Below are 72,089 nucleotides of genomic sequence, written 5' to 3' on the forward strand. Positions count from 1 at the left end.
GTACCACCATATGTGAATAGGTATCCTGTTTGAGATCTCCCTTTATGTGGATCAGACAAGTATCCAGCATCTGCATAGCCAACTAATTGTGACTTGGATCCATAGGGATAAAATAATCCCATATCAACCGTTCCATGAAGATATTGAAAGATTTGTTTGACTCCACTCCAATGTGTTCTGGTTGGAGAGGAACTATATCTTGCTAGTAAATTCACATCAAATGATATATCGGGTCGTGTATTATTAGCAAGATACTGATGTGCGAAAAACGATCCGACACAAAACTCACCGGCAAGTGCACCGGGTCGCATCAAGTAATAAAACTCACGGGAGTGAGGTCGATCCCACAAGGATTGAAGGATTGAGCAACTTTAGTTTAGTGGTTGAATTAGTCAAGCAAACAAGTGTTGATTGTGTGAAATTGTGTTGACAGGAATTAAATTGCATGGAATGTAAAGGGGAGTGGGTGATTTGCAGGAAATTAAAGGGAACAAAAAGAAAAAGAGCTAAATCTTAAAGTGCAAGTAATGTAAATTGCAGAAACTTAAAGTGCAAGAAATATAAATGACTTGAAAAATAAAAGGGGAATGGGAATTGGATCTGCAGGAATTAAACAGGGAAAAGTAAAACTTAACAGAATGAAGAGTAGTTGATGTAATTAATTGAACCGGATCTCAAAACTAAAAGGAAAATAAACTTGGTGTAGTAATTAAACAAGGAAATTAAAATGGAAATCAATAAATCTCAAGACCCAAGAGACTAGATAACTAAGTCTAGATCTCAATGCCTTCTTAGATCCAAATTTAGAGAGCAAATGCCAAATTAAAGAAGAGAGCAATGTAAGAATGTAAATTCAAGTTCAATTTCCAGAAGTTGCAGTAAGAAAAACAAAGAGATCTCAAGGTGAGATTGAGACAGAATTTCCTCAATTCTTCAACACCCAAGACTCAAGACGAGTGTAGATGAAATTTAAAACAAGAAAACTAAGAGGAAGAGAATTCAATTCTCCTTCCCCAAGACTCAGAATCTCCAAAACTCAAAACCCAAAAGCTCTCTACTGTGAATACTATGAAAATTCTTAAAGAAAACTCTAAAAAGAAAAGCTCTCCTAAAACTTCAAATCCTAAGCTATTTATACACTTTCTTCAAATGATCATTAAGCCTTGAATTGGGCCTTTAGTCTTGATAGAATTGGGTTGATAATAGCCTCCGTTGATTGCTCTTGGTGTTGGGAAGAAATCCATTTGTGAACCAGGCCATGAACCATTCACGTTTGAGTCAACGTTTGAGGCAAACGTTGACTCAAACGTCCCTTGTGTCAGGTATTATGCAGATACCCTTCTTGCTGTCATCCACGTTTGAGCCAACGTTTGAGGTCAAACGTGAGCTCAAACGTGGTTCTTCCCAGGCTCTCTTTTTGGCCAACGTTTGGCCCAACGTTTGAGGCAAACGTTGGCGCAAACGTGGCTCATCTAAACCATCAATCAGGGGGTGCTTTGCCATGCTCTTCCTTGCCAAAATGTAGCCAATGTTTGACCTCACGTTTGAGGCAAACGTTGGCTCAAACGTTGCCGTGCCCAGGAGTGCTCTTTTTCATTCTTTTTGGCGCCAACGTTTGACCTCACGTTTGAGGCAAACGTTGGCACAAATGTTGCCTTCCCCTGCTTCTTCTTCAGCCAACGTTTGCCTCAACGTTTGAGGCAAACATTGGTGCAAACGTTGGCTCTTCTCCAGGGTGTTCTTCATCTGCTTCTCACGTTTGAGTTAACGTTTGAGGCAAACGTTAGCTCAAACGTTGATCCCTCTTTTCAAGCCCATTCTTGCAACCTTCTTCCAAGCTTTATTCCACCTATCATCAATCAACAATTGTATCAAAGCTATGCCACAATCATGAGAGTTATTCTTCTTCTTGTTATATGAGCAATTATGGCACAAAAACTCATGAAAATGCATCAATTTATCCATGGTTGATTGAATCAAAGGAAACATGAAATTCTACCCAATTGGCTTACTTATGGCTCAAGAAAGTGCATAAAATCTATTGAAAACAAAAGAAAAAGACTAGTGAAACTAGGCTAAGATGACTTGTCATCACAACACCAAACTTAAAGCTTGCTTGTCCCCAAGCAAGAAAAGAATTATGCTCAAAGGTTCTTTCAATTAGAATGGATTTGAAGAATTACATGTTCTGTCCGGTGAGTGAAGTGATTAAGTGACAGTGGGGTGAACTCTAAATTATATGCTCATGCAAGGGCTTCAATGCTTACTAGTCCCTACATCTTGGGAGTCTTAGGTCTTAGAACTTTCATCCAAATAATAACATAGAGATCTCTCTATAGGTAATCACCTTGAAGCAGCTTATAGTTTCTGTGCTTTGGCTTTGACTCTAAGTGTCATGTCTCAAAGTGGCTCTTTAGATAAGCTTTAAATCAATACTCCTAAACCAGTTGGTTTTAAGGTATTAGGTGTTAAAGCACCCCTAAGGATTTACTTGCTCAAGCCTCTCTCTTTGACACAATTAGACCACAAGCATTTACTAGGATAACAACTCTTTGAGTTTTTGTTTCTTCTTCCTTTTCTGCCTAGTAATTGATGCTCAGAGCCTTGGGCCATGTTCTTTTTGTTTTTGTATTTTCTTTATTTTCTTTTGTTTTGTTTGCTGCTTCTTGGATCAATAAATGTTTGAGAACCTCCACAATACTTCTTTGAACTCTATGTCCTGCCTATGAGCTCCCATGCAAGTTTTCATAAGCATGCAACCTCAATGCATAATCATACAACTAGAACCACCACTTCTCCTAATCTTTTGCTTGCATCAAAATTGTTTAATTCCTCAATCCTTATTTTCAAAGAACTTTCATGTAATGCATTTTTGAAATATTGAGTGCAAACAAGTTTTGGAGAGTATAGTGTTGTAAATGATCAAGCATCTTGATTATTGAATTGCAGAAAAACTATACTAGACAAAAGGACAGATATGGGTATAATATCACTTTCAATCACAGCAATATCTGATAATGAACAATACAACCTTTTGGAGTTTACTTGCTGTCCTCTTCCTCATCATCATTGCTGGTCTTCACATTCCTCTTTCACCTCTTTGATTGATGATGCTAAATCTTCCCAAAAGTTTGTATGGTACTCTGTAGTGATATTGAAAGTTGCTTGTTCCCCAAGCACTTGAAAAATGGTTAGCATGCATGATTTATTTTGTGGCCCTTTGAACTTACTTTGGTGTGGGAACACCAAACTTAGTACCTTGCCAATGGTTCTCATGCATCAGATTAACCATGTGTGAAACTCTTTTTTTTTCAAAAGCAATAAAACTGAAAACTAGGAAACAGAAGAATAGTTAACTAGTCCATCTTAAGTGCTTGAAGCTAGCATTATGCTGAAGGCGAGAATATATTTTATGATGGGATTTTGGTGGAACACCAAACTTAGAATCCTTCATTCTCCCTTAGATTGTTTTGGTGTGCAACACCAAACTTAGCTTCTTGCAATATAGATAAAACTAATTAATCTTTTTATTGAAATAGCTATGAAAAGAGAACTACCTCAGGTTGGGTTGCCTCCCAACAAGCGCTTCTTTATTGTCACTAGCTTGACATCCTTCATTCTTTGATCATGGAGGCTGAAAATCATAGTGCCTCAGCTTTTCTCTTCTTACTGTGAACTTCCTTCCAGTCTCCTCTTTGATGATCTCTAGGTGTTCATGTGGAAGGATCCGGTTCACAGTATAGTACTCAGATTATTGTGGAGGCACCTTCATTGGTTAGGTGTTTAATATCACTTTATCCCCTGGTGAGAAACTCTCAGTGGGGATTTTCTGAATCCCAGCATTTCTCCCTTCTATCTCTTGCCTCTTTCCTCAACCCCCAAAATGTTTCAGGATCAAAAGGTGTGGATTCATCGCTCTTTCCTCCTATCACAAAATCAGAAACACAAATAGAACCAGAAACTAAAACAGAGCACTCTGTAACTTGAGTGCAGTTAGAGTTAGTAGAGACAAAGTCTCGAACAGTTAGTGTGCTAGTCCAAAAATAAAAGAAAATGCTTAATCTAGATCACCACCTCACTTAATCATTGTCAATCTATTTCAATCCCCGGCAACGGCGCCAAAAACTTGATGTGCGAAAAACGATCCGACACAAAACTCACCGGCAAGTGCACCGGGTCGCATCAAGTAATAAAACTCACGGGAGTGAGGTCGATCCCACAAGGATTGAAGGATTGAGCAACTTTAGTTTAGTGGTTGAATTAGTCAAGCAAACAAGTGTTGATTGTGTGAAATTGTGTTGACAGGAATTAAATTGCATGGAATGTAAAGGGGAGTGGGTGATTTGCAGGAAATTAAAGGGAACAAAAAGAAAAAGAGCTGAATCTTAAAGTGCAAGTAATGTAAATTGCAGAAACTTAAAGTGCAAGAAATATAAATGACTTGAAAAATAAAAAGGGAATGGGAATTGGATCTACAGGAATTAAACAGGGAAAAGTAAAACTTAACAGAATGAAGAGTAGTTGATGTAATTAATTGAACCTGATCTCAAAACTAAAAGGAAAATAAACTTGGTGTAGTAATTAAACAAGGAAATTAAAATGGAAATCAATAGATCTCAGGACCCAAGAGACTAGATAACTAAGTCTAGATCTCAATGCCTTCTTAGATCCAAATTTAGAGAGCAAATGCCAAATTAAAGAAGAGAGCAATGTAGGAATGTAAATTCAAGTTCAATTTCCAGAAGTTGCAGTAAGAAAAACAAAGAGATCTCAAGGTGAGATTGAGACAGAATTTCCTCAATTCTTCAACACCCAAGACTCAAGACGAGTGTAGATGAAATTTAAAACAAGAAAACTAAGAGGAAGAGAATTCAATTCTCCTTCCCCAAGACTCAGAATCTCCAAAACTCAAAACCCAAAAGCTCTCTACTGTGAATACTATGAAAATTCTTAAAGAAAACTCTAAAAAGAAAAGCTCTCCTAAAACTTCAAATCCTAAGCTATTTATACACTTTCTTCAAATGATCATTAAGCCTTGAATTGGGCCTTTAGTCTTGATGGAATTGGGTTGATAATAGCCTCCGTTGATTGCTCTTGGTGTTGGGAAGAAATCCATTTGTGAACCGGGCCATGAACCATTCACGTTTGAGTCAATGTTGACTCAAACGTCCCTTGTGTGAGGCATTATGCAGATACCCTTCTTGCTGTCATCCACGTTTGAGCCAACGTTTGAGGTCAAACATGAGCTCAAACGTGGTTCTTCCCAGGCTCCCTTTTTGGCCAACGTTTGGCCCAACGTTTGAGGCAAACGTTGGCGCAAACGTGGCTCATCTAAACCATCAATCAGGGGTGCTTTGCCATGCTCTTCCTTGCCAAAATGTAGCCAACGTTTGACCTCACATTTGAGGCAAACGTTGGCTCAAACGTTGCCGTGCCCAGGAGTGCTCTCTTTCATTCTTTTTGGCACCAACGTTTGACCTCAAGTTTGAGGCAAACGTTGGCGCAAACGTTGCCTTCCCCTGCTTCTTCTTCAGCCAATGTTTGCCTCAAACGTTGAGGCAAACGTTGGCGCAAACGTTGGCTCTTCTCCAGGGTGTTCTTCATCTGCTTCTCACGTTTGAGTTAACGTTTGAGGCAAACGTTAGCTCAAACGTTGATCCCTCTTTTCAAGCCCATTCTTGCAACCTTCTTCCAAGCTTTATTCCACCTATCATCAATCAACAATTGTATCAAAGCTATGCCACAATCATGAGAGTTATTCTTCTTCTTGTCATATGAGCAATTATGGCACAAAAACTCATGAAAATGAATCAATTTATCCATGGTTGATTGAATCAAAGGAAACATGAAATTCTACCCAATTGGCTTACTTATGGCTCAAGAAAGTGCATAAAATCTATTGAAAACAAAAGAAAAAGACTAGTGAAACTAGGCTAAGATGACTTGTCATCACAACACCAAACTTAAAGCTTGCTTGTCCCCAAGCAAGAAAAGAATTATGCTCAAAGGTTCTTTCAATTAGAATGGATTTGAAGAATTACATGTTCTGTCCGGTGAGTGAAGTGATTAAGTGACAGTGGGGTGAACTCTAAATTATATGCTCATTGGTGCACGAAATTGTGATCTCCAGGCTCGAACAAATCCTGGTAATGGCTCTAAAGCTTGGTGCTCTGATCTTAATTCATAATTGTCACAACTTCGATACAACTAACCAGCAAGTGAACTGGGTCGTCAAAGTAATACCTTACGTGAGTAAGGGTCGAATCCCACGGAGATTGTTGGTATGAAGCAAGCTTTGGTCACCTTGCAAATCTCAGTCAGGCGGATTTAAACATGATACTTTATTAGATTAAAATAAACAATAAAAGGGATAGAGATACTTATGTAGATTCATTGGCAGGAATTTCAGATAAGCGAATGGAGATGCTTTTCGTTCCTCTGAACCTCTGCTTTCCTGCTATCTTCATCCAATCAGTCTTACTCCTTTCCATGGCTGGCTTTATGTGATACATCACCACTGTCAATGGCTACTTTCGGTCATCTCACGGGAAAATGATCCAATGCCCTGTCACGGCACGGCTAATCGTCTGGAGGCATCACCCTTGTCAATGGCTTCATCTTATCCTCTCAGTGAATAATATGCTCACGCACCCTGTCACGGCACGGCTATTCATCTGTCGGTCCTCGATCATGCTGGAATAGGATTTACTATCCTTTTGCGTCTGTCACTAACGCCCTGCAATCGCGAGTTCGGAGCTCGTCACAGTCATTCAATCATTGAATCCTACTCGGAATACCACAGACAAGGTTTAGACTTTCCGGATTCTCTTGAATGCCGCCATCATTCTAGCTTACGCCACGAAGATTCTGGTTAGGAGATCTAAGAGATACTCATTCTAGCTTAATTCATGTAGAACAGAAGTGTTTTGTCAGGCACGCGTTCATAGGGGAGATGGTGATGAGCGTCACACATAATCATCACCTTCATCACGTTCTTGGGTGCAAATGGATATCTTAGAAGAGAAATAAGAAGAATTGAATAGAAAACAGTAGTACTTTGCATTAATATTTGAGGAACAGCAGAGCTCCACACCTTAATCTATGGAGTGTAGAAACTCTACCGTTAAAAATACATAAGTGAAGGTCCAGGCATGGCCGAGATGGCCAGCCCCCTTGATCTAAGAACAATGCGTTCGAAGATGATCCTAAGATCCTAAGATGATCAAAGATGCCTAATACAACAGCAAAAGGTCCTATTTATAATAAACTAGTCACTAGGGTTTACATGAGTAAGTAATTGATGCATAAATCCACTTCCGGGGCCCACTTGGTGTGTGTTTGGGCTGAGCTTAAGTGTAGCACGTGCAGAGGCCATTTGTGGAGTTGAACGCCAGTTTCTGTGCCAGTTTGGGCGTTCAACTCTGGTTTTGGATCCTTTTCTGGCGCTGGACGCCAGATTTGAGCAGAAGGCTGGCGTTGAACGCCAGTTTACGTCGTCAATTCTTGGCCAGATTTGAGCAGTAGGCTGGCGTTGAACGCCAGTCTACTTTTCAACGCAATTGGAAGCGCGCCATTTCGAGTTCTGTAGCTCCAAAAAATCCATTTTGAGTGCAGGGAGGTCAGAATCCAACAGCATCAGCAGTCCTTTTTCAACCTCTGAATCTGATTTCTGCTCAAGTCCCTCAATTTCAGCCAGAAAATACCTGAAATCACAGAAAAACACACAAACTCATAGTAAAGTCTAGAAATGTGAATTTAACATAAAAACTAATGAAAACATCCCTAAAAGTAACTATATCCTACTAAAAACATACTAAAAACAATGCCAAAAAGCGTATAAATTATCCGCTCATCACAACACCAAACTTAAATTGTTGCTTGTCCCCAAGCAACTTAAAATCAAATAGGATAAAAAGAAGAGAATATACTATAAATTCCAAACTATCAATGAAACATAGCTGCAATCATATGAGCGGGACTTATAGCTTTTTGCCTCTTGAATAGTTTTGGCATCTCACTTTATCCATTGAAGTTTAGAATGATTGGTATCTATAGGAACTTAGAGTTCAGATAGTGTTATTAATTCTCCTAGTTCAGTATGATGATTCTTGAACACAGCTTCTTTATGAGTCTTGGCCGTGGCCCTAAGCACTTTGTTTTCCAGTATTACCACCGGATACATAAATGCCACAGACACATAATTGGGTGAACCTTTTCAGATTGTGACTCAGCTTTGCTAGAGTCCCCAATTAGAGGTGTCCAGGGTTCTTAAGCACACTCTTTGTTTTTGCTTTGGACCTTGACTTTAACCACTCAGTCTCAGGTTTTCACTTGACACCTACACGCCACAAGCACATGGTTAGGGACAGCTTGGTTTAGCCGCTTAGACCAGGATTTTATTCCTTTAGGCCCTCCTATCCACTGATACTCAAAGCCTTGGGATCCTTTTTATTTGCCCTTGCCTTTTGGTTTTAAGGGTTATTGGCTTTTTCTGCTTGCTTTTACTTTTTCTTTCTATTTTTTTTCGCCTATTTTTTTCTCTTTTTTTTTTTTCTGCAAGCTTTTGTTTTTTTGCTGCTTTTTCTTGCTTCAAGAATCATTTTTATGATTTTTTAGATTATCGAATAACATGTCTCCTAGTCATCATTCTTTCAAGAGTCAACATATTTAACATTCTTAAACAACAACTTCAAAAGACATATGCACTGTTCAAGCATACATTCAGAAAACAGGAAGCATTGTCACCACATCAATATAATTAAGCTAAGTTCAAGGATAAATTCGAAACTCATGTACTTCTTGTTCTTTTGAATTAAAACATTTTTCTTTTAAGAGAGGTGATGGATTCATAGGACATTCATATCTTTAAGACAAAGTTACTAACTACTAATGATCATGTAATGAAGGCACAAACATAGATAAGCACATAACATGGAAAACGAAAAACAGAGAAAGCAAGAACAAGGAATGAGTCCACCTTAGTGATGTCCTTGAGCTCTTCTATGTCTCTTCCTTGTCTTTGCTGCTCCTCCTTCATTGCTTTTAGATCTTCTCTGATTTCATGAAGGATGAAGGAGTGCTCTTGATGTTCCACCCTTAGTTGCTTCCAATAATTGTGTGGAAGAAAATGTATCCCCTGAGGTATCTCAGGGATCTCTTGATTTGCAGTCAAATGTTCTACCACTGAGCTATAGACCCTTGATGGAAGCTTTTGTCTTCCCTTTCCTCTTTCTAGAGGTTTCTCTGGCCTTAGGTGCCATCAATGGTTATGGAAAAAACAAAAAATCTATGCTTTTACCACACCAAACTTAGAATGTTGCTCGCCCTCGAGCAAAAGAAGAAAGAATAGAAGAATAAGAAGAAGATATGGAGGAGATGGATGAGAGTGTGTATTCGGCCATATGGGTGGGATTGGGTGGGAGAGAGATGTTGAATTTTGAAGGTAGTGGGTGTATGGATGTGAGTGGTAGATGGAAAACAGAAGGGATGATCATGAATGGAAAGAGAGATGATGAGGTAGGTGCGGATCCTGTGGGGTCCACAGATCCTGGGATGATCCTGTGGGGTCCACAGATCCTGAGGTGTCAAGGCATTTACATCCCTGCACCAAATTAGGCATGTAAAATGCCTTTGCACACAACTCTGGGCGTTCAGCGCCAGGTTGGTGCCCATTTTGGGCGTTCAACGCCCATTTGCTGCCATTTCTGGCGTTGAACGCCAGAACCATGCTTGTTCTTGGGCGTTCAGCGCCAGGATGCTCCCATTCTGGGTGTTCAGCGCCAGAACTATGCTCTGTTCTGGCGTTTGAACGCCAGGCAGATGCTCCTCCAAGGTGTGATTTTTCTTCTGCTGTTTTTGATTCCGTTTTCAATTTTTATATTTATTTTGTGACTCCACATGATCAAGAACCTAAGAAAACATGAAAAACAATAAAAATAAGAGTTAGATAAACATTGGGTTGCCTCCCAACAAGCGCTTCTTTAATGTCAATAGCTTGACAGTGGGCTCTCATGGAGCCTCACAGATGTGCAGAGTTTTGTTGAAACTCTCCAACACCAAACTTAGAGTTTGGATATGGGAGTTCAACACCAAACTTAGAGTTTGGTTGTGGCCTCCCAACACCAAACTTAGAGTTTGACTGTGGGGGCTCTGGTTGACTCTGCTTGGAGAGAAGCTTTTCCTGCTTCCTCTCCATGGTTGCAGAGGGAGATCCTTGAGTTTTGAATACAAGGGAGTTCTCATTCCATTGAAGGAATATTTCACCTCTGTCAACATCAATCACAGCTCTTGCTGTGGCCAGGAAAGGTCTTCCTAGGATGATAGATTCATCCTCTTCCTTTCCAGTATCCAGGACTATGAAATCAGTAGGTATGTAAAGGCCTTCAACCTTTACTAATACATCTTCTACTTGTCCATAAGCCTGTCTTCTTGAGCTGTCTGCCATCTCTAGTGAGATTTTAGCAGCTTGCACCCCATAGATTCCCAGTTTCTCTATTACAGAGAGGGGCATGAGGTTTATCCCTGAACCAAGGTCACACAGAGCCTTAAAGATCATGGTGCCTATGGTACAAGGGATTATGAACTTTCCAGGATCCTGTCTCTTCTGAGGCAATGTCAGTTGATCCAGATCACTTAGTTCATTGATGAACAAGGGAGGTTCAACTTCCCAAGCATCAATGCCAAACAATTTGGCATTCAGCTTCATGATTGCACCAAGAAACTTGGCAGTTTGCTCTTCAGTGACATCCTCATTCTCTTCAGAAGAGGGATACTCATCAGAGCTCATGAAGGGAATAAGGAGGTTCAATGGAATCTCTATGGTCTCTAGATGAGCCTCAGAGTCCTTTGATTCCCCAGAGGGAAGCTCCTTATTGATCACTGGACGTCCCAGGAGGTCTTCCTCCTTGGGATTCACGTCCTCTCCTCTCCTCACAGGTTCGGCCATGGCACTTATGTCAATGGCCTTGCACTCTCCTTTTGGGTTCTCTTCTGTATTGCTTGGGAGAGTACTAGGAGGGATTTCAGTGATCCTTTTACTCAGCTGGCCCACTTGTGCTTCCAGATTTCTAATGGAAGATCTTGTTTCATTCATGAAACTTACAGTGGCCTTGGATAGATCAGAGACTAGATTTGCTAAATTAGAAGCATTTTGTTCAGAGTTCTCTGTCTGTTGCTGAGTTGATGATGGAAAAGGTTTGCTATTGCTAAACCTGTTTCTTCCACCATTATTAAAGCCTTGTTGAGGCTTTTGATCCTTCCATGAGAAATTTGGATGATTTCTCCATGATGAGTTATAGGTGTTTCCATAAGGTTCACCTAAGTAATTTACCTCTGCTATTGCAGGGTTCTCAGGATCATAAGCTTCTTCTTCAGAAGATGCTTCTTGAGTACTGTTGGATGCAGCTTGCATTCCATGCAAACTCTGAGAAATCATATTGACTTGCTGAGTCAATATTTTATTCTGAGCCAATATGGCATTCAGAGTATCAACTTCAAGAACTCCCTTCTTCATAGGCGTCCCATTGATTACAGGATTCCTTTCAGAAGTGTACATGAACTGGTTATTAGCAACCATGTCAATGAGTTCTTGAGCTTCTGCAGGCGTTTTCTTTAGGTGAATGGATCCACCTACAGAAGTGTCCAGTGACAACTTTGATAGCTCAGATAAACCATCATAGAATATATCCAGGATGGTCCATTCTGAAAGCATGTCAGAAGGACACTTTTTGGTCAACTGTTTGTATCTTTCCCAAGCTTCATAGAGAGATTCACCTTCTTTCTGTCTGAAGGTTTGAACATCAGCTCTAAGCTTGCTCAGCTTTTGAGGAGGAAAGTACTTGGCTAAGAAAGCCGTGACCAGCTTATCCCAAGAGTTCAGACTGTCTTTAGGTTGAGAATCCAACCATAATCTAGCTCTGTCTCTTACAGCAAAAGGGAAAAGCATGAGCCTGTAGACTTCAGGATCTACTCCATTAGTCTTAACAGTATCACATATCTGCAAGAATTCAGTTAAGAACTGAAAAAGGATCTTCAGATGGAAGTCCATGAAACTTGCAGTTCTGCTGCATCAGAGAAACTAATTGAGGTTTCAGCTCAAAGTTGTTTGCTCCAATGGCAGGAATGGAGATGCTTCTTCCATGTAAATTGGAATTAGGTGCAGTAAAGTCACCAAGCATCCTCCTTGCATTATTATTATTTTCGGCTGCCATCTCCTCTGCCTGTTTGAAAATTTCAGAAAGGTTATCTCTGGATTGTTGTATTTTAGCTTCTCTTAATTTTCTCTTCAGAGTCCTTTCAGGTTCTGGATCTGCTTCCACAAGAATGTTCTTATCCTTGCTCCTGCTCATATGACAAAGAAGAAGGCACAGAAAAATAATAATAATAATAGAGATCCTTTATACCACAGTATAGGGATCCCTTTGTGAGTGGAGGAAAAGAGGGGGAGACAAAGGATGTAATGTACTGGAAGAAACACAACTGTGAGGAGGCTTTGAGATGTGAGGTGAGATGTTAGGATATGAATGAATAAATAGAATGAGATGGGGGAGGGATAATTTTCGAAAATTATTTTGAAAAAGAGTTAGTGATTTTTGAAAATGGTTTTTGAAAAATTGTTAGTAATTTTCGAAAATTAAGTTTTAAAAATTAAAATAATTAATAAATTAAAAAGAAATTTTTGAAAAAGGGGAGAGATATTTTCGAAAAATGAGAGAGAGAGAGAGTTAGTTAGGTGGTTTTGAAAAAGTTAAGAAACAAACAAAAAGTTAGTTAGTTAGTTGAAACAAATTTTGAAAAGATAAGAAGTTAGGAAGTTAGAAAAGATATTTTGAAAAGATATTTTTGAAAAAGATAAGATAAGAAGATATTTTTGAAAAGATATGATTGAAGTTAGTTTTGAAAAAGATTTGATTTTTTTTTTTTTTAAAATCTCAATTAATGACTTGATTCATAAGAAATCACAAGATATGATTCTAGAACTTAAAGTTTGAATCTTTCTTAACAAGCAAGTAACAAACTTCAAATTTTTGAATCAAAACATTAATTGATTAGTTATTTTCGAAAATTTTATATAAAAATAAGAAAAAGATTTTTGAAAAAGGATTTTTGGAATTTTCGAAAATAACTAATAATTTTGAAAAAGATTTGATTTTTGAAAAAGATAAGATTTTCAAATTGAAAATTTGATTTGACTCATGAGAAACAACTTGATTTTAAAAATTTTTGAAAAAGTCAATCCAAATTTTCGAATTTGATGAGAGAAAAAGGGAAAGATATTTTTTTGATTTTTGAAATTTTTATGAAAAACATGAAAAATATGCAATGCATGAAATTTTTAGATCAAAACAATGAATGCATGTATGAATGATATGAATGTCAAGATGAACACCAAGAACACTATGAAGAACATGATGAACATCAAGAACATATTTTGAAAAAATTTTTTAATGCAAAGAAAACATGCAAGACACCAAACTTAGAATTCTTTAATGCTCACGCACTAAGAATTCAAGAATGCATATGAAAAACATGAAAAGACACAAAACAAAAAATCATCAAGATCATACAAGAAGACTTACCAAGAACAACTTGAAGATCATGAAGAACACTATGAATGCATGATATTTTCGAAAAAATGCAAGATGCATATGCAAGTGACACCAAACTTATAACATGACTCAAGACTCAAACAAGAAACATAAAAATATTTTTGATTTTTTTTATTTTCTAATTTTTTTGGATTTTTATTTTATATTTTTCGAAAATTTAAAGAAAAATAAGGATTCCAAAATTTTTAATATGAATTCCAGGAATCTTGCCATGTTAGTATAAAGCTTCAGTCCAGGAATTAGACATGGCTCACTAGCCAGCCAAGCTTTCAATGAAAGCTTCAGTCCAAAACACTAGACATGGCCAATGGCCAGCCAAGCTTCAGCAGGTGATCGTGGATCAACAGCGGGTAGATCAGGAACAGTAGCAGGTGGATTAGCTCCAACTAGCTTGCTCTTGATAACCAATTGCAAGCCTCAGTCCAAATGAATTTGGACATGGCTTTACAGCCAGCCAGGCTGCAACATATAATTACATGGGCTGGAGTGATTAGTTGAATACCAATCCCAAAGTAGTTTGGGTATGGCTTTACAGCCAGATATGATTCAACATATTTCATGAAACACTAGAATTCATTCTTAAAAATTTTTGAGGCCATAGAATAATTTATTTTTGAAAACATTTTTATAATTTTTTTCGAAAACATATGAGAAAATTTTAGAAATATTTTTTGAAAAATTTTTGAAAATAAAATAAAAAAAAAATTACCTAATCTGAGCAACAAGATGAACCGTCAGTTGTCCAAACACGAACAATCCCCGGCAACGGCGCCAAAAACTTGGTGCACGAAATTGTGATCTCCAGGCTCGAACAAATCCTGGTAATGGCTCCAAAGCTTGGTGCTCTGATCTTAATTCATAATTGTCACAACTTCGATACAACTAACCAGCAAGTGCACTGGGTCGTCCAAGTAATACCTTACGTGAGTAAGGGTCGAATCCCACGGAGATTGTTGGTATGAAGCAAGCTATGGTCACCTTGCAAATCTCAGTCAGGCGGATTTAAACATGATACTTTATTAGATTAAAATAAACAATAAAAGGGATAGAGATACTTATGTAGATTCATTGGCAGGAATTTCAGATAAGCGAATGGAGATGCTTTTCGTTCCTCTGAACCTCTGCTTTCCTGCTATCTTCATCCAATCAGTCTTACTCCTTTCCATGGCTGGCTTTATGTGATACATCACCACTGTCAATGGCTACTTTCGGTCATCTCACGGGAAAATGATCCAATGCCCTGTCACGGCACGGCTAATCGTCTGGAGGCATCACCCTTGTCAATGGCTTCATCTTATCCTCTCAGTGAATAATATGCTCACGCACCCTGTCACGGCACGGCTATTCATCTGTCGGTCCTCGATCATGCTGGAATAGGATTTACTATCCTTTTGCGTCTGTCACTAACGCCCTGCAATCGCGAGTTCGGAGCTCGTCACAGTCATTCAATCATTGAATCCTACTCGGAATACCACAGACAAGGTTTAGACTTTCCGGATTCTCTTGAATGCCGCCATCATTCTAGCTTACGCCACGAAGATTCTGGTTAGGAGATCTAAGAGATACTCATTCTAGCTTAATTCATGTAGAACAGAAGTGTTTTGTCAGGCACGCGTTCATAGGGGAGATGGTGATGAGCGTCACACATAATCATCACCTTCATCACGTTCTTGGGTGCGAATGGATATCTTAGAAGAGAAATAAGAAGAATTGAATAGAAAACAGTAGTACTTTGCATTAATATTTGAGGAACAGCAGAGCTCCACACCTTAATCTATGGAGTGTAGAAACTCTACCGTTAAAAATACATAAGTGAAGGTCCAGGCATGGCCGAGATGGCCAGCCCCCTTGATCTAAGAACAATGCGTTCAAAGATGATCCTAAGATCCTAAGATGATCAAAGATGCCTAATACAACAGTAAAAGGTCCTATTTATAATAAACTAGTCACTAGGGTTTACATGAGTAAGTAATTGATGCATAAATCCACTTCCGGGGCCCACTTGGTGTGTGTTTGGGCTGAGCTTAAGTGTAGTACGTGCAGAGGCCATTTGTGGAGTTGAACGCCAGTTTCTGTGCCAGTTTGGGCGTTCAACTCTGGTTTTGGATCCTTTTCTGGCGCTGGACACCAGATTTGAGCAGAAGGCTGGCGTTGAACGCCAGTTTACGTCGTCAATTCTTGGCCAAAGTATGGACTATTATATATTGCTGAAAAGCCCTGGATGTCTACTTTCCAACGCAATTAGAAGCGCGCCATTTCGAGTTCTGTAGCTCCAAAAAATCCATTTTGCGTGCAGGGAGGTCAGAATCCAACAGCATCAGCAGTCCTTTTTCAACCTCTGAATCTGATTTCTGCTCAAGTCCCTCAATTTCAGCCAGAAAATACCTGAAATCACAGAAAAACACACAAACTCATAGTAAAGTCCAGAAATGTGAATTTAACGTAAAAACTAATGAAAACATCCCTAAAAGTAACTATATCCTACTAAAAACATATTAAAAACAATGCCAAAAAGCGTATAAATTATCCGCTCATCACTCATGCAAGGGCTTCAGTGCTTACTAGTCCCTACATCTTGGGAGTCTTAGGTCTTAGAACTTTCATCCAAATAATATCATAGAGATCTCTCTATAGGTAATCTCCTTGAAGCAGCTTATAGTTTCTGTGCTTTGGCTTTGACTCTAAGTGTCATGTCTCAAAGCGGCTCTTTAGATAAGCTTTCAATCAATACTCCTAAACCAGTTGGTTTTAAGGTATTAGGTGTTAAAGCACCCCTAAGGATTTACTTGCTCAAGCCTCTCTCTTTGACACAATTCGACCACAAGCATTTACTAGGATAACAACTCTTTGAGTTTTTGTTTCTTCTTCCTTTTCTTCCTAGTAATTGATGCTCAGAGCCTTGGGCCATGTTCTTTTTGTTTTTGTATTTTCTTTATTTTCTTTTGTTTTGTTTGCTGCTTCTTGGATCAATAAATGTTTGAGAACCTCCACAATACTTCTTTGAACTCTATGTTCTGCCTATGAGCTCCCATGCAAGTTTTCATAAGCATGCAACCTCAATGCATAATCATACAACTAGAACCACCACTTCTCCTAATCTTTTGCTTGCCTCAAAATTGTTTAATTCCTCAATCCTTCTTTTCAAAGAACTTTCATGTAATGCATTTTTGAAATATTGAGTGCAAACAAGTTTTGGAGAGTATAGTGTTGTAAATGATCAAGCATCTTGATTATTGAATTGCAAAAAAACTATACTAGACAGAAGGACAGATATGGGTATAATATCACTTTCAATCACAGCAATATCTGATAATGAACAATACAATCTTTTGGAGTTTACTTGCTGTCCTCTTCCTCATCATCATTGCTGGTCTTCACATTCCTCTTTCACCTCTTTGATTGATGATGCTAAATCTTCCCAAAAGTTTGTATGGTACTCTGCAGTGATATTGAAAGTTGCTTGTTCCCCAAGCACTTGAAAAATGGTTAGCATGCATGATTTATTTTGTGGGCCTTTGAACTTACTTTGGTGTGGGAACACCAAACTTAGTACCTTGCCAATGGTTCTCATGCATCAGATTAACCATGTGTGAAACTCTTTTTTTTTTCAAAAGCAATAAAACTGAAAACTAGGAAACAGAAGAATAGTTAACTAGTCCATCTTAAGTGCTTGAAGCTAGCATTATGCAGAAGGCGAGAATATATTTTATGATGGGATTTTGGTGGAACACCAAACTTAGAATCCTTCATTCTCCCTTAGATTGTTTTGGTGTGCAACACCAAACTTAGCTTCTTGCAATATAGATAAAACTAATTAATCTTTTTAATGAAATAGCTATGAAAAGAGAACTACCTCAGGTTGGGTTGCCTCCCAACAAGTGCTTCTTTATTGTCACTAGCTTGACATCCTTCATTCTTTGATCATGGAGGCTGAAAATCATAGTGCCTCAGCTTTTCTCTTCTTACTGTGAACTTCCTTCCAGTCTCCTCTTTGATGATCTCTAGGTGTTCATGTGGAAGGATCCAGTTCACAGTATAATACTCAGATAATTGTGGAGGCACCTTCATTGGTTGGGTGTTTAATATCACTTTATCCCCTGGTGAGAAACTCTCAGTGGGGATTTTCTGAATCCCAGCATTTCTCCCTTCTATCTCTTGCCTCTTTCCTCAACCCCCAAAATGTTTCAGGATCAAAAGGTGTGGATTCATCGCTCTTTCCTCCTATCACAAAATCAGAAACACAAATAGAACCAGAAACTAAAACAGAGCACTCTGTAACTTGAGTGCAGTTAGAGTTAGTAGAGACAAAGTCTCGAACAGTTAGTGTGCTAGTCCAAAAATAAAAGAAAATGCTTAATCTAGATCACCACCTCACTTAATCATTGTCAATCTATTTCAATCCCCGGCAACGGCGCCAAAAACTTGATGTGCGGAAAACGATCCGACACAAAACTCACCGGCAAGTGCACCGGGTCGCATCAAGTAATAAAACTCACGGGAGTGAGGTCGATCCCACAAGGATTGAAGGATTGAGCAACTTTAGTTTAGTGATTGAATTAGTCAAGCAAACAAGTGTTGATTGTGTGAAATTGTGTTGACAGGAATTAAATTGCATGGAATGTAAAGGGGAGTGGGTGATTTGCAGGAAATTAAAGGGAACAAAAAGAAAAAGAGCTGAATCTTAAAGTGCAAGTAATGTAAATTGCAGAAACTTAAAGTGCAAGAAATATAAATGACTTGAAAAATAAAAGGGGAATGGGAATTGGATCTGCAGGAATTAAACAGGGAAAAGTAAAACTTAACAGAATGAAGAGTAGTTGATGTAATTAATTGAACCTTATCTCAAAACTAAAAGGAAAATAAACTTGGTGTAGTAATTAAACAAGGAAATTAAAATGGAAATCAATAGATCTCAGGACCCAAGAGACTAGATAACTAAGTCTAGATCTCAATGCCTTCTTAGATCCAAATTTAGAGAGCAAATGCCAAATTAAAGAAGAGAGCAATGTAGGAATGTAAATTCAAGTTCAATTTCCAGAAGTTGCAGTAAGAAAAACAAAGAGATCTCAAGGTGAGATTGAGACAGAATTTCCTCAATTCTTCAACACCCAAGACTCAAGACGAGTGTAGATGAAATTTAAAACAAGAAAACTAAGAGGAAGAGAATTCAATTCTCCTTCCCCAAGACTCAGAATCTCCAAAACTCAAAACCCAAAAGCTCTCTACTGTGAATACTATGAAAATTCTTAAAGAAAACTCTAAAAAGAAAAGCTCTCCTAAAACTTCAAATCCTAAGCTATTTATACACTTTCTTCAAATGATCATTAAGCCTTGAATTGGGCCTTTAGTCTTGATGGAATTGGGTTGATAATAGCCTCCGTTGATTGCTCTTGGTGTTGGGAAGAAATCCATTTGTGAACCGGGCCATGAACCATTCACGTTTGAGTCAACGTTGACTCAAACGTCCCTTGTGTGAGGCATTATGCAGATACCCTTCTTGCTGTCATCCACGTTTGAGCCAACGTTTGAGGTCAAATGTGAGCTCAAACGTGGTTCTTCCCAGGCTCCCTTTTTGGCCAACGTTTGGCCCAACGTTTGAGGCAAACGTTGGCGCAAACATGGCTCATCTAAACCATCAATCAGGGGTGCTTTGCCATGCTCTTCCTTGCCAAAATGTAGCCAACGTTTGACCTCACGTTTGAGGCAAACGTTGGCTCAAACGTTGCCGTGCCCAGGAGTGCTCTCTTTCATTCTTTTTGGCGCCAACGTTTGACCTCACGTTTGAGGCAAACGTTGGCGCAAACGTTGCCTTCCCCTGCTTCTTCTTCAGCCAACGTTTGCCTCAAACGTTGAGGCAAATGTTGGCGCAAACGTTGGCTCTTCTCCAGGGTGTTCTTCATCTGCTTCTCACGTTTGAGTTAACGTTTGAGACAAACGTTAGCTCAAACGTTGATCCCTCTTTTCAAGCCTATTCTTGCAACCTTCTTCCAAGCTTTATTCCACCTATCATCAATCAACAATTGTATCAAAGCTATGCCACAATCATGAGAGTTATTCTTCTTCTTGTCATATGAGCAATTATGGCACAAAAACTCATGAAAATGCATCAATTTATCCATGGTTGATTGAATCAAAGGAAACATGAAATTCTACCCAATTGGCTTACTTATGGCTCAAGAAAGTGCATAAAATCTATTGAAAACAAAAGAAAAAGACTAGTGAAACTAGGCTAAGATGACTTGTCATCAGATACATTAGCGCTCCAATGGCACTAAGATATGGTACTTCGGACCAAGCATATCTTCAGTCTCTTCTTTAGGATGGAATTGATCCTTCTCCACATCCAAAGATCTTACGATCATTGGGGTACTCAAGGGATGTGACTTATCCATATAAAATCTTTTCATGATCTTCTCTGTGTATATTGTTCGATGAATAAAGATCCCATTTTTTATATGCTCGATCTGCAAGCCGAGACAAAATTTATTCCTTCCTTGATCTTTCATCTCAAACTTTTCTTTTAGAGTTTTTATAATTGTTGGAATCTCTTCAGGAGTTCCAATGATATTTAGATCATCAACGTACACAGCAATTATAATGAATCCAGATGCAGATTTCTTTATGAAAATACATTGATAGATATCATCATTCTTGAATCCATTTTTGTCCAGATACTCAATAAGACGATTATACCACATTCGTCCAGATTGCTTTAGACCATATAAAGATCTTTACAATTTGACTGAGTATAACTCTTATGAATATTCATTGGATGGTTTAGATATCTTTAGTCCTTCAGGGACTTTCATATAGATATCCCGATCTAATAAGCCGTATAAATAGGCTGTGATCACATCCATTAAGTGCATATGTAGTTTATGATATGCAGATAAACTAACCAAATAATGCAATGTTATCGCATTCACTACAGGGGAATACGTTTCTTCATAATCTATACCAGGCCTTTGTGAAAAACCTTGTGCTACAAGTCGGGCTTTGTAGCGCACAACTTCATTTTTCTCATTTCGTTTTCTCACAAATACCCATCGATATCCAACAGGTTTTACATCTTCTGGTGTACGGACTACAGGTCCAAAGATTTCACGTTTTGCAAGTGAGTCTAATTCAGCCTTCATGGCTTCTTTCCATTTTGGCCAATCATTTCTTTGTTGACATTCTTCGACTGATCTTGGCTCAAGATCCTTACTTTCATGCATGATATTTAATGCCACATTATATGTAAATATTTCATTGACAATTGTCTTATTTCGGTCCCATTTCTCTCCTGTAAAGACATAATTTATCGAGATCTCATCATTTTCACAATTTTCAGGTACCTGAACGTCTTCTGGCGTTAAAATTATATTAGAATTTTGGACAACTGCAGGTGTCTCTACTATATCTTTTCCAACAGGAATAGTATTTACCTCTTTTCGCTTTTGAGGATTTTTGTCTTTGGAACTGACAGGCCTGCCACGCTTCTGGCGTGTATTTGCTTCGGTGGCAATTTGTCCAACTGGGACATCAATTCGAATTGGGGCATTTTCCGCTGGTATATAAGATTTGGTTATCCTCTTTGTATCGAAAAATGCATCAGGCAATTCATTTGCTATTCTTTGTAAATGTATAATTTTTTGAACTTCTAGTTCACATTGCCCTGATCGAGGATCTAAATGCATCAAGGATGATGCATTCCAATTAAGTTCCTTTTTAGGAAGCTTATTCTCTCTCCCTAATGTTGGAAATTTTGATTCATCAAAAACGACAATCTGCAAACCGGGCTTTAAATACATCTCCGGTTTATGTCTCAAGATACCTCACTATAGAGGGAGAATCATATCCAACATATATCCGTAATTTTCTTTGGGGTCCCATTTTGGTGCGATTAGGTGGTGCAATGGGAACATATATCGCACACCCTAATATTCTTAAATGGGAAACATTTGGCTGCTGGCCAAAAGCTAATTGCATAGGAGAGAACTGATGGTAACTCGTTGGCCTCAATCGAATAAGTGCTGAGGCATGTAAAATAGCATGTCCCCAAACCGAAGTTGGGATATTTGTTCTCATAAGTAAGGGTCTAGCAATTAATTGGAGGCGCTTAATAAGTTATTCTGCTAACCCATTTTGTGTGTGAACATGAACTACTAGATATTCAACACTTATTCCATTAGCCATACAATAAGCATCAAATGCTTGGGAAGTAAATTCACTAGCATTATCAAGACGAATTGCTTTTATTGGATTTTCTAGAAATTGTGCTTTTAATCGAATAATTTGAGCCAGTAATCTCGCAAACGCTAGGTTGCGAGAAGACAATAAGCACACATGTGACCATCTTGAAGATGTATCTATTAGGACCATAAAATATCTAAAAGATCCACATAGTGGATGAATAGGTCCACATATATCACCTTGAATCCTTTTTAGGAATTCAGGGGACTCAAATCCAATCTTTACTAGTGATGGCCTTAAAATTAACTTCCCTTGAGAACATGCAGCACAACAAAATTCACTAGATTTAAGAATCTTCTGGTTCTTTAGGGAATGTCCATGTGAGTTTTCAATAATTCTCCGCATCATGGTTGTTCCCGGATGACCCAATCGATCGTGCCAAGTTATGAATTCATTTGGGCTAGTAAACTTCTGGTTTACAATGGCATGTGATTCAATTGCACTAATCTTGGTATAATACAACCCAGATGAAAGTGAGGCTAACTTTTCTAATATAACCTTTTTATTTAAATAATGGGTTGTGATACATAAGTACTCATGATTTCCCTCATTCATAGCTCAATATGATATCCATTTTGGCAAATATCTTTAAAGCTCAACACGTTTCTTAGAGACTTGGTAGACAATAGTGCATTATTTATTATGAATTTTGTTCCTCCGGGAAACAAAATTATAGCTCTTCCGGAGCCTTCAATCACATTGCCTGAGCCAATAATAGTATTAACATACTCTTCTTTTGGCACAAGATGGGTAAAATATATATTACTTTTAAGAATGGTGTGCGAACTCGCACTATCCGCAAGGCAAATATCTTCAGAATATGTGTCCTTGCCATTTTTCTTCAAAGACAAATGATAATAATAATAAAATGAGTAGAAGTACATGCACAGTAAAATTATTCACATGAATACTTAACAAACACACATATTAAACTATTCCATCATTGATCAAATGGCTAATATTTTCTTCAAAATCCTTAAAGAAATTAGATACATCATAATGAGTGGTGGAATTTTCATTATTTGAAACAAAATTTGTTTCCTTTCCTTTGTCATCCCTTTTCAAGGATGCTTGATAAAGAACAATTAGATGTCTTGGGGTACGACAGGTACGTGACCAATGTCCCTTTCCACCACAACGGAAGCTTTTATCCTCAATTGATTTACTTTTCCCATTGTTTCTTTCTTTATCCCACTTCTGGTGAGATCCTTTCTTGTGAACATAATTTCTTTTCCTTCTATAATTTTTCTTGTTATCAAAATCTTGCCATTTACCTCTTCTGGGGTTATAAGTTGCCGCATTTGCTTCAGAAAATGGGGCGGCGCCGACTGGGCGCGCTTCATGATTTCTTAAGAGCAACTCATTGTTGCGTTCAGCAACAAGAAAGCAAGAAATTAGCTCAGAATATTTTTAAATCTTTTTTTCTCGATTGCTACTGCAGGAGCACATTCGAGGTATGATAGGTCGAGAAAGTTTTCTCTAACATATCGGGTTTGAGGAGGTATCATTGTCTTTTGATGATTGTACCTTTCTTCAAGGTCTTTCCACAGATCTGCAGGATCTTTTAATGTGGAATATTCATTTTTCAATCATACGTCAAGATGACGATAAAGGAAAATCATAGCTTTGGCTTTATCCTTCTGGGATGTATTATTTTCAGCCTTAATGGTATCTCCAAGATCCATTAAGTCAAGATGAATTTCAGCATCTAGTATCCATGATAAATAGTTGTTTCCAGATATATCAAAAGCATTAAATTCAAGATGAGAGAGTTTCGACATAATAAAAATTTGTTACCTGAATCTTCCTAAAAATTTGATCAGAGTCTCGTGCTGATAACGTGTTATATTATAAGTAAATAAATAAATAAATAAGAAAGAGGTAACAAATAAAATGAAAAAATATAATAAAAGAGATATTAAGAGAATTGTTATTGATGTTGTTGTGTAATCTCTCAGACTATGTAACCTTATTTATACTTATACAAGATTATCTTTTTCAACCTTTTTTAAAAGTTAATCTTTATAAGAATCTTAAGTTTTTTCCTTGAAAACTTCAACCGCCCAAATTAATGGTCATCCACATCATATACTTATATTAACAGAAACTTTTTTTTTTTCGGTTGCATTTTCCGAATGGGGAAGAAGGTTCAGAAACGGCACTTGATTTTTTTAATGTTTTAAATGTTTTCAAGTTGGGATTGGATTTTCAGAACCTTATTCAGTTATTCATGGCCAACTACCTTGCGTAGGCCCTACCAAGGCTCAACATGGGGAATATGTAGCAGTATAGAGTATAGCCAACCGCAACCACATAATTATAGGCACATAATACAGCTTTAAAATATTGGAAAATCCTAAACAGCACTCCATGCGACTAGAAAACGACACCGTTCAACAACCCGCGCCGACTGCGATACTACATTAGTGTCAGTTTCCGCAAATTATTCTTCCCACCGGTTTCAACGGAAAATCTGAAAGTAAAGTACGTTCACGTCTCCTTTTCAAATTTAAATTTCATAATTCATTCATTATTCAACCATTCTTCTTTGAATTTTCTCATTTTGTTTTTTTTTAATTTACATATCTTCATATTTTTCATAATTTATTCTACAAACTGAGATATAGATAGAAAATCAGAGATTGCCATTATTGTCAGTACCAAAAATAACTTTCCTTTCTCCATTCCACGCTATTTTTGGTCTCCGATCTCCCTTCCACTTACAGCGGCGGAAGAATCACCAGCAAAATCAAAATTAGAAAGAAAAGCAAAACAATTTTACATTAATAAAGGATTTAAAGAAAAAGCATCGACATGAGTTCGATTCCTTCGATCAACACACTCCCTGTTGTTGCTCCGCTTCGCTCCCTTTTCCCTCCTCAATGCGGCGAGTTTCTTCCTTTATCCGCCATCCCAAAACGGCGACGTTCATTGTCCTCGGCTGCGTTTCGCCCAGTTTCTTCGGGCCCTGGCCCAAGCCCAGGTCCAACTATCAATTCAGCTCCGGTAAGTCTTCTTCTCAACGGATCAAGCTTCTCTGATACGATAACTGCTCTTTACCCTTCTCAGATGAGGTTATTTTTGTAATTTGATGTTGGTTTTCAGCGCGGGAATGGAAGTTACACAGTTAGTGATTTCATGACAACGAAAGATCATTTGCACGTTGTCAAGCCCTCCACTACCGTTGACGAAGGTAAGGATTTGTTTCTGTAATTTTTTGTTTTTTATTATTATGTTATTTAGTGTTCGTTTTATATTCTCCCAGTTTATTTACTTAAAATTTAAAATTTCAGCTTTGGAGGCACTCGTCAACAACAGGATCAGTGGTCTTCCAGTGATCGATGACGACTGGAATCTCGTAACTTTTTAATCCCCTTCAGCTATTTTTGCATTATTGTTTTTAACGTTCTTCACTTATGTTTTTTTCATGTATTTGTCCTTTCATCATCAAAATGCAACTACTTTGACTTTATTTTACTTCCTCTTTGAGATTTGCCTCTTTTTCTTTCTAATAAAAAATTGCTGCAGGTTGGAGTTGTTTCAGATTATGACTTGCTAGCAATTGATTCTATATCAGGTATATTATATTATTTTATTTTGTTCTACTTTTTGCTAATTCTGAGTTGGAAATCATTTGTGTTAGTTATCCTTTCTACTTTTCAAACTTCGTGTTGTTATTGTTGAGAATGGTGACACTGAAGATGTCAATATGCCATGTATGATAGTGTGGGCATTGAACTTCTTTACAAACCTTAAGCAATGCTATTATAAAATTCTATGGTTGTGCCGAAGTTTGCAAAACAAGAGTTCCGCATCCTGCTGCAAAGTGTCTACTAATCTTTTGTTTTGGCTTTTTAGGTGGTTCTCAAAGTGATGCAAACTTGTTTCCTGATGTTGGTAGCTCTTGGAAAGTATGTGCAACTTTTTCTTCTAACTATGCTAAATAGATTTGCTGTCAATCATTCATAACACCTCTTTTATTCATGTTCATGGAATGTGCTTTGTAAATTGAGATGGGGCCATTCTATTATGTTGTTCACAAACTTAATTCTGAACCTACATGCAATCCTATATGACAATTGAATTTCAATTTTTATTTTTTGCCATGCACACCATTGTTTTGCTGAAATCATAGTATTTCACTGAATACTAGGTCGTTGTAACTCGTTATAAATTCTGAAGCCTTGTGTAAATTTCATCAATTACTTATAAATTCTGAAGCTATTAGTGTTCAAGTTTTCAAAAAATGCAAGATTTTTAAAGGAAGGAAGTGGTATAAATTTTGAAAAATCGTGACAAAAATCATTTGCTTTAATCAGCAAACCTGCATCTTAGTTATCTCGTATTAGGAAATATTGCTGTCTGAAGTATAATTTGGACGAGTGCATCTTTGTTTCCATTTGTATGCTAGAGTCAAGCTTCAGGAAGTAATGATCTGATCATGTGAATGTAGCAAAGTTTTGCTTGAGTTCAGAAATTACTGTTCTGAATAAGTTTACTTAAAAGTCCCAGTCTTTTGCAATAGAAGAATTTTGGAAGTCAGCCAGGTCTTTTTGAGTTTATGAGTCAGTGCCTTCCAATATATATATATATATATATATGGGATCAGCTGTCTTTCTCCTTTGTTTTTTTTCGGGAAATGTAGGGTACCTTCCTTTTGCCTTTGTATTGACTGCTTTTGAAATTTGCATGGTGGTCTTGCCAATGTTATATGGATTCTGTGATCAAACATGATCCTCAAAAGTATGACTTTGTCAGGACATTAAGATCACTTTTGTGTGTCAGGTAGTAAAGGATATGCATAGGTTCCGTATCTTAGAAATAACAAAATTTTGGCCTGAATTTTTTTAATATTCCTTCCGCTGTCTTCTTTGTGTTACTTGTCATGAAGCAGAAGGGAGCTTGCAATCGTATGAAAACTATCAATATTTTATATGTTAGGAACAAATGTCTATTGAACTATCATTAGTTTATTATGTTAAGCAAAACTGTCTTGTTCTAATTGTTTGCTTCAATGACAGACATTTAATGAGATACAAAAACTGCTTAGTAAGACTAATGGAAAAGTTGTTGGTGACCTAATGACGCCAACTCCACTTGTTGTTCAAGAATCTACTAGTCTGGAGGATGCTGCTAGGTACTGATTTTATGTATAATCAACAACATTGAACTCTGTGTTTTCTTCCCCTTTATATTCCAGCCCATGTACACTCAATAATTCTTCGCCAATGTAAAGGGCAAAAGAAAAGAAAAAACCTACTATAGTTTAATTTTCATTTACATGTTCCCTTAGAATGGCGAAGCTGATCACCTGATGTCTGACACCAGTGCTTATTGTATTAGGCTGTTGCTTGAAACGAAATATCGTCGACTACCTGTGGTAGACAAGGATGGGAAGCTGGTAAGAAGAGTATCTTCCCCCTCTTAATAGTTTAATATATGTGCTTCTTTCAGTAGTGGTTTTTGCTGAATGTTTCTCCTCATTATTGGAAGGTTGGACTCATTACAAGGGGAAATATCGTTAAGGCGGCTCTGCTATCGAAACATGCCGGCGAGTGGTGAGAGATCCACATAGTTTGAGAAAACCTTATTCAAATAGTTTTGCTCACGGTTTGTGTAGTGAAAGTCAGCATAGCCTCTACATGGTTAGGTATTTAGTCATCATCCGATGGATGTTTAGATTATATTACAGATGCGATATGTATGGCCAAAATAGAGTAGCTGAAAACAACTTCTGAAGTGTTAATATGTATAGACGAGGGTGATCAATTGATCTCCTTGTTTGAGATATTTTATGAGCCCTGGATTGTTTCCACCATGGAAACACTATATATAGTCAATTTCTATTCAGGCTCTCGAATAGATCTTTTGGAGCACTGTATTATAAGCTAATTGTAAATTGCTTAGGGTTATAATTTATATATTTAATGTCTAGGTCATTTTTCATATTGGTTTATTCACGAGTTTGTTATTGAGTTGGATAACTCGACTATTTTTGTCACGCCAAAATGTCCTTTTTGCCAATTGCAACTTGCAAGACAAATTGCTGGCATATTTTTGGTCGTTATCTTGTGTGCAAATTGGAATGCAGGCGAAGAAATTTAAAGGTGAAGCACTTATTGCCATGTTTTTGTGTTCTATTTTCTTCATTTTCCCGAGATGAAAACCAAAGCTGGGCATGAGAAAGCAAGATAGAGGAGTCTCAAATGCCAAACAGAACACAATCTCCGCCTCGCACCTAAAGCTGATAGCAGCTACGACAAATAAGTACACTAAATGGCCATAGCACAAGAACCAAACCTAGCATTAGCAATATATAGAATATTTCCCTTGTACTCATTCCCACAACTAAAGCTAGAACAAACCCTTAAGCGGTACACACTTGTATACAGTATACAACCTCAAAAATCCAAGTGGCTGCAATTCATGTTGTAGAATGTAGACTGAAAACAGTTATACCAAAGAATAATGGTACTTTTGCTTTGCATTTTTATTTTTTGTTTTTATTTTTAGTATTTTTTATTTTTAGATTTTGTGAAGAAAAAATAATGAAAATAATAAAACTTTTTCTGTTTTTAATTTCTGTTTTTTTTTTTTTACAAAATTTAAAAAATAAAAAATACTGAAATAAAATTAAAAAATGAAAATACAAAACAAATGTGAGCTAATAGTCTGTTGTTCCCTGTTCCAAGTCCATGTTATCATCAAATAATAGCAAAAAAAAGTAAACATCTTGTGCCTCTTGCAGCGTACCACTTGATCATAATTAAGCTAACATTCTTAGGCTCAAGTACCAACACCACCAATCCTATCTATTTGCATGTTGGATAATTTCAGTACTTAATATCTGTTCCTGTTTCATAATCACTTTAGCTATTATCATTCGTGAAATTTAATCCACAATCACTGCTACTGATATGGGAACAGCTGCACAATGCTTATAGCATGCTTTTTTTTAGATAGATCATGCTTGCTTAGAAATCCTGTATGTAAAATACCGCTTAAATATTATTAAGCGTTCTAGGGTTAAAACATTTCTCCGGAATATACTTTTGATCAAAGTATAACTTAGCTGGAACTTCGAAGACTAATAGCCTAGTTAGAGCCTAAAATTCCACAAACAAATTACCATTGATGCCACTGGGTGTTCACTAGTGAGTTATAAGTGGAAATTTCTTGAGCAATAAGTTTGGATGCCATTAAAGCCTCCTTTATCCTTCACAAGAAGTCAATTTCGTTTGAAAGGTGTTTCCGACAACAACTTAAAAGCACTATGGCAAGTCAAAAGAATCTGGCAACGTGCTTTGGTACGCACGTCACTGGTGACGTTTTAGAGTTTAACCTCTTCTCATCATTGTGAAGCTAACAAAGGCCTTCTATATATCCCACCACCATCCTTCAAAACCAAAACAGCATCTCTAATTCTTTTCATCATCGTTAAGAAAAATGGCAACTGAAACTGGTTTAGTAAAAATGTTCTTCTTCCCCTTCATAGGAGGCGGCCACCAAATCCCAATGATAGACACAGCAAGAGTTTTTGCATCTCATGGAGCCGCCTCAACAATCATAGCCACACCCTCCCACGCTCTCAACTTCCAAAACCTCATAACTAGAGCCCAGAGCTCCGGCCACCCTATCACCATCCACACTCTCCCCGCAGAAATACGCGACGCTACCGACGTCACCGCCGGACCAATGACCGACACCACCGTACTCCTTCAACCCCTCAAAACCTTCCTCCTCCGTCACCCGCCGGACTGCATTGTCATCGACATGTTCCACCGCTGGGCCGGCGACCTAGTCGACGAGCTCCGAATCCCGAGGATTGTCTTCACTGGTAACGGTTGCTTCCCTCGCTGCGTCCAAGAAAATATAAGAAAATACTTGAATCTCGAGAATTTGAGTTCAGATTACGAGCCTTTCGTCGTTCCTAACCTTCCTGATAAAGTAGAACTCACAAAGTCTCAGCTTCCGATTTTCGCGAGAAATCCGTCGCTGTTTCCTGATAAAATGAAGGATTTCGAGGATAAGAGCTTTGGAACTATCATCAACAGCTTTTACGAATTGGAACCTGATTATGCTGATTACATGAGGAACGAGCTTGGGAAGAAAGCATGGATTGTGGGACCGGTTTCGCTTTGTAACCGAAGCGTAGAAGATAAAACCCAGAGAGGGAAGTTGCCCACCATTGACGACCAAGGTTGCTTGAAATGGCTGAACTCGAAGGAACCGCATTCAGTTATTTATGTCTGCTTTGGAAGCTTGATTCGGTTACCACCACAGCAGCTCAAGGAAATCGCTTACGGTCTTGAAGCTTCTGGTAAATCGTTCGTTTGGGTTGTTGGAAAAATTATGAAGTCATCGCCCAAGAACAAAGAAGAAGATGACGAAGATGATGTTCAAACATGGCTCCCTGAAGGGTTTGAAGAGAGGATGAAGGAATCAAACAGAGGATTGATCGTTAGAGGGTGGGCTCCTCAGCTTTTAATACTGGAGCATGGCGCCATTGGAGGGTTCGTGACTCATTGTGGTTGGAACTCAACTCTAGAAGGAATCTGTGCCGGTGTGCCTATGGTGACGTGGCCAGTGACGGCGGAGCAATTCTTGAACGAGAAGCTGGTGACGAGTGTGTTGAGAATTGGGGTGCCAGTTGGGAGCAGAGAGTGGGTGTGGTTTCGTGACGAGTGGAAAGAGGTGGTGGGGAGAGAGATGGTGGAGATTGCGGTGAAGAAGTTGATGGGGGAGAGTGAGGAGGCGGCGGAGATGAGAATGAGAGTGAAGAAGATTGCTGAGAGTGGCACAAGAGCTGTTGAAGAAGGTGGAACTTCTTATCAAGATGTTGATGCCTTGATTCAAGAGCTTCAAGAACGCAAAGTTAATAATTGCAATGGCGAAGTTTAGATTAGATTGCCCAACAATACAAAGAAGTTGTACACTTAAATCCGCTTGAATCCAAGAGAAATAAATTCTTTATACAAGAATTTCTCTGAAGCCGTTAAGCGTGACTATGAGTGAATTCTACGATGGACAGGCATATCACATAATCTCCACTCAATCGTTACTCTATCATCCTAACAACCAAAAATGTTATTCATATATTAAAATTAGTTACTAAAATTAGCTAATATATTTGTGTATAAATATATATATTATATAGTTTATTTTTAATATATATTTTATATTTTAATATATAATTTATACTAATAACTAATTTTAGTAACTGATTTTATTATACAGATAATATAGTCATGACCATAAATTATTTATCCTCACTTTTATGTAGAGTATCATAAGTTAATACTAAAATAATTAAAAAAATTTCATTTTTTTATTTTTAAAAAATTAGTAATTAGATATTGAATTTCTAATTATTTTTTTACATATTTTTTTTTCTTTTACTTTTAGATTAAAAATAGTGAGACATTTGATCTGCTAGAACTTTTCTCTTTTTCAATCACTGTTGCCATTCTCTCTTTCTCTTCCTCCGCAATCTCTTTCGTTCACTTATCTTCGCCGTTGCAATCCGCTTCTACTGCCACCGCAACAAGCTTTACCCGCAGCGCAACACGCTTCCCCGCCACTGCAACCTAATCTTTTATTAGATGTTGTTTTCACCCTATTTCTTGTACATGATATATTTTATTGTTAACTGTCCCTTTATGTGTTTTAATCTACGTTAATTGCTTTCATACTCTTTGTTTAATTCAAATGTGCAGTTGTCCTTTAAGCTTTTGATTTATTCTTCAAAGTCTCGCTTATTTGTTTTTCTTAATATTAAATAGTAATTTTTAATTCTCTTTGAAGTCATCTTGTTATGACTTACGAATGAACTTGTGTGAATTTTATGTGAGAAATAAAGGGTTCGACAGGTCTAGCACTACAAAAAAAGGTCTATGGCCACAGTGAAAAACTGTGACCATAGCTAGGGAAAAAGGTGATTATAGGTCTATGGTCACGATTTTTCCACTGTGGCCTATTCTGCTGTGGCCATAGACTTATGGTCACGGTTTTTTTTTTTTTTATCTATGGTCACGATTTCTATGGTCACGGTTGTAGTGTTCAAATTCTGGCACTTTAGGTCACATTTTTTTACCGTGACCAAAGGTTAATCTATGGTTGTGTAAAAACCGTGACCATAGGTTGCTCTATGGTCACCCTTTTATTAAAATCATGACCATAGCCTAATCTATGGTCACCCTTTTATTAAAATTGTGACCATAACCTTATCTATGGTCACCCCACCTTAAAACTGTGACCATAGTCTTTATGGTCACTCCCCCTTAAAACCGTGACCATAGTCTTATCTATGGTCTATGGACACGGTTTTTACTGTGACCATAGCTTATCTATGGTCACCCCACCTTAAAACCGTGACTATAGCCTATTTTATTTTATGAGATTTAATTTTTTTAAAAGCATAATCACGTTCCAAAATGATGATAATCACAAAATAAATCTAAAAATAAAAAATGATAATCAACAATTAAGATAAGTTGTGATTAAAGTAACCAACTAACATATCAATATAGTTGAGTGAATACACTTGTCTCAATCTCAGTTTTATACAGTGATTTATACACTAACACTAAGTAAACACTATTAACAGAACTGTTCCATAGGTGTGAGAGCAATACAATTTAGACTCAGCCAGAATAGATTATTTCTGGTATTGCTATTCTTCCTTCTCAATGCTCGAGAACTTTCGTTTCAGCCACTTTACTATATGAAAGCTCAGTACCTGTTTTATTAAGATGCAAAGCAAAGTCACATTAGATATAAATTACTATAACTAAGCTAAACCTTATAGAGGACTTTGATTTCTAATATCAGTAGAATTTGCACTCTTCTATTCCTTTAGTCTCTACAGTTAAATTATGATGTGATCAACTGAAAGACCAAATTATAGCTAGAAACCTAAATTTGAAATAAGATCTCAAAATATAAATAGAACAGTGAAACATTAAATTTTTCATGGTATTTGATAACATGAATAACCTTCCGAGAGAAGTACAAATTCATATTTATCATGTTACTTAACAAATCAAATTAAACAAACCACAAGAGAGCTTCCATTACTAGCTCTAGCTATTTAAGTAATATAATAGTTCTTTTCCCACTGCTCCATAATTCATTCCTAAATAGAAGTAGAGTCTCGTGGAAAAGCTTCAAAACTTGAAAATAGAGAATAGAGTTATAGGCAAATACAATATATAACATACAAATTCACCTTATGCAAGAAAAATGGTGACAACTTGTAAACTTGAGTTCTAAAACCAGTTCCAACATCCATAATAAGCGCTTAGATATTGGAACAAGATGCAACACAACTAATAAGAAGGCCATCTACAATCCTTCTCTCAACATGCTGTGCTAGTCTTGCATCAGCTACATTATAGTGATGCCTAGTACACAACCAATTCAAAGTTCAAAACCTGGTAGTGGTCATGGTCACATATCTTTTAGGTAATAGCTTAACATTATTGCATAGATGAAGAAAAATAAGGCCTTCATCAACCAAACCACATCAATACATGGTGCGCGAAATTTAACTTTGCACAACTGAACTAGCAAGTGCACTAGGTCGTCCAAGTAATACCTGAGGTGAGTCAGGGTCGATCCCACGAGGATTGTCGGCTTGGATCAAATAATGGTTATCTTGTAAATCTTAGTTAGGTGGATAGAAAAGTTGTGTAGTTGTTTAAACGCATAAACGTAAAATAAAGATAACGTTACTCAGTAAGTGTGAATTCAATGATAAGAAGATGGTTAAGGCTTTGGAGATGCTTTGTTCTTCTAGATCAATACTTTCTTACTGTCTACTCCAATTGTGAATATTTCTTCTATAGCAGGCTGTATGTGATCAACGCCGGTTGAGAGGCCGCCAATCTTCCTCTAGGATGAACACCAGGTTTAGTGCGCATCCAGTCTGAATGAGGGTGAAGCTCCTGCAGTTCATCCCCTTGGTGATCCTACTCAAAACACCACAGACAAGGTCAAATCTTCCGAATCAGAGAATATTGCGCCTTGATTCTAGCCTTTACCACAAAGACCTTAATCTCCCCATACCTCGGTTGTACTGATGTCTCGAGAAGTTTCCAACAAAGTTGTGGATTAGCCGTCTAAGAGACGTATCCTCAAGCTAGTGGTTCATTGATATCCGATGAAAGACGCTCGCTGAACCCATGTATAATAGAGATAACTTGTGATGGTTCAACTCATTCATAAGGTTGAAGAATGAAGATACATCTTAGGAGAGAATCAAACACGAATTGAAATAGGATATTAGTACTTTTATTAATCCATAAAACTCAGCAGAGCTCCTAACCTTAACCTAGGAGGTTTAATGGCTCATAATGTACAATGAAACTTGAAAATATGAAATAATGTTCTATGGTGGTTGAAGATCCTAAAACAAGGGTGATCTTCTCCTATATATACTAATCTAATAACTAAGGATTACAAAAATATGATAGGCTTAGGCTTGTAGTGCAAAAATCCACTTCCGGGACCCGCTTGGTGAGTGTTTGGACTGAGCTAAGAGTGTCTTGATGAATGGATTTTTGACGGTTTAGAATTCCACAATGAAATCTCGTTGTAAAGTATAGTTTCTAACCCAATCAATAATCCTTTCATACAAACATTTGTTGTCACAAGTACAAACCCCTAAATTTATAAACCGAAGTATTGGAACCTCGGGTCGTCTCTCAAAGGAATTACAGGGTAGTGTCCTTGTTATTGGTTATGAGTTGTATATTTTGGGATTTTGGATAAGGGACATGAAAAGTAAAGCGCAAAGGAAACCAAATGACAAAAAGGTCTTGGCAAGGGTTGGTGGTCAAGGATCTCTATCCTTATCACTAACCACAACATGAGAATTGGCATGGATCAATCCCATTAAGTCATCCTCTAACTAGGTAAAGGAAAGTCAAATGAGCTATATCAATCCAAGTCCATAAGTCCTAGTTCTCCACCAATTCAATTAGTGAGATCTAGAGTTAATGGCTCCCAATCATCAATTACTTGGACATTAGTAACTCAAGAGTTCCTAAGTTACCTTCCCAAGCCAAGAGCACTAAAATCTACTCTAACATCTTTTCAAGCATTTTGACAAACACTTGGAAGGCACAAAAGGAAATCATAGTAAATTGACAACAAGAATATAATCTAACAACAATTATTGTAAGGAATTAATAACAACAATCAAAAGAAACATAATTATCATGAATTACCTCAAATTGAATTGAAAGAAAATAGAATGAACAAAAGTAGATCTACAACAAAGCATATAAACAAAGTAGAAGAAATTATAACAAACAATAGAAGAATGATGAATGCAACAACAAGGAATTGAGAGGTAGAAGAAGATGAAAGCATGAATTGAAACCTAGATCTAAGATTATTGAACTAATCCTAATCCTAATCCTAGAAAGAAGTGAGAGCTTCTCTCTCTAAAACTAACTAAAACTAGACCTAATGTGTGTTGTGAAGTGATGATGATACCTTCCCCTTCATTCCTTGGTTTATTTAGCTTTTTCCCGCCAAAAACTCAGCTCCAAATGGGGCTAGAAACCCTCCAAAATCGCCAGGCACGAGTTCCTCCTTAAATATCACGTGCGACCTTTGGTGCGTACGCGTCCCTGGAGCATTTCGGAATCTGCGCGTAGGCGCATAGTGCGCGCGTGCGTCCATGAGCTTTTTCCAAATCTTTGGCTTTTCATGATTTCTCCACTTTGTATACTTTCCTTTCACTCCTTTGATCCTTTCCTAGCCCTTTTCAACCTGAAATCACTAGCAAACAAATCAATGCATCTAGTGGAATCAAAGGAAGATTAAAACTATCAATTTAAAGGTCTAAAAGCATATTTTCACATCCAAGCACAAATAAGGAGACAATCACAAAACCATGCTATTTCATTGAATAAATGTGAGGAAAAGTTATCAAAATGTCCTAAATTCAACACGAGATAAACCCTACAAATGGGGTTTATCAACCTCCCCACACTTAAACCTTAGTATGTCCTCATTCTAAACCAAGAATGAAGTAAAGGGTATGACATTTATTCAATGGAACTAAACTATATGCAACTATCTAAATGAATGCAATTGCTTGGTCAAAATAAATCAATTCCCAAGAATACATACATAAGCACAAGGGCCAAAGGTATTAACAACCATGCTAAACCACAATTGAATTGAGCTATTAAATATTTTTACAAACTTGCATGAAGAATGATGATCATAGGTGCACTACAAGAAAAAGCAATATTTGTAACAAAAAAATTTGTTACAAAAAATCAAAATTTTGAAACAAAAGAATTTTGTAACAAAAAAGGGTGCCGTTGCAGTATGTCCCGTTTCAAAAAGTTTTTGTAACAAAAAATGAAACTGTTACATTTCAAAGTAATATTTTGTAACAAATTTTTGTGATACAAAAAACCAAAAGTCGCTACAAAAGTGATAAAAAAATTTGATCTTCAAAATATTTTTGGTGATTGTGCATGAAATTGTGATCTTAATGGTGCCAGCAACTTGGTACGCACAATCATAATCTCAATTCTTCTTCACAACTTTGCACAACTAACCAACAAGTGCACTGGGTCGTCCAAGTAATAAACCTTACGTGAGTAAGGGTCGATCCCACGGAGATTGTCGGCTTGAAGCAAGCTATGGTCATCTTGTAAATCTCAGTCAGGTAGATTCAAATGGTTATGAGGTTTTGATAATTAAAATATAAATAAAATATAAAATAAGATAGAAATACTTATGTAATTCATTGGTGGGATTTCAAATAAGCATATGGAGATGGTTGTTGCTTCTGAATCTCTGCTTTCCTACTGTCTTCATTCAATCATTCATACTCCTTTCCATGGCAAGCTGTATGTTGGGGGATCACCGTTGTCAATGGCTACCGTCCGTCCTCTCAGTGAAAATGGTCCAAGTGCACTGTCACCGCACGGCTAATCATCTGTCGGTTCTCACTCATGTTGGAATAGGATCCATTGATCCTTTTGCATCTGTCACTATGCCCAACACTTGCAAGTGTGAAGCTCGTCACAGTCATCCCATCCCAGATCCTACTCAGAATACCACAGACAAGGTTTAAACTTTCCGGATATCAAGAATGATGCCGATTGATTCTAGCTTATACCACAAAGACTCTGATCTTTCGGAATGGAGGCTAAGAGATACACGCTCAAGCTATTGCAGATAGAACGGAAGTGGTTGTCAGGCACGCATTCATAGGTGAGAATGATGATGAGTGTCACGGATCATCACATTCATCAGGTTGAAGTGCGAGTGAATATCTTGGAATAAGAATAAGCTTGAATTGAATAGAAAAATAATAGTACTTTGCATTAATTCATGAGGAACAGCAGAGCTCCACACCTTAATCTATGAGGTGTAGAAACTCCACCGTAGAAAATACATAAGTGAAAAAGGTCTAGGCATGGCCGAATGGCCAGCCCCCAGAACGTGATCAATGGTCTCAGTTTCGAAATATGAAAACTGGATACAAAATAAATCTCTAAAAGTAGTTTTTATACTAAACTAGTAACTAGGGTTTACAAAAAATGAGTAACTAAGTGCAGATAGTGCAGAAATCCACTTCCGGGGCCCACTTGCTCTGTGCTTGGGCTAGGCATTGAAGCTTTCATGTGTAGAGACTCTTCTTGGAGTTAAACGCCAGGTTGTAGCCTGTTTCTGGCGTTTAACTCTAGTTTGTAACCTGTTTCTGGCGTTTAATGCCAGAATAGGGCAGAAAGTTGGCGTTTGAACGCCAGTTTGTGTCATCAAAACTCAGACAAAGTATGGACTATTATATATTTCTGGAAAGCCCTGGATGTCTACTTTCCAACGCAATTGAGAGCACACCAATTGGGTTTCTGTAACTCCAGAAAATCCATTTCGAGTGCAGGGAGGTCAGAATCCAACAGCATCTGCAGTCCTTTTTCAGCCTCTGAATCAGATTTTTGCTCAGGTCCCTCAATTTCAGCCAGAAAATACCTGAAATCACAGAAAAATATACAAACTCATATTAAAGTCCAGAAATGTGAATTTTTCTTGAAAACTAATAAAAATATAATAAAAAGTAACTAAAATATACTAAAAACTACCTACAAAATAATGCCAAAAAGCGTATAAATTATTCGCTCATCAGGTGACAATATTTTTTTTCCTATTGTAAAATTTTGTTACAAAATGTAACTTAATTTTGTAACTTTTTTTTTCTAGTTACAAAACACTATTTATTTTGTAGTAATTTTTTTAATACAAATTACACGCATAATTTGCCAAATTATATTATTTTTAATTAATTAATATATTAACTAATTTACTCAATAAGTCAACATTTATATAATATATAATAACATAGATAGTTCAAATATCTTTCATTTAACTAAGATTGTTTTATAAATCTTCCATATATAAACTTTAAATTACAAACTAACAAGACACATTGAAGAATCCTAAAGAACTAGATAGATGCATAGGACAAGAAAAATAAGGAATTATAAATGTCCAAAATATAAACTACAAATTACAAACTCCATCATATTCATACATCTCCTTTCTCATAGAAAAGCTTCTAATAAGTGCCACACACCTGAAAAGACCACCAACCAAAAAACACTGGCTTAAGAAACAAGATTTGTTTTTCCTTTAAAAATGCTCAGGAAAAACAAAAAACTATACTCGTATTATTCAACAATGAATACAAACTTTAAAATTTTTACCATGTCCTTTTCCAACTCTTTTTCAGTTGAGCAACATACTCAACAATTTTTTTGATGGCTTCCACCTATCGATGTAACAATCGAAGAGTAGAGTTTAGACCTTGACAAAGCAATTGATTAAAAAAATTTGCATAATCTCACACTATTAACTTAAATAATCATAATAATTATGATCATTTATACTAACTGTTTCCATATTATGATAGAATATTTTTGCACGAATCACTTGTAGATGTTTAACATAAGAAACAAGATATAAAAAAAAGATATAAAAAACCAAAATAAAAATTAGAAACAAGATGTAACACTAATTATAATTTAGATTCTTCGTCAATAAGAGCACGAAAAAGGATAAATGCCTACCAATTTTCAAAAATAATGAAGCATTATGTATCAAGTTGTATAACCTTGATGATTGTAGAACAAGGCTCTCAACATCTCTAATGTATAAAATGATGGGAGCAGTTTCTGAGATAGAAACCAAGACCTGCACAAAGAAAATGTTCTTAGAACTTCTTTTTTTAAAATATATGTAACCGAGTAGGTTGTTATCAAATATGAGATAATAGAAGTTTAAGAAAATTAAATCACCTTGTAAAGTGACAGAAAAAATAGCTTTTCATTGAAACACAAGCTACTCATGCGCTTTAAAGGAGTTACAAACAAACTCTGAAATAGTAAGCATAATATTGCAACACAATAAGAAGCAACACTATTTATATTAGATGCCGCAGAGCCATTCCTCCTAAGCTTTAAAACAGTTTTCAAACCTTTAGCACCAACACTTTGTTGATGTAAAGTACCTATAAAATCAAAAGATAGTTATAAAATGAAATTAGCAATTAATATCTAGGACATGATCAATAACAATATGATGTCAATTAATACAATTCTAAAAATTTTTGTCTAGAAAATTTGAGCTTTACTTTCTCTAGTACCTATAGTTTCAAATTGTTCAGCTAGCACAAACATGTGAGGAAATCACACAGTCAATATAACCAAACGGTTCAGCTCAAATTAAATAAGACCTGCAACATTGAAAACAAGACACTTTGTAGAGCATGGTTCTTCGCATCCTGTCACCTAAAATTTGAAGCTCCATGAACAATGGTAGAGTTTTGCCAATATCAATAATCTGCTGAACATTCAAAACTTTATTGCATTACCAACCAAAGGCATAAGCACATGCTTATCAAAGCATCAATATCCTCATCACAGAAACTATACACTCATTCTAAATTTTCCATTCAACAAAAAAAAATCAATATACATGGCAAAGGAACAAAAAAATTTACAGCAACAAAAGATTTACCTAAGTGATTTTTTAAGCAACACAACAACAAATTCAACAAAATTAATCAACAAAATTACAATTACAATCAACCAAATATAATCAACAAAATTAGCTAAGTGACTATTACACTATTGAATAATCTGCCTGAATCAACAAAATTACAATCAACTAAATATAATCAACAACAATAAAGAATCTGTTAGTACACGGCAGAATTGCTTAACTCCAAAACAATAAAAGTAAGGTTGATAAGTAGAAATTGGTTAGAAATTGGTTTGATAATTTACAGGTCTGGTTAGTTCTCATCTCTAGTAATGTCTATAGTAACAAATAAAAATCATAAACAATTAAACAATGACTACCATCTCCAACCCCTCTTTGGATCCACACCCTGTAGTTCTAGAACAGGCTTGCTATCAAGAAAATCATCAAATTTATCATCCAGTTCTTCATTCTTTCCATCATCAATGACCCTATCATTTAAGCCCTCATCATTGTCACTTTAGTTAACAAAATCTCAAGCAGCAAGCCTATGTGGAGCTTAATTAGTTTGAAGGTCTTTAGTAGGAAAAATGTAAGGCTAAATTATTTTTCAAGAGAAAGATGTCAAAATAAACTTTTGGTCAGAGTCATTGTGCTAATAGAGAAATGTTTTGGGAAGAAATGCTTTGAAGAATTGTAACAATGAATTGCTACCTTACCCACTTACCCTCTTCTAGCTACCCATCACCACCAGTTAGCTGAACACCCAACAACTCAAGAAATCGATAAACCGTCAGCCACTCTTGCTAATTAACTCTTTTCTTATGAATACCAATGCCAATAATCACTCTATAAAAAAAATCACATAATTATCCTTATCCTTCTCATATCACTAATTAAGTTAGAATAGTGTGCCGGAACCTACAGCTTTACACTGACATGAAAAGCCTCATAGCAGGAAACTTTCAGGACTTCCTCACAAGAGTCATAGCACACCGATGATGATGAGGACAGAGATGGCGAGTGAGGAGCAGAGAAGCAAAGACCAGCCAGTAAGACCGGTGAGGAGGTAGAGAAGCAACAATGACGCACGGCGAGGAGCAGAACCGCGACGACCCACAGCGAGGAGCTGTGTAGCGACGACCGACAACAAGGGGTGAAGAAGCAGCGATGGCACACGCAATGAAGAGAGACTAGGTTGAGACATGCAACGAAGGGAAGGGGACGACCATGGAGAATGGGAATGTGGGGGCTGTGGGGGCTGCGGGGTTGCGGGACTTCGGTGGCTGTGGGGCTGGGGGCTAGGGTTCTTTGATCTTTTAATTTCAAAGTTCAAAGTTTCAGATGGGAGAGGAAAGGGAGGACTGGGCTGCGTTGGGGAGTTTTAGGTTTTTGGCCATTTAGGTTTTGTTTTTTTTTAAATGAATGTCAAAGCGCGCGTCGTTTTGGAGGGTGCACCAAACCCGAAAACATCTAAAAGTTTTTTAACAATCGGAGGTTTTACCAGCTTAAAAATGAGTGTTGGGTTATGGTAGATTTTGGACTAGTAGAGAGAGAAAAAAATCAGAACTCTATATTTTATTCTTAAGAGAGTTTTTCAAAATTTTATTTAAATGGTCGAGGACGGCAAACAACAAAATGAAAAATAAAGGTGAGGAATAGAATTTGGATTTTACTTTTTATATTTGCTTTTATTTTTAAAGTTTAATTATTTTTATTTATGTTTAATAATTAATTTTTTAATTTAAAAAATAAATTTTTAATCAACATTTACGACTTAATTATTAGTAAAATTATATATTACTTTTATAATAAAATATAAAATAATATAAACCATTTTTAAAAATAAATCATTTAATCTTTAATTTTTTATAAAAAATAATTAATTAACACAAATAATATTTTAAAAAATAAAATTTTTAAAACAAAATAAAATTATCTTAAAGATTTTAAGATTTTAAAATAATTTTTTTAGTTAAAAAAATTCTTGTATTTTTTGACAAACAAACAACTTGTTACAAATAATATTAAATTTTGTAACAAATTAATTTTTTATTACAAAATAATTAGAGTTTTTGAAACAAATAGATATTTTATTACAAAATATTTTAAACTTTTGCAACAACTTCATCTTTTAATACAAAATATTTTAAAATTTTGCAACAAAACACTGGTTCGTTACAAAAGCCAATATAATTTCTAACAAAAAAAATTAAGTCGTTACAAAATATCAAAACGTTTTGTAACAAATTGTATTGTTGTTACGAAACATTATTATTATGTAACAATTACTAATTTTTGTTACAAATGTTTCATTTTCTTGTAGTGGTGAAAACATGTAATTGAGCATCAAACCCTCACCGGATGTGTTTGCACTCTATTCGCTCAAGTGTTTAGGGTTGATTCACTCAATTCTCCCCTAATCATGCTTTCTAAGATTATGTTTTTCTTCTAACAATCAACATTTATTTCATGCATGCATACATATATCATGAGGTCTTTTCATTGGTTGTAATGGGGCTAGGGTCAAGGTAGAATCCATATTTGGTCAAGTGAGCTTGAGATTTGAATCTTTGATTAACTTAAACTTCCCACCAAACCTATGACATCCTATACAATTCAAAGCTAACCTAACTGCCCATTTTTCACTTTTTTCTACATACTCATGCATTTTTTCTTTATCACAACCTTTATGCATTGATTCTTATTGAGCTTTGTTTTGGGACATTTTGTCCCCTTTTTATTACTTTTCTTCTTTTTCTTTCTTTTTTCTTTCTTTTTTCTTTTCTTTTCTTTTTCACATTTATTATTTTTTTCTTTTTCTTTTTCTTTTTCTTTTGTTTTTCTCATTTTTTTCTTTCTTTCAAGCTACATACAAGAACATCAATGCATAAGGTCTATACATTTAATCAATACATGAGTATGTACCCAATTTCCAAATATAAAAATACAAAACACCCTTTTATCCCGACCAATGTTCCCAAATCTCCCCAAACTTGAATAATAAACACTCTCACTAGCCTAAGCTAATCAAAGATCCAAACAAAGGACTTTTATTATTTTTTCGCTTTAGGCTTGTGATGTGCTAAAATAAAGAACAATTGGGTTAAGCGTAGGCTCAAAGTTGGCTAATAATGGAAGATAAAAGGTAAGGCTTTTTGGGTAAGTGAGCTAAATGAAATGATGGCCTCAATCATATAAGTGCATGAATACACAAAATAATGGACATAAAGAATCAAACAAATCAAAGATTACAATCATAGAAAGAGAATAATGCACATAAGAAGGGAAAATAAGTGGTTATAAGATGTAACCACACTATTAGGCTCAATTCTCACAAGGTTGTGTGTTCTTAGCTCAGAAACACGATCCACAATATATATAATTCAAGCAAATTCAATGAAAAGTTTTCTCAAATCAATTGAGGTGCCCTATAGGTAGAAATCTTGAAAATTTTTATTATTTTGACTAAGCTTATTGTGTATATATATGCAAAAATTAAGAAAATGAAACTAAAAATCCTAAAAGAATGAAATGCAAAAGTGTTGGGATTAGAAATTTGTCACCCAAAATCACCGATTGGTCGGATGACCTCCCCACACTTAAAAGTTTGCACCATCCTCGGTGCACTCAAAGATGAGCAAGGTGGTACAGCGACTGATGAGAGGAACTTTTGCGTGGTCTAGAAATTTGCGGATAAATCCTCGTTGCAAGTATAGTTTCTAAACCTTCAAAAGTCCTTTCATACAAACGTTTTGGGTGTCACAAGTAACAAACCCCTTTAGAAATTGTTAATCGAGTATTCAAACCTCGGGTCTTCTTCTCAAGGAACTACGAGGAAGTATGTTCTTATTATTGGCTATAAAGGTTGTAATCGGGGTTTAGAAGATGAGAAGCAAGTAATTTTGAATGACAAGTAAAGTAAATGGCAATTAAAATAAATAAATACTGTAAAGCAGACTTTTGGCAAGGTAAGAGAAGTTGGAGGTCCAACGTAGTTATCTCTCTCAACTATAATGAAAGTTGAATCTAAACTCCACTTGATCAACCTTTACTAGGGCAAAGGAAAGTTAGGAGACTAATTAAATTGACCTTTGAATCCTAATTATTTCTTAAGAAAAGGTTGGGATTACTTAAGTTCAGCTCAATTAGCAAGATAACGATTATTAATTATGTTGAGTTTAATAACTGTTGAGTTACTAAATTCTTAACCAGGACCAAAAGGGGAAAAAGTAAAATTGCTAAAATAATAAGAATGTCCTTAGATGGGAAGCAATGGTAACTTAAATCATGAGAACAATCATAAACTGAAAATACCTCAATTATCATTAATTCAAATAACAGTCTGTAACATGGAAGAATTCATAGATCCAATTATAAAGGTAAATAGCCAACTCAGATACTGAAATAAATAAATAAAGTGAAAGGGAAGTTTAAAACAAAGAAATATAAAACCTGGATTGAGAGTCACTCTTAAAACAAGAAGAAATCCTAAATCCTAAGAGAAAGAGAGAGAAGATCTCCCTCTCAACTAAATCTAAATCATTGAAAAATAAAATATGCGAGCTCTCTTTGAATGGGTGCATTCCCACACTTTATAACCTCTGGTCTATGCTGTCTGTACTTGGATCTGGGCCAAAAAGGGCTTCAGAAATTGCTATGAGCGTTTTCTGCAATTTCTGGTGCGTGGCCTCTGTCACGTGTCCGCATGGGTCACGCGGTCGCGTCATTTGGAGCTTTTCCTTGCCACGCGGTCGCGTCAGTCATGCGACCGCGTCAGTCATGCGGCCGCGTCGCTGCTGATTCGTGCTTGGCACGCGATCGCGTCGTCCATGCGATCGCGTGAATACCAGTTTCCTTCAAAGCTCCGTTTTTCCTTCTCCTTCCATTTTTGTATGTTTCCTTTTTCATCCTTTAAGTCATTCTGCCTTAGAAAACCTGAAACTACTCAACACACTAATCACGGCATCGAATGGAAATAAAGGTAATTAAAATAATTAATTTTTAAAGCTTAGGAAACATGTTTTTCACAATATGACATAATAAGGAAGGGAAAGTAAAACCATGTAGTTAATGTGAATAAGTAGGTGAAGGATTGTATAAATCACTCAAATTAAGCACAAAAGAACTCATGAAATATGGGTTTATCAGTGACGTTCCGAGTTGCTACCTTCAGCTGGTAGGTCAATCGGTGTTGCGTGTTCTTGTTCCGCTTCCATGTTTACTTGTGGTGCATCATTCTTGAAAAATAGAAAATATAACACCATAAGATGAGAAGATACGAAAGCAAGGAAGCATACATTGTTGGAATGAGGTAGTAATCGCTAGAATTGAGTGAGTGAAGTAATGTGACATTAATGTAAGTAGATGTGAGTCCTAAATTAGGTGCCTTTTAGAACACACATAAGCATAAAAAGTTATGTCACAAAAAGAGTCATACACGTCACTTATCCTATTGTGCTTGAACTACTTTAAGTAAGCTTGTAAGTTGAGACAAACTATAAAGAAGCACAAAAGTATTCAAGCCAAACACATATGGATGCATATGATCAAGAAGCACAATGCATTAAGGTAAATGCTCAACATCAACCATCAAGAACTTGCCTAATCGAGGGAAAGGATTCAAATCACATGGTGGCTAGCTACAACATGTAATTCACGAAGAGTTACAAGCTCGAAGGTAATTATCATCACTTGGTATTCTCAAGATTAAGTATGAAAAAGTCAAAATCAAGTAGCAAATTATAACCTCAATCAAGGCATCCAACAATGAATATCCAAAAACAATTATGCAAAGATAACATGCAATGAAGAATAGGCAGCAATGTATAGCAAACAAAATCAATAATCCAACACCTATAATGAAAAAGAGAAAAGAATATGAAAACTAAACTAAGTAACTAACTAATTAACTAACTAACTAACTAATTAACTAACTATTAAATGGTTATCAATGGTATTTGGAAGTGTTGGATGAATGGTAGGAGAAGGGAAGAAGAAAGGAGGAGGAAAGAAATGGAAAGAAGAGAAGTAATGGTAAGGATTTATGTATAGGGTCAAGTGAGCTAATAAGTGAATCCTTAATTAGACTAAGATCTCACCTAACATACATATTTAGTAAAACAAAATCTCTTTACCTATTTTCCCATATTATCCCACTTATTGTTACATGCTCATGTTTCACTTTTTTATTTTTTTATTCCATGTGCCTTGCTTTTATTTTGCATTGGGGAATTTCTTTTGTATCCCCCTTTTATTTTAAATGCTAAAAAATAAAATTTTTTTTCAAGGCACATGGCAATTAAATCACTTTGATTTTCTCATGAGCATGCTTCCCAAATTTTTTTTATTTCTTTTAACTTCTCTACCTTTTGTCTCTATCATCCATGTTCCCAAAAGGTTTCCCACATTTAACTCTATTCATGATTTTCTATCTTAAGCTAACCAAGGATTCACTTGGGATTTTCTTTTGTTTTTCTGCTTAAGGCTAGTAATTCGGCTAAATAGAATAAAGGGGTTTTAAAAGGCTCAAGGGGGCTAACAAGGGTGATGTAAAAAGGTAGGCTAATTTGGGGCAAGTGAGCTGAAATCAAATGATGGCCTCAATCATTCTCTTGGTATGTATCTACATTCTATATTCTATAATTGGACATATAGATTAAAGCAAAGTAAAGAACATCATAATAAAAAGAAATGAAACACACAGAAATGAAATTATGGTTTGAATGCAACCATACAATTAAGCTCAAGACTCACAGGCTGTGTGTTCTCTAACTCAAGCATCATATATCATTCATATATTGTATGCAGGTTTAGTTAAAAATTCTCATTATTCTCATAAAAAAATTATTTAGGGTAGCTTTTAAAGTTTTAATGTTCCTCCTTGATGAAATGTTGTCAGCTTAATTACATCATGTAATGCTATATATAAGGTTTGTGGATTTAAATCTGATATGTTCAATTTCCTAACTTACTTCCTTTTTATATTTTTCTATTTAAACTATACTATCTTATGCTAAAAAGGGTAAACTATACTAATTAATCCACTAATAAATCAGAATTGCAAACTAAACTAAATAACTAAAATAAACTAAATGGCTAAAATATGAACTAAAGATGCAAAATGCAGAAAATAGAGTAAAAATACATAAAAGCAATGTATAAGTACTCAGAAAATAACAGTAAAAAGAAAAATACAGAAAAATATCCAAAATAAAAGAAAAAAAAGATGTAGTGGTTCACCAAAATAAACGCCAGAGATGGCGACCTCCCCACACTTAAAAGGAAGCATCATCCCGGATGCTCAATCAAGCCGGGTGTGAAGGAGTGTCATCACTGGTAGGGATGGTAGCTGGAGTCTTAGTGGTAGTGGGCTGAGGGTCTGGCTGCTGTGGAGGAGGTGCTGACTGGATCGGGATCTCAAGATCCGCAGCCTCAATCTGATGTGGGATCGCTGCCTGTGGTGCGGCTGGTGCTGCCTTTCCCTGGGGATGGGTCTCTGCCTCGGGATGGTGTGTCAGGCTCGGAGGGGATGTCACAGGATCGTATCATCAGCTTTAGGTGCTCATAGCGCCGCTTGTTGTGACGCTCCATCTGGTCAAGTCGTCGAAACAAGCGGTGCACCAGATGATAGATGGGCTCTGTGGCAGGTGGTGGTGCAGCAGTGGAGGAAGAGGGTCCAACAGACGGTGGGGCTGACTCATCAGTAGCAGTGAATGGTGGTGGTCTGTGGCCCCGGGCTAAGAAGTTTCGGCTGTGCGGAATGATCTTCCTGCAATCCGTCGCTAGTGGTCTCTCATCGGCAGCCTCCCATGGCACGTCAGCTCGACAGCCAAGCTGTGTAACTAGATACGGAAAAGGGAGGGTGCCTCGGACGTGGACCCTGGCCATATAGTGCCGAATGAAACGTGGCAGATAAAGGTCCTTACCCTCTAGCACACACCAAAGGAGGGTGATCATAGCAGCCGGGATCTCCGTCTCGTGAGTACTCGGCATCACATAATTACTCAAGATCTGATGCCATAACCGAGCCTCATCATTTAAGTACGCTCTCTTGATCCCTCTAGGCATGGTAGTATCCTGACCCATCTCCCAAGGAACTGTCGGGTCGAGAGCTATCCGTGCCTTCACGGCATCCCAATCAAACTGCATCTGACGCATGTCCTCCTCAGCCTTTGAATAACCATCAGGCTGATCGGACTTGGCTGGGAGCCGGAGAATGTCCTCTAAAGCCTCTTCAGTGACCAGAATTTGTTTTCCTCTCAGGTTCACTGTATTTAGGGTGGTGAGGTAGTAGTTGCAGTAGAATTCCTGGACCCAAGATGCGTTGACCTCTGTCAGTGTTCTCTCCAGAAAGAACCAGCCCCTTTGTTTGATTTGCTCAGTAGTGTACTGCTAGAGTGCTTCTGGAATCTTCAGAGTTCGCTCCAGGTATAGATTCCTGGAGTTTGCAAAAGCCGGGTACTTCAGCTCACAGTACCGGTTCGCAAATTTTATTGGATCATTTGCAGGGAGCAGCTGGTCAGCTTTTTCCTGCTGTGTGAATTTTTTCTCCCGCCATGAAGAATCATGCATTAGAGCAATGATGGATTGGAAGGAATCTCCTCACTTGCGCTTGCCAGTAGCCTTGCCTTTACCTTTCCTCTGTGAGGCAGCCATCCTGAAAAACAAAAAACCAGGATATGGATAAAAATAATAAAGCAAATAGGCAATTAAACAAAGGAAGCTCAAAGCGGCAAAGGAGAAGTAAAATAAGGAAAATGAGTAAATAAAATATGATTGAATTTATGTTAAATGGAAAAATAATCAATATGCCATGGTTAGAAAGTTAGAGGAAAGTGAAAATAATCAGAAAAGAGATCAAAAGGGTTAGTCTGGTTAGAATTTGAAAAAGAAATTAGTAAATTAAAATTAGTGAGTTAGTAAAGTGCGGGTTAAAGTAAGTGGCATAGAAAAATTCCATATAACAAGGATTCACAGGTAAGAATAGAAGTACTCATAATCGGACAAGGAAAACAGGGTGATATTGATTCGAATAGAAATAAAGAAAGCAAAAATTGGAATCAGTGAATCACAAATGCAGTTTATGAACCAGGAAATCAAAGAGGATAAGAAAGTCTGCCATAGCATTCATGAAATGGTTTGGGTAAAGCAAAGTAAAACAGAGTTCAGAAATGCCAAACCAAAACATGAATGAAAACAATTTACAAAAAATTTGGGCAGCATTCCGGCTAAAATTGGATTGTCCCGGAAAATAAACAGCAAACATAGCAGTTCATATGAATTAAAAACTTGCTACAGTTACCAGTAATGAATAGAAACAGAAAAATTTAGAGTAACAAGCAGCAATTGCAAGAAATCACAGCATATGAACGAGGTCACAGGAATAGCAGAATTGCAGTTATGATAAAACATAAACAGGAACAGTGCAAGTAAACAGACCTAGATCCACTAACCACAGCCTAAGCTACCTAACAACCTAAAAAATTCCACTACAACATGCATATCTATCTATCCTAATTATGAACAGAAACGGAAAAAATTACAGAAAAACGACGAACAGATAAAAGGGGGTTGCATTTTGCGAAACCTGGTAGGCGGGAGGGGTGGAACGGGGAAGAAGGTGGCTGCGGCGGCGTCCGGCGCGGTGGCGGGGCACGGCATCGCGGTGGCGGCTGAGGGGGAAAGGGGATAGGGTCTTAGGGTTAGGGATAGAGGAAGGGGGGTTGTGGGTGGGTGGCGGAGGAGGGGGGGCGCGGCTGGAAGGCCAACGGTGGTGGGCGGTGGTTCGGAGGGCAGTGGTGGAGAGGGGAGGAGAGAGGAAGAAGGAAGAAGAAGGGAGGGGAGGGGGTTGCGGCAGCGGTGTCTTGGACGGCGGCGGCGTCTGGGTGGTGGCGCGGTGGCGGCTGGGTGGTGCTGGAGGGAGAAGGAGGAAGAAGGAGCAGAGAGGGAGAAGAGGGTTGGGGGTGAGGGCTGCGCGACTGATAGGGTTCGCGTGGCTGGGGGGGTTATATTTTCGAATCCACGCGGCCGCGTGGGGCACGCGGTCGCGTGGTTGGGGTGAAAATGGGAGTGACGCGATCGCGTGGGGCGCGCGATCGCATGAGAGGGGGAAAGAAGGGTGACGCGATCGCATGGGTCGCGCGATCGCGTCGCTGGAATTTGTGCTAAACGCACGACTCCAGCGCCGTTTTAGCGCAACTCTCTGTCTCCTTTTGGGGTGATGTGCAATCCATGCGACGTGATCGCGTCGCTCACGCAGTCGCGTGGGATTGGTATTGTGTAAGTGACGCGATCGCATGAGGCATGCGATCGCGTGGGCCAATTTGTGCAAAACGCACAAGGGCCGCACGATTCCAGCCTAACTTTCTGTTCGTTGGATCCTTACGCCGATATATATATCACGCGGATGCGTGGGTCACGTGGTCGCGCGGTTGGTGTTTTTCGCAGTATGACGCGATCGCATGGGGTATGCGGTCGCGTCATGCACCCTTTTTTTTTTATATGCATGAAAAATGCAGAATGCAATGATTAACATGAATGCTATGCATGATTCCAGGTTTAATAAATTAAAATTAAAAAGGAAAAATGAAAGCAATTAACAAAAAAAATAGATTGAAAAAGAAGCGACCATACCATGGTGGGTTGTCTCCCACCTAGCACTTTTAGTTAAAGTCCTTAAGTTGGACATTGGAGGAGTATCCTGTTATGGTGGTTTATGTTTAAATTAGTCTAAAAATCTCCACCAGTGCTTGGAATGCCAATAGCCTCTGGGGTCCCAAACTAGGCATGTGAAGCTTCTGAGCAGCTTCAAACAGATTGTTAGGCTCCCGGGGTGACAAATGTTAGAATAAACTCCAGGATTCCAAGCCTTGCTTTTAAATCTGCCTCCGTCTTGATCTACATGTCTCCATCCGGGCGGTTTAAAAAGTAGAATCTCACCGTGGTGACCAAACGTTCTTCGTGATCCATGTAATTGAGCATGATACTAATCCGTGTACTTCGAGGTGAAGCATGGAACCTTATTGAACCTTGTGCACCAGCTCTGAGTACGAGCCATTTCCCTCTTACTCTTAAAGCCGCAGAGAGCTCTAAGCTGGCCATCTATTTCAAGCAAACCATATTCAAGTGAATAAGTGAAGTTATAAGTTAAGAATTGTACCCACTTGAAGCTTGTATTAGGTGGTAATGGCCTTGGGATAGGTGTTCTTGGTGGTTATGCAAGTTCCATTTCCTTGTGCTCTTCTGTGAATTCCTCCACTTCTTTGCAAAGATCTTCAATTGTATCTGTGTCCTGGTCAAAGTCTTCTATGTCTTCCTCATCACTTGAGTCATAGATTGGAGGTTGAGAGAAATCTACCTCTGCATCATCTTCATATTCACTTGGGGAAGATTCTTCGATCTCAGAGAATTCACTTGCGGATGCAAGTTCATCACCAAGAGAGCTAGACTTGTGGCTATCATCATCAAGAAAAATTGCTTCTTGGATTATTCCGTCTGATTCTTCATAAACGACTTGCCTTGGAGATTGTACAGTATCCTCCTTAGCATCAACTGTAGCATCTTGGATGGAGTTTTCCTCAATTCTGGATTCCCATGGAAGTTCAGCATCTCCTAGGTCTTCAACCAACTCTTCTTCTTAAACAAAGACAACTTCTTCTAATTGTTCTAGTACAAATTCATTCTCTGTCTTGTCCACTGGAGTTTCTGGTATCTCCTTCGTGCTACGCTCTTCATTGGGCTGTCCACATGGAGCTGTGGCTGATCCTTGTGTATTTGAGTGCCTAGAAGCCCATTGAATTATCACTTGCTCCAGTTGTTGAATGGTTGTTTGAAATTTTCTTACTATTTCCTTTAGGCAATCCTCTGCTTCTCGGGTTGCTGGACTTGGACATGATACAAAGGAAAGTGGTGGTGATTGGGAGTGATTGGATTGGTAATGGGGTAAGGAAGGATCATATGGTGGCGAATGGTGAAGAGAAGCTTGTGAGTGTGGTGGTTTGATGTTATGTTGAAAGGATGGTTTATATGCACGGGGTGGGGCTTGTTGGTAGTTACAAGGTTGTCCACCATGTCTTTCAGCTGGGTATGCACTGTAGAATGGTCTTTGTCCAGGATATCTCGGAGGGTGTTGCTGCCAAAAGGGTTGATTAGATCCTCTTGGTCCCATCCATCCTTGATTGGTCTGACCTTGATGCACATTCCTGCTGTAACCTCTATTTCCTTTAACAATATTAGAACCAAACTCAAAGCGAGAGGGGTGAGAGTTCATAGTAGCAAATAAAGATAAAAAGGAAAAACAAAAATAAATAAACAAGCAAAAGAAAAATATTTACAATAACCAATAATAAGGCACACGTTAGCAGTTCCTCGGCAACGGCGCCATTTTGATGAGAGGAACTTTTACGTGGTCTAGAAATTTGCGGATAAATCCTCGTTGCAAGTATAGTTTCTAAACCTTCAAAAGTCCTTTCATACAAACGTTTTGGGTGTCACAAGTAACAAACCCCTTTAGAAATTGTTAACCGAGTATTCAAACCTCGGGTCGTCTTCTCAAGGAACTGCGAGGAAGTATGTTCTTATTATTGGCTATAAAGGTTGTAATCAGGGTTTAGAAGATGAGAAGCAAGTAATTTTGAATGACAAGTAAAGTAAATGACAATTAAAATAAATAAATACTGTAAAGCAGACTTTTGGCAAGGTAAGAGAAGTTGGAGGTCCAACATAGTTATCTCTCTCAACTATAATGAAAGTTGAATCTAAACTCCACTTGATCAACCTTTACTAGGGCAAAGGAAAGTTAGGGGACTAATTAAATTGACCTTTGAATCCTAATTATTTCTTAAGAAAAGGTTGGGATTACTTAAGTTCAGCTCAATTAGCAAGATAACGATTATTAATTATGTTGAGTTTAATAACTGTTGAGTTACTAAATTCTTAACCAGGACCAAAAGGGGAAAAAGTAAAATTGCTGAAATAATAAGAATGTCCTTAGATTGGAAGCAATGGTAACTTAAATCAAGAGAACAATCATAAACTGAAAATTCCTCAATTATCATTAATTCAAATAACAGTCTGTAACATGGAAGAATTCATAGATCCAATTATAAAGGTAAATGGCCAACTCAGATACTGAAATAAATAAATAAAGTTAAAGGGAAGTTTAAAACAAAGAAATATAAAACCTGGATTGAGAGTCACTCTTAAAACAAGAAGAAATCCTAAATCCTAAGAGAGAGAGAGAAGATCTCCCTCTCAACTAAATCTAAATCATTGAAAAATAAAATATGCGAGCTCTCTTTGAATGGGTGCATTCCCACACTTTATAACCTCTGGTCTATGCTGTCTGTACTTGGATCTGGGCCAAAAAGGGCTACAGAAATCGCTATGAGCGTTTTCTACAATTTCTGGTGCGTGGCCTCTGTCACGTGTCCACATGGGTCACGCGGTCGCGTCATTTGGAGCTTTTCCTTGCCACGCGGTCGCGTCAGTCATGCGACCGCATCATGTGCGTTCTGCTTAAGGCGCGCGGTCACGTCAGTCATGCGGCCGCGTCACTACTGATTCGTGCTTGGCACGCGATCGCGTCGTCCATGCGATCGCGTGAATACCAGTTTCCTTCAAAGCTCCATTTTGCCTTCTCCTTCCATTTTTGTATGTTTCCTTTTTCATCCTTTAAGTCATTCTACCTTAGAAAACCTGAAACTACTCAACACACTAATCACGGCATCGAATGGAAATAAAGGTAATTAAAATAATTAATTTTTAAAGCTTAGGAAACATGTTTTTCACAATATGACATAATAAGGAAGGGAAAGTAAAACCATGTAGTTAATGTGAATAAGTAGGTGAAGGATTGTATAAATCACTCAAATTAAGCACAAAAGAACTCATGAAATATGGGTTTATCAGCGACGTTCCGAGTTGCTACCTTCAGCTGGTAGGTCAACCGGTGCTGCGTGTTCTTGTTCCGCTTCCATGTTTGCTTGTGGTGCATCATTCATGAAAAATAGAAAATATAACACCATAAGATGAGAAGATACGAAAGCAAGGAAGCATACATTGTTGGAATGAGGTAGTAATCGCTAGAATTGAGTGAGTGAAGTAATGTGACATTAATGTAAGTAGATGTGAGTCCTAAATTAGGTGCCTTTTAGAACACACATAAGCATAAAAAGTTATGTCACAAAAAGAGTCATACACGTCACTTATCCTATTGTGCTTGAACTACTTTAAGTAAGCTTGTAAGTTGAGACAAACTATAAAGAAGCACAAAAGTATTCAAGCCAAACACATATGGATGCATATGATCAAGAAGCACAATGCATTAAGGTAAATGCTCAACATCAACCATCAAGAACTTGCCTAATCGAGGGAAAGGATTCAAATCACATGGTGGCTAGCTACAATATGCAATTCACGAAGAGTTACAAGCTCGAAGGTAATTATCATCACTTGGTATTCTCAAGATTAAGTATGAAAAAGTCAAAATCAAGTAGCAAATTATAACCTCAATCAAGGCATCCAACAATGAATATCCAAAAACAATTATGCGAAGATAGCATGCAATTAAGAATAGGCATCAATGTATAGCAAACAAAATCAATAATCCGACACCTATAATGAAAAAGAGAAAAGAATATGAAAACTAAACTAAGTAACTAACTAATTAACTAACTAACTAACTAATTAACTAACTAATAAATGGTTATCAATGGTGTTTGGAAGTGTTGGATGAATGGTAGGAGAAGGGAAGAAGAAAGGAGGAGGAAAGAAATGGAAAGAAGAGAAGAGAATAAATGTAGTGAAGGAAGGGCATCCACGCATGCGCGCACATGGCGCGCGTGCGCGGATGGGCGAATGGAGCGGGGGCGCAGAAGCGCCAGGTGCGCCTTCGCATAGATGGGGTTATAAGCATGGGCGCGGATGCGTACGGTGTGCGTCCACGTGGGTGGTTGGCCATGCCAGGAGCTTAATGTCGGCCCAGAGTTGGCGCAACTCTTGGGTCTGAAGTATGGTGCTGCATCTGTGAAGGGGCGCGTACGCGCATAGCGTGCATACGCGTCTGATGAGCGGATAATTTATACCCTTTTTGGCATTGTTTTTACACAATTTTTAGTATGTTTTAGTTACTTTTTATTAGTTTTTATTCAAAAATCATATTTCTGGACTTTACTATGAGTTTGTGTATTTTTCTATAATTTCAGGTATTTTCTGGTTGAAATTGAGGGACCTGAGCAAAAATCTGATTCAGAGGCTGAAAAAGGACTGCAGATGCTGTTGGATTCTGACCTCCCTGCACTCGAAGTGTATTTTCTGGAGCTATAGAACCTCAATTGGTGCGCTCTCAATTGCGTTGAAAAGAAGACATCCTGGGCTTCCCAGCAACATATAATAGTCCATACTTTTTCCGAGATTTGATGGCCCAAACTGGCGTTCAAAGTCAGCCTAAAATATCTTAGCGTAAAACGCCCAAACTGGCACCAGAATTGGAGTTAAACGCTCATACTGGCACCAAAGCTGGCGTTTAACTCCAGGAACAGCCTAAGCACGAAAAAGCTTCAATTCTCAGCCCAAGCACATACCAAGTGGGCCCCGAAAGTGGATTTCTGCATTATCTGCACTTAGTTACTCATTTTCTGTAAACCCTAGTTACTAGTTTAGTATAAAAACTACTTTTAGAGATTTATTTTAGGGATCTTTTGATCACTTTTAGTCTTTGGACCAGTTTTGATCTCTGGACGTTTAGTTCTTAGACCTTTGGCATGGAGGCTGGCCTCACGGCCATGCCTAGACCTCTTTTCACTTATGTATTTTCTATGGTGGAGTTTCTACACCCCATAGATTAAGGTGTGGAGCTCTGCTGTTCTTCATGAATTAATACAAGTACTATTGTTTTTCTATTCAATTCATGCCTACTTCTTCTCCAAGATATACTCTCGTACTTAATTCAGTTAAGTCAGAATGAAAGGGTGACCCGTGACAATCACCCAATCTTCGTTACTCGCTTAGCCAAAATCACGTGCCTGACAACCACAAAGCGATCTACATGATGTTTAACGTAGTCATTGAATGACAGCTGGAGTATACTCTCTTGGATATCTAATACACGGACTGAGTCCGTGAGATTAGTATCTTCGTGGTATAGCCATTCCTGGGATCCGAAAAATCTAAACCTTGTCTATGGTATTCCGAGTAGGATCTGGGAAGGGATGACTGTGACGAGCTTCAAACCTGCAAATATTGGGCGCATTGACAGTGTACAAAAATGACAATGGTCCTATTCCGATGCTAGCAGAAATCGACAGATGATTAGCCGTGCGGTGATAGCGCATATGGATTTGTTTTCATCCGAGAAGATCATACAGCTTGCCATGGAAGGAGGTAACTCATGGTTGGAAGAAGGCAATGGGAAAGCAGAGGTTCTGAAGCAACAAAGCATCTCCAGACGCTTATATGAAATTTCCACCAATGAATTACATAAGTAACTTTATCTTATTTTATATTTTATTTATATTTTAATTATCAAAACCTCATAACCATTTGAATATGCCTGACTGAGATTTACAAGGATGACCATAGCTTGCTTCAAGCCGACAATCTCTGTGGGATCGACCCTTACTCACGTAAGGTATTACTTGGACGACCCAGTGCACTTGCTGATTAGTTACGCGGAGTTGTGAAGAAGTGTTGAGATCATGTTACGTGCACCAAATTTTTGGCGCCGTTGTTGGGGAACAAATAATTCGCGTAGCAGCATCCCTGCACCCTTTTTTTTTTCATGAGTGACGCATACGCGTCATGTACGCGTACATGTGAGGTCGTTTGTGCCTCAGGCACAATGCACGCGCAGCGTTCGCATAACTCTCGGGTTAATGCATGGACGAATGAAAATTTGGTATCCACGCGTACGCGTGTATGGCGCGTGCGCGTGGATGGGCGAAGATGCTTGATGCACGCGTACGCATGAGGTGCCCGTACGCATGGATGGTGCTCTGTTTTTTCAAAATTTTTCTATGTTTTTGCACCAAACCAAGCATTCCAAACCTCTAAACAGCTACCAAAATACGATAAAACCTTATTTAACGTACTAGACTACCAAATAAACTCAATAAACTAATCAAAACATGAAATTAAACTACTTTTACCAATATGTACAAAAAGAAAAAATGAAAAGAAATTACCATGGTGGGGTGTCTCCCACCTTGCACTTTTATTTAAAGTCCTTAAGTTGGACATTTGGTGGGGTTCTTGCTATGGCGGCTTATGCTTGAATTCATCCTTGAATCCCCACCATTGTTTGCATTTCCAATGACCACCGGGATCCCAAATTAGGCGCATAAAGCCTTCAAGTAAGCTCGAGCAAGTAACAAGACCCCAAGAGTGTTGATTGTAGAATTGAATTCTGGGGTCCCAAACCTTGTTCTTGCATCCATCTTGTTGTTGATTACCATCGTTGGATCCGGCTGACACGGTTTGTGAATTCTCATTTAGGCAACCAAACATTCTCCTATACCCATGCAATTTAGTTCCACACCAACCATTGCTCTTGAATTTTGAGCATGCAACCGTCATGAGCTTAGAATGATGTTCGAAACCACTACACAACTCTTTCTTACTCTTAACTCCACAAAGAGCTCTAAGTTGACCATCATTTTCAATTAAACCATATTCAAGTGAGAAAGTAAAGCTTAGGGATAAGAATTTTACCCACTTGAATGTTGTGTAGGATGGTGACTTAGGAAGGGGTGGTCCCAATGATCTTGCAAGCTCCACTCCTTTGTGCTCTTTCTTGACTATCTCCACCTCTTTACAAGCTTCTTCAATTTCAACCTTTTCCCTTTGGTAGCTCTCTTCCGATTCATTCTATTCTTCATTGCTCACTAAGGGTATGGGAGGGTCTGCACATTCTTCTATAATTTCAACTTCATGTCTAATGGGAGAGGATTCAATTGTAGATAGAAATTCATCCATGATTGAATCCATCTCTTGATAAACCTCTTCCAAGTCTCCAACTATCATATGCCTTGGAGGTTGCGTACCCTCCTCAACATCAATATCAAGCATCTTGGAAGAGTGCTCCATGATGCTACATTCCCATGGACTTTCAACATCTCCTAAATCTTCAATCACTTCTTCCTTTTCTACAATAATCATGGCTTCCTCTAGTTGCTCCAATACAAAATAACATCCCTCACTCCCCACCAGAGTTTCCAATCTCTCCTTCATGCTATGGTCTTCAATTGATTCTTCACATGTGGCTATAGAAGCACCTTTAGTGTTCAATTGGTTCATGGTAGGAATCATGATAGGGTTGTGGTGGTTCTAAAGATTCTTGCTCATAACGGTCACAAGGAAATAACATGGTTGATTGGTCATATGGTGGATATGGATCATAGGAAGGTGTTTGGTAATGAAAGGCTTGTAAGAATGGTTGAGGTTCATGTTGAGGATAAGAGTCATAGGCATATGATGGTGGTAATTGATTGTCATAAAAAGATTCACCATAGCCATTGAATTGACATGCATTAGGTTGTGAATTATACCCATGAGTATCCGGAGGTTGTTGCCAATGGGAGTGATCAATTCCTTGAGGCTCCTTCCATCTTCGATGGTTCCATCCTTGATGCATGTGGTCATTGAAGTTCACATTGCCTACAACACCATTAGAACCAAACTCGTAGCCAAAGTGAGAATTCATGATAGGAAGAGAAAAGGAAAATAAAATCAAATAAGAAACAAGAAAACCAAATCCTAAAACTAGCAAGAGCTAACAAAAGCAAGCATATTCACAATATTCACATATATACAATAACCAATAACATAACACCACTGCAATTCCCCGGCAACGGCGCCATTTTGATGAATGGATTTTTGACGGTTTAGAATTCCACAAATGAAATCTCGTTGTAAAGTATAGTTTCTAACCCAATCAATAATCCTTTCATACAAACATTTGTTTGTTACAAGTACAAACCGCTAAATTTATAAATCGAAGTATTGGAACCTCGGGTCGTCTCTCAAAGGAATTTCAGGGTAGTGTCCTTGTTATTGGTTATGAGTTGTATATTTTGGGGTTTTGGATAAGGGACATGAAAAGTAAAGCCCAAAGGAAACCAAATGACAAAAAGGTCTTGGCAAGGGCTGGTGGTCAAGGATCTCTATCCTTATCACTAACCACAACATGAGAATTGGCATGGATCAATCCCATTAAGTCATCCTCTAACAAGGTAAAGGAAAGTCAAATGAGCTATATCAATCCAAGTCCATAAGTCCTAGTTCTCCACCAATTTAATTAGTGAGATCTAGAGTTAATGGCTCCCAATCATCAATTACTTGGACATTAGTAACTCAAGAGTTCCTAAGTTACCTTCCCAAGTCAAGAGCACTGAAATCTACTCTAACATCTTTTCAAGTATTTTGACAAACACTTGGAAGGCACAAAAGGAAAGCATAGTAAATTGACAACAAGAATAGAATCTAACAACAATTATTGCAAGGAATTAATATTAGCAATAAAAAAAACACAATTATCATGAATTACCTCAAATTGAATTGAAAGAAAATAGAATGAACAAAAGTAGATCTTCAACAAAGCATAGAAACAAAGTAGAAGAAATTATAACAAACAATAGAAGAATGATGAATGCAACAACAAGAAATTGAGAGGTAGAAGAAGATGAAAGCATGAATTGAAACCTAGATCTAAGATTATTGAACTAATCCTAATCCTAATCCTAGAGAGAAGTGAGAGCTTCACTCTCTAAAACTAACTAAAACTAGACCTAATGTGTGTTATGAAGTGATGATGATACATTCCCCTTCATTCCTTGGTCTATTTAGCCTTTTCCCGCCAAAAACTCAGCTCCAAATGGGGCTAGAAACCCTCCAAAATCGCCAGGCACGAGTTCTTCCTTAAAAATTAAGTAACAAAAAAAATTAAGTCATTACAAAAGCCAATATAATTTGTAACAAAAAAAATTAAGTCGTTACAAAATATCAAAACATTTTGTAACAAATTGTTTGTTGTTACGAAACATTATTATTATGTAATAATTACTAATTTTTGTTACAAAAAAATAATTTTTCGTAACAATTTTAAATTTGCTACAAAGTTTTTGTTACAAATGTTTCATTTTTTTGTAGTGGTGAAAACATGTAATTGAGCATCAAACCCTCACCGGATGTGTTTGCACTCTATTCGCTCAAGTGTTTAGGGTTGATTCACTCAATTCTCCCCTAATCATGCTTTCTAAGATTTATTTTTCTTCTAACAATCAACATTTATTTCATGCATGCATACATATATCATGAGGTCTTTTCATTGGTTGTAATGGGGCTAGGGTCAAGGTAGGATCCATATTTGGTCAAGTGAGCTTGAGATTTGAATCTTTGATCAACTTAAACTTCCCACCAAACCTATGACATCCTATACAATTCAAAGCTAACCTAACTGCCCATTTTTCACTTTTTTTTTTCTACATACTCATGCACTTTTTCTTTATCGCAACCTTTATGCATTGATTCTTATTGAGCTTTACTTTGGGGCATTTTGTCCCCTTTTTATTACTTTTATTATTTTTCTTTCTTTTTTCTATTTTTTTCTTTTCTTTTCTTTTTCACATTTATTATTTTTTTTCTTTTTCTTTTTCTTTTTCTTTTGTTTTTCTCATTTTTTTTTCTTTCTTTCAACATACATACAAGAACATCAATGCATAAGGTCTATACATTTAATCAATACATGAGTATGTACCCAATTTCCAAATATAAAAATACAAAACACCCTTTTATCTCCACCAATGTTCCCAAATCTCCCCAAACTTGAATAATAAACACTCTCACTAGCCTAAGCTAATCAAAGATCTAAACAAAGGACTTTTATTGTTTTTTCGCTTTAGGCTTGTGATGTGCTAAAATAAAGAACAATTGGGTTAAGCGTAGGCTCAAAGTTGGCTAACAATGGAAGATAAAAGGTAAGGCTTATTGAGTAAGTGAGCTAAATGAAATGATAACCTCAATCATATAAGTGCATGAATACACAAAATAATGGACATAAAGAATCAAACAAATCAAAGATTACAATCATAGAAAGAGAATAATGCACACAAGAAGGGAAAATAAGTGGTTATAAGATGTAACCACACTATTAGGCTCAATTCTCACAAGGTTGTGTGTTCTTAGCTTAGAAACATGATTTAAAATATATATAATTCAAGCAAGTTCAATGAAAAGTTTTCTCAAATCAATTGAGGTGCCCTATAGATAGAAATCTTGAAAATTTTCATTATTTTGACTAAGCTTATTGTGTATATATATGCAAAAATTAAGAAAATGAAACTAAAAATCCTAAAAGAATGAAATGCAAAAGTGTTGGGATTAGAAATTTGTCACCCAAAATCGCCGATTGGTCGGACGACCTCCCCACACTTAAAATTTTGCACCGTCCTCGGTGCACTCAAAGATGAGCAAGGTGGTACGGCGACGTTCCGAGTTGCTACCTTCAGCTGGTAGGTCAACCGGCGCCATTTTGATGAATGGATTTTTGACGGTTTAGAATTCCACAAATGAAATCTCGTTGTAAAGTATAGTTTCTAACCCAATCAATAATCCTTTCTTACAAACATTTTTTTGTCACAAGTACAAACACCTAAATTTATAAACCGAAGTATTGGAACCTCGGGTCGTCTCTCAAAGAAATTGCAAGATAGTGTCCTTGTTATTGGTTATGAGTTGTATATTTTGGGGTTTTGGATAAGGAACATAAAAGGTAAAGCACAAAGGAAACCAAATGACAAAAAGGTCTTGGCAAGGGTTGGTGGTCAAGGATCTCTATCCTTATCACTAACCACAACATGAGAATTGGCATGGATCAATCCCATTAAGTCATCCTCTAACGAGGTAAAGGAAAGTCAAATGAGCTATATCAATCCAAGTCCATAAGTCCTAGTTCTCCACCAATTCAATTAGTGAGATCTAGAGTTAATGGCTCCCAATCATCAATTACTTGGACATTAGTAACTCAAGAGTTCTTAAGTTACCTTCCCAAGCCAAGAGCATTGAAATCTACTCTAACATCTTTTCAAGCATTTTGACAAACACTTGGAAGGCACAAAAGGAAAGCATAGTAAATTGACAACAAGAATAGAATCGAACAACAATTATTGCAAGGAGTTAATAACAGTAATAAAAAGAAACATAATTATCATGAATTACCTCAAATTGAATTGAAAGAAAATAGAATGAACAAAAGTAGATCTACAACAAAGCATAGAAACAAAGTAGAAGAAATTATAACAAACAATAGAAGAATGATGAATGTAACAACAAGGAATTGAGAGGTAGAAGAAGATGAAAGCATGAATTGAAACCTAGATATAAGATTATTGAACTAATCTTAATCCTAATCCTAGAGAGAAGTGAGAGCTTCTCTCTCTAAAACTAACTAAAATTAGACCTAATGTGTGTTGTGAAGTGATGATGATACCTTCCCCTTCATTCCTTGGTCTATTTAGCCTTTTTCCGCCAAAAACTCAGCCCCAAATGGGGCTAGAAACCCTCCAAAATCGCTAGGCACGAGTTCCTCCTTAAAAATCACGTGCGACCTTCGGCGCGTACGCGTCCCTGGAGCATTTCGCAATCCGCGCGTAAGGCATAGTGCGCGTGCACGTCCATGAGATTTTTCCAAATCTTTGGCTTTTCATGATTTCTCCACTTTGTATGCTTTCCTTTCACTCCTTTGATCCTTTCCTAGCCCTTTTCAACCTGAAATCACTAGCATACACATCAAGGCATCTAGTGAAATCAAAGGAAGATTAAAACTATCAATTTAAAGGTCTAAAAGCATATTTTCACATCCAAGCACAAATACAGAGACAATCACAAAACCATGCTATTTTATTGAATAAATGTGAGGAAAGGTTATCAAAATGCCCTAAATTCAACACGAGATAAACCCTACAAATGGGGTTTATCATGTCTCCACGCGCTAGTAGTCTCCTTGGGCATTGAATGCCTGCTTGGTACACCTTTTTGGGCGTTGGATGCCAGCTGCTCCCTTTTGGGCGTCCAACGCCAGGAAGGGGGTAGATGGCTGGCATTGAACGCTAGTTTTGGGCCTTAATCTCCAAAGACAAGTATAAACTATTATATATTGCTGGAAAGCCCTGTATGTTAGCTTTCCATAGCCGTTGAGAATGCTCCATTTGAATATCTGTAGCTCCATAAATGCTTGCTTGAATGCATGGAGGTCAGATCCTGATAGCATCTGCTACGCTTTCCTTACCTCTGAATCAGAGTTTGTCAAAACTCTTAGATTTCAGCCAGAAAATACTTGAAATCACCATAAAACACAAAAACTCATAGTAGAATCCAAAAATATGAATTTTACACTAAAACCTATGAAAACATAATAAAACTTAAACAAAATATGCTAAAAACTATATGAAAATGATGTCAAAAAGCGTATAAAATATCCGCTCATCAATACACAAAAGGAAAAGGAATATCCAAGCAACGAAAGATTACATTGAATTTCAACCAAGAATGAATTGAATTTAATGAACTAAAAAAGAGAACTACTTCCAGTTCAGAAGTGTTCCACAATAAACTACCAAACAATAGGGACACCATCATTTAGATGTAATTAATACTAAACAATGATATTAAAGAACTGACTTGAAATTAAAGGTTTAGGCAATACAATCCAAGAGAAAAGACTTCTTTGTTTGGAAGTCTAATTACACACTCGTGAATTAAGTGCAAGGAATAAATTTAAATTTATTTTACATTGGCAGACTGGATACTAAGAGCTTGAGGCCATGTTGATATATATGGCGCTTGCATTTCTAGAGGAATTCTGATAAGCTTAGAGATACATTCACTTGGTGTCAAGGTTTTCAAACTCTCATCAGAATTAATTTTATCGATAAGCTTTTGTAAGAAGTCATTCATGAAAAACTGGCACGGGAAAATTTTTTAAGACAAAAAATTCGTTATAACAAAGAATTTGCACGAAGAGAGTTGCATGAAGCCTTCCAAAATTATGGCAACCCATTGGACTGATTATACTGATAGTCTGAAAGATAGAAAATCATGCATTGAAAATTTATACTAAGACATATCATTGACAACTTCTGAAATTAAAGCTAGCCAAAGGTATATCTTAGATCTTAGAAGGAAATGATATTGCCGTATTTTTGTTTAGGAGATGCATGTATGCTGTTATGTTCATAAATATTCCAGTTCATCCTTTACTTTTCCTAAACTGGGATGGTAAAATGGTGCATCATTATAATTAAAAATATTGTGAAGCAGCTTAAAAACAGTATTATCTAAGCACAATCCTGTTTGGAATTTAAGGTGTGAAGCAATTTCAAGCAACAAATCGTGACAACATTTAACAGTAACAGTTAATGTAATCATGATGATAAAATAGTAAATAATGGAGATACCTACCTCAACCAGAGTGGCTTCCTTCCTTGGGAAAGAACCAATGATGGAAAGGGAGAGTCCAACATCCTTTGCTCCTGTAATTAGCGCAGCTTTAGTCCATCCTAAATTTATCTGCAAAATTAGAAACACCACAATTTCTCACTAAATTAATTTGCAAGATAAATGAATTAATAAAATGAAAGAAGGAAGAGAGAGTACGAACAATGTGAGTGAGGGAGACATGGTGCATGCGAGATTGTTCGTCTTGATACTTGTCTCCTCTGGTTCTGGGATCCTCATCCGGCGACGACGATGGTGATGGCGATGAAGATGGAGCCAAATCTGGTACGAGAGGGGTTTCAGAATGAATGGAAGATTGTGGAATAGGAAATGGTTGATCCCTGAATGTGGACAAGCAACGATAATGTATCTCATTTTTAACAACAAATTGTAGAGAGCATTTATCTCATTTTCAACAACAAATTCAACTATAATAATTTTTAGCAACAAAAGATTTATCTCGAGAGATGATTTACAAATTTACAACAACAAAAAATTTAGATAAGTGATTATCTCAGCAAGACAATAATAGATTCAATCTTCAGTGATGATAATAAGTAACAAATTCAACATGATTTATAGATTTACAATAACAAAAAAATTTAACTAAGTGATTATTGAGCAAAATAGCACCAGATTCATGGTTCAATAAACTCAGTAATGATTTTCGGCAACGAACAAACTTAACCTAAGTCAAGCTAAGTGATTATGTTGGAAAGTCAACAACAAATTCAAGGTTCATGACAATCAGTAACAAATTTCAGCAACAAATTACTTTCAACAACAAAATGAAAGTGCAGTGATGCAACAACAAAATTAAAACAAAAAGAACAGGGGGAAATCACCAAATCGGGTTGCCGAAGGAAGCTAATGGCGAGGGAGAAGCTGGCGGTAAGGCTCGAAGTAAGAAGACGACAATGAAGACTAGCCCACCGGGATCTGTTGCCTCAGCTATTGGCTTCTTGTGGAATAGGATGAGAGCAATTAGAATGAACCTGAGAATGCAGCACATTTTCTATCAAGGGGCTATTCTATGCTTGAACAGATGGTACTTTTTTATTTTTAACAAAAGTATAATAAAACCTGATTTTTCTCTTATTGAAGTGGAAATAATATCTATTTTTTCTGCAAGTTCCTTATATGCTATATTGATTAAGCCTCAATACAAATATATAGTGTGGCTACTTACAGATACAGTAGTTTCATATTTATTTGTTGGTAAAATAATTTTCTAAAGGTTCTGATGCCTTTTATCAAGAACCTGCGTCTGCTTGGTGATGTTTGTAAGAACAATATCTAGTGATGGTTAAAAGTTTAAAACTCATGAGGCTATTGATTTTTGTGGTTTCAGATCCAATTACACATCATTGCAATGCAGGAATTATGTGAATACATAAAAGGAAAAGGATTTTCTACGGGCTTTGATGCTCACGTCAATATTGAACATATGAACATAACTTCGATTGAATTATTTCAGATGTATGATGATCACAGAAAGAAAGGAATACTTGTGCCTACCGAAAAAGAGTTTCGAGGCTATTATGCTCTCCTTAAATTGGATAAGCATCCTGGTTATAAAGTAAGTTGTCCTTGTTGTGCTCTTATCTTTAATGTTTCATTGGCAAAAGAAAAACCTAAGAAAATAAGTAAGCTATCCTAGGTTGAACCTGCAGAGCTATTCCTTAATCTCGCTAAGATGACTCTAGAGACAAGGTAGACTCCAGAAGTTCTAATTGCCTGCGATGTAGCAAGGTTTGTAATTTCAAATGGAAATTAAATTAGCTACTTTTTTTTTTACCTTACTTAGCTTGATTATTTTGAGGGGTATAGTGATTTCATTTGATTTTGACTTTAGCTTGATTATTGGGTCTTTATTGATTAATCAATCAATTAATTAATTAATTCAAGACAATTGATTTTGTTCTATTCTTGATTTTCTCTATTCTTGCTATAGTTTGTTGTTCTTTACTGCTATTTATTTGTTGTTCTTGGCTTCTTGCTATTGTTTATTTGTTCTTGATTTTCTGTTCTTAATTTATTGTTCTTTGTTGTTGCTAACTTTTTATTTGTTAATTTTTAATTTGTTGTTCTTCACTGTTGGCTGCTTTTACTGTTATTTTTTTTGAGTTTGTTAGTTTTTTATTTTAATTTATTGGTTCTATTATTTTTTGTTCTTGATTTTAATTTTTTTTATCTTCATTGCTGTTCTAATAGCTACTATTTTTCGTGTTTAATTTATTATTATTCTATTTTTTATTTTGATTAACTGATGTGCTATTATTTATCGATATTATTTTTCTGTGATATTTTGCAGTTTGATCCCAGTATAAATGACAATATTAGTAAAACTGAAGGTGAAATTGGTGGACATGTTCTTTGTGCAATTAATATGCCAAGTCTTAGGTGATGTTTGTATTTTTCATTTTTTTTTAATTTTCAATGTGCAATGAGGAACTTAGATGTGTAATGTATAATGAATTTTATAGAAGCAGAAACACATTTGTGTAGCCAGATTGAAACATCTCTAAAAAGTGAGTGAATATTTACTTTTACATTATATTATAAGTGAGCTTTTTTCTTTGTTAGTTTACTAATTAAGTCATGTTATTGAGAGCTATTGAAAAGATAGAGTAGGCATTTGATCAAGCTCAAAGGCTTGGTTATTATCAGGTTAAGCTTCAATACATAATTTCTTGAAACATGGTTTGAACTTTTTTAAACATGTATAATTTTGATAAACTCATTTATTTTATATGTGATATAATTTTTTTAGTCCAATGACTAAAATAAAAAAATATGAGGTTTATTTTAGTATAGCGACATACTCGCTATTGATGATGGTGGCAAATTAAAGACTCTATTGCGACTGAAACATTTATGAGATATCTATCGATTTGTTACTATTTGAAAAGGAATTTGCGATGACATTTTGCGATAGTATTCCAATTAATTGACTATATATTATCTCCTAACAAATTAGCGACCATTTCATAACTCTACTTTATCATTTCGAATAGCTTTGGTTTAGCGACAAAATTCCTACAAATTTGATTAAGAATTTTCAAATATTAGCTATAGATTTGCTATAAAATGTGACAAATTTGTGACCATATTAGCGGACAACCTGCGACGAGTTAGGTTCAGAAAAATTTCTCGCTAATTAGCGTCAACTAATCTTTCTATTTTGTCTACGAAGTTAGCTTGCATTTAGCGATGAGTTTGCTATAGCAGAGTTTGTCGCTAATTAGCGACTACGGTTTAGTCCATTTCTTCTATGGAATTAGCTTTTACTTTAGTGATTGATTTGCAGCTATCTAATTGGTAGCTAAAAATCTTTCCGATGAATTAGCGACTGTTGTGTTTGCCTCACTGATCTGCAACAAGTAATTAGCGAGGAAAGCATTAGTTGCTAGGCTGTAGCTAATCCGTCACAAATTATATTTTGCGTCAGATTAGCAATGATTTTACGACTCTTTTTGTGGTAGCTGATCGGCTATATTCTTATAGTGACTTGATTGCTCCTACAATATCATCAACTCATCGAGCTACCCACTCTAGTCTTGCATTATTATTTTCTATCATTTGATTTAATACTGTAGCCATTTGCTGAGTAGGCATATTCACCAGATCGTGATAACTATCTTCAATTTGTTGCCTAAATGCAGCTAGAATTCAATTATATTAGGAGACATTATTCTGACAGAAATCTATCTTGACATTTCTAGAAATATTGATCCTCATTCTACACCAGTTGGCAACCTTGTAGGATTTGTCCATGTGCCTTGTGTCAGAAAGAAATTTCGCATCATTAGCGTGAGTTGTAACGACATGGATACTGAACCTAAACATGAAGGGTATTGATGGATGAGAATTATTGCATGGTTTGGAATTGATCAAAGACACAAGCATCAATTCGTTGGTAGCATAGTCCAAACCAACAACGAATTCTCAAGATCAAATATTAAATCCAATACAAAATATAAACCGAGAGTATTTAGACTCCCGGGTCATTCTTCCCTAGGAGTTGCAATGAAATGTACAATTGTTGGCTTTGAGAGAATTAGGGATTGTGAATACAAGAGAGACCAAGAAATTAAAATGGCAAGAGTAATGTAAATGGCAAGAAATTAAAGTGCAAGAAGGTAACTTAGCATGCAAGAAATTAAAAGTCAAGACAAATAAAGGCAATGGAAATGGGAATTAAATACTAAAAAGAGCTCTTGGCAAGAAGTGGGTAATTTAGGATTCCTATCCTAGTTATGAACCACAAACATGGCAATTGTGTGGAATCAATCCAAATCAGTCAATCCTCTTTGAGAATTAGTCAAAAGGGTGTAATTGGTCTCAATCCATAAGTCCTAGTCAACTCACTAATTACTTAGTGAAAGACTAGCGTCAATGGAAACCAAACCAATTAACTATTCTCACACAATGCGGAATGGACATCCACAACTCAATTCCACCCAAACACCCAGTTTCTCAACCACGAGTGTGAAAACTAAACATGCAAGAAATTAAACATCAAAGTAATAAAAGTCAAAGCAATTAAATGCAAAGAAAGGAAACTTCAAGTGCAAGAAAACATCATGGCAAGTAATTGAGAGCTAAGGTTACCTATCCTAGCCATTGACCATAAACACATGATGATTATGAAGAGTTAATCCTACTTAGTCAACCTTACATCGAAGATAAGTCAAATAGGCATAGCTAATTTCAATCCCTAAGTCCTATGTCAACACTAATGGGTCACATAGAGTCAAGGGAGACCAAATCAACTAACTACTCTAATGTATCAAAAAATAATGGACATGAATGACTCAAGGATCACCAAAGTCATCAATTTCAAGCCAAGAGTGGAGAAAAACTAGGTAAAAACTAAGCCAAGCATTTTATCAAACACTTGGTGTGTATGAGAATAAAATAATATTAAATTGCATCAAAAATAAATTCCAAAATACCAAAAGCAAGAAAATGACAATGACAACTAAAGGAAGCAATAAATGACATGAAAACATAAATTGCATTAATTAAAATTAAAGTTAACAAGAGTATCCATGAACATAAAAATAGCAAAATAAAGGAAATGACAAGAGGAATTAAGAAGATAAAGACAAGAGAGCAAGGAAACATAAAGGAAACTACACTAAAACAAGAATTAAATGCTGAAATTAAAGGAAATTAAACTAAAGAACCCTAATTCTAGAGAGAGGGGGGAGCTTCTCTCTCTAGAGAACTAAAGCAAAAACATACAAAACCTAAATCTAATTGCCCCGCCCCCTTCATTCAGCTTCACTTTGACCTCATATAGCTTCAGAAATGAGTTAGATTGGGTCTTGGAGGCTCAAAATTCGCCCCCAGCGATTTGCAATTAATGAGCTGATGTAATTCGGGTCACGCGTACGCGTCGCTCGCAAATTCTTCTTGTGCGTATGCACGCATACTTGTACGTACGCACGGGTGCTGAAATGTCCAAACTCCATTTCTTCATGGTTTCTTCCCTTTTGCATGCTCTTTTCCTCACTTTTTCAACCCATACTTGCCTTGAAAAATCAAACACATCAAGGCACCAAATGGGATTAAAGTGAATTATAATTAACTAAATTAAGCATAAAAGAGTATGTTTTCACTTTCAAGCACAATTTAGGGAGAAATCTGAAAAGCATGCTATTTAGATGAATAAATGTGGGTTTATGTGATGAAATCCACTCAAATCAAACCAAAATATATCGTAAAATATGGACTCATCAATTCTCCCACACTTAAACCATGTCCTCATGCTAAACACAACCAAAGGAGATGAATGAAGGGGTAAATAATTTATTTAATGCAACTACCTACATGCATGCATCTATACTAAATGCTAGCTATCTATATCTATACTATGCTTCCTATTGAGTTTGGCGAAAACAAACAAAAGAATTTCAATCAATCCAAAATAAAGCTTAGGGCTAAGACAAAGCAAATATAGCAATATGGTCAATGTCCGAAGATTTGATTTGAATTTTTCATGAATTCATTTCAACAATTTGCTGGAAGATACAAGATAAGCAATGGGAACATAGAATTGAGCAATTGAAACCCTCACCAGATGTGTTTACTCTCTAATCGCTCGGTGTGTAAGGTTTAATCACTCAATCCTCCTTTAATCATGTTTCTCAAAGATTTGCAAGTCGTCTAACAATCAACTAATGTTTGATGCATGAATGCAGATATCATGAGGATTTTTGAGGGTTGTAATGGGGCTTAGGTAAGGGTAGGATTAATATGGTTAAGTGGGCTATTATTTTGGATCTTTGATTAGCTCAAGCATCTCACCTAATCCTATATATCATCCTATATACATAGCAAAACAATCCTAGCTACCCATTTATCCCTTTCTCACATTCACTCATACATTTCCTTTTCAATTCAATCACATATGCATCTCTTATTTTCATTATTATTTTCTTTTCTTTTTTTTTCTTTTTCTCTCTTTTTTTTCATAAACAAAGTATGTACATCAAAATTTTTTTTATCATCAAAGAGAGATGCATATGTTTTTAGTAGTTGATGCATGAATGTTTACCCATTTTACCAAATATTTTCAATGAAAATCCAAACTAACTACCAATGTTTCCCACAAATTTTCCCACACTTGATTAACACACACTCAAACCCAAGCTAATCAAAGATACAATCAATAGACATAATGGTTTTTTTCACTTAGGGTGAATGATGTGCTTATAATGAGAACAAAGGGGAATTAAAAGGCTCAAAAAGTGGTTTACAAAGATAGATGCAAGGGTTGGCCATATGGGTTAGTGAGCTATACCAAGATGGCCTCAATCACACTACAGGCAGTCTAAAACAACAAATATAGGACATATAGACTAAAGCAAATCTAAGATCACAATCATAAAAGGAGTTTATAACACACATGAACAAAATTTGTGATTGAAAATATGAAACCACACAATTTAAGCTCAAATCTCACTAGGTAATTGTTCAAGCTCTTTTCTACGTTCCATAAAAAGATACTTCAAGCAAGTTCAAAAATAATTTTCAATTCTAATCAATGGAATGCCCAAAAAAAAGATTTCTTGAAAATTCTTTGATGTTTTACCAAAACTTATTCAATCTAACATGCAACATGCAAGTATGTACTATCATATAACTATAAGCATTAAGGAGATATATACAAACAAATCAAACTAAACAAAAATGCAAACAAGAACAAAAAATTGTAAAAATTGAAGAAAAGGGAACAAAAAAAGAATGTTGCAAAGTGTCTAAGAAAAGAAATTTTACCCCCCTTGAAGTTAGCGATCCTCTCCCACACTTAAATAATGCACGGTCCTCTATGCATGCACATAATCCGAGGAATGAAGGGCTTGAGGCTCCACCTTCGGCGGGTGAGCTCCGGGGGCTCCAGTTGCTTTGTAGACAAAGAAACAACAATTGACGAAAAGTAAGATGTATGTGATATGATAAAAGGCAATGTGTGTACTCTAAATGCACGCACAATTAAGAACACAACACATTGATCGGGTAAAACAATAACCACAAAAGCAAAAGAAATAGCATGTTCCTCAATTAAAAAGCCTAGGGTGCAAGTAAAGAATAAGCAAACTTAAGGCACAAGCAACCCTAGCGAACCCTAAGAGTGAATTGAGTGCTTGAGATATTGGATATTGGAATTGTGCAAGTGAAAGCGCAAAGTTAATAGAAAATGGCACAATTAACAATAACCAATGCAATGATGAAAAG

The 72,089-nt window shown here is 36.9% G+C and overlaps 2 protein-coding genes, 1 long non-coding RNA gene and 1 other non-coding gene across 4 annotated transcripts; 3 read left to right on the forward strand and 1 right to left on the reverse strand.

The window, feature by feature from the left end:
* The first annotated feature begins 11,704 nt into the window (after nucleotides 1-11,704).
* Nucleotides 11,705-11,812, forward strand: LOC112788239 (small nucleolar RNA R71). Its single transcript, XR_003195612.1, has one exon. It is a non-coding gene; the product is annotated as a small nucleolar RNA R71 (small nucleolar RNA).
* A 12,240-nt stretch (nucleotides 11,813-24,052) lies between these two features.
* Nucleotides 24,053-27,788, forward strand: LOC112784185 (CBS domain-containing protein CBSX2, chloroplastic). Its single transcript, XM_025827309.3, has 9 exons — nucleotides 24,053-24,326; nucleotides 24,569-24,848; nucleotides 24,948-25,035; nucleotides 25,136-25,200; nucleotides 25,371-25,419; nucleotides 25,701-25,753; nucleotides 26,864-26,979; nucleotides 27,186-27,243; nucleotides 27,336-27,788. The coding sequence occupies exons 2-9, from the start codon at nucleotides 24,657-24,659 to the stop codon at nucleotides 27,402-27,404; spliced, it is 690 nt and encodes a 229-aa protein (XP_025683094.1). The 5' UTR covers nucleotides 24,053-24,326; nucleotides 24,569-24,656; the 3' UTR covers nucleotides 27,405-27,788.
* A 624-nt stretch (nucleotides 27,789-28,412) lies between these two features.
* Nucleotides 28,413-31,012, forward strand: LOC112784330 (abscisate beta-glucosyltransferase). The gene has a single exon (XM_025827483.3). The coding sequence runs from the start codon at nucleotides 29,289-29,291 to the stop codon at nucleotides 30,741-30,743; it is 1,455 nt and encodes a 484-aa protein (XP_025683268.1). The 5' UTR covers nucleotides 28,413-29,288; the 3' UTR covers nucleotides 30,744-31,012.
* A 7,927-nt stretch (nucleotides 31,013-38,939) lies between these two features.
* LOC112784266 (uncharacterized) lies at nucleotides 38,940-40,918 on the reverse strand. Its single transcript, XR_011878567.1, has 4 exons — nucleotides 40,780-40,918; nucleotides 39,607-39,713; nucleotides 39,170-39,381; nucleotides 38,940-39,065 (listed from the first exon to the last, which is right to left on the reverse strand). It is a non-coding gene; the product is annotated as an uncharacterized lncRNA (long non-coding RNA).
* Between the last annotated feature and the right edge of the window lie 31,171 nt (nucleotides 40,919-72,089).

Source organism: Arachis hypogaea, chromosome 20 (genome assembly GCF_003086295.3).
Source record: "Arachis hypogaea cultivar Tifrunner chromosome 20, arahy.Tifrunner.gnm2.J5K5, whole genome shotgun sequence".
Taxonomy (NCBI): Eukaryota; Viridiplantae; Streptophyta; class Magnoliopsida; order Fabales; family Fabaceae; genus Arachis; species Arachis hypogaea.

Coding starts and splice junctions, on each gene's coding strand:
- LOC112784330 (XM_025827483.3), top strand. CDS start 29,289: ATGGCAACTGAAACTGGTTTAGTAAAAATGTTCTTCTTCCCCTTCATA.
- LOC112784185 (XM_025827309.3), top strand. CDS start 24,657: ATGAGTTCGATTCCTTCGATCAACACACTCCCTGTTGTTGCTCCGCTT. Junction 26,980..27,185: donor AGTCTGGAGGATGCTGCTAG/GTACTGATTTTA, acceptor TTATTGTATTAG/GCTGTTGCTTGAAACGAAAT. Junction 27,244..27,335: donor TAGACAAGGATGGGAAGCTG/GTAAGAAGAGTA, acceptor CATTATTGGAAG/GTTGGACTCATTACAAGGGG.